This window comes from Danio rerio, chromosome 13 (assembly GCF_049306965.1).
Source record: "Danio rerio strain Tuebingen ecotype United States chromosome 13, GRCz12tu, whole genome shotgun sequence".
Classification (NCBI taxonomy): domain Eukaryota; kingdom Metazoa; phylum Chordata; class Actinopteri; order Cypriniformes; family Danionidae; genus Danio; species Danio rerio.
Window position 1 is genome coordinate 50,611,853 of NC_133188.1, and position 72,089 is coordinate 50,683,941.

The following is a 72,089-nucleotide window of genomic DNA, read 5'->3' on the forward strand; positions in this document are numbered from 1 at the left end:
AAACCTGGTACTACTAAGGTGTACCTAATAAAGTGGCCAATAAGTGTATATCAGAGACTCCTGAATGGACTGGGAGGTTTAATATTTCCAGTTTTTTCATTCAAGCGAGATATTTGACCTATAATGTAGACTAAATCGCTGGAAAAGCATGACTTTTCAGAGGATTCGCAAACATATTCAAACATGTTTTCCTTTTTCTGTAAGCCTTAGAGCAGGGGTGTCAAACTCAATTCCTGGAGGGCCGAAGCCCTGCACAGTTTAGTTCCAACCCTGCTCCAACACACTTACCTGTAGGTTTCAAACAAGCCTGAAGGACTCAATTAGTTTGATCAGGTGTGTTTAATTAGGGTTGGAAGTAAACTGTGCAGAGCTGCGGCCCTTTTGGAATCGAGTTTGACACCTGTTCCTTAGAGTGTCAAATCTCATTTTAAGCCAATGAACTCCAGTGAGAACTACATTACAGGCTCGAGAGGGGTCTGGATGCAGACATGGTGTAGTTGCAATCTGAGCTAATGCTTTTTAATGCACTCACCTAACCCCACCCCTAACCCTACCCCTCACAGTGAGGTCACTAGCTCCATTGAGTACATTGTGTCTGACATTGAGATATGCAGTCTCAGCTTGCATCATCAAGGCTTCATCCAGACACTATTGACAGGCTCTGCTTTATAAATAATCGTCTGTTTTACACATTTGAACTTTCTACACTCTAAAACTGCTGGTTTTAACAAACTTTTGGGCCGAATATGGACAGTAAAAATGTTAAAAGGTTAAATCTCAATGGCTGGGATTGTTCATATTTGACCCAATAATGGTAAAAAATCAACAACTCTGGAGTCTACACGGTAGTTTTGTCTACACTGTTGTTGTATTTCTCCCTAAAGGTTCAGTTTTGAGGTTTTGTTGTAGTTGTTGTTCACTTAAAAAATATACATCCAAACTATTCATGTAAAATGAGCCGAAACAGCACTATTCTTGAGGCTTTTTTTGGGACAACTTAATCGTTTCATGTTTTGTTTCTGTTCTGAACATTAAAATGAGATCTGTCTATTTTATTAAATTTTGTTTTTGTTTTATTATTTTTAATTATATTTAACGCACAACAAATTTAAATTAGTAATTAAATTAAATTAGTATTTTTTTAATTAAATAAGTAAATTTTTTTTTACTAATTTAAGTTCATTTAAGTTCATTCATGCATTCATTTTCCTTCTGCTTAGTCTTTATTTCAGAGGTTGCCACAGTGGAATGAACTGCCAACTAGCAGTATTATTCATTCATTCATTTTCTTGTCGGCTTAGTCCCTTTATTAATCCAGGGTCGCCACAGCGGAATGAACCGCCAACTTATCCAGCAAGTTTTTATGCAGCAGATGCCCTTCCAGCCGCAACCCATCTCTGGGAAACATCCACACACACATTCACACACACACTCCAGACAATTTAGCCTACCCAATTCACCTGTACCGCATGTCTTTGGACTGTGGGGGAAACCGGAGCACCCGGAGGAAACCCACACGAAGGGAGGGAGAACATGCAAACTCCACACAGAAACGCCAACTGAGCCGAGGTTCGAACCAGCGACCTTCTTGCTGTGAGGCGACAGCACTACCTACTGCGCCACTGCCTCGCCAGCAGTATTATAATATTATAATTATAATTCCAGCATATGTTTAATGCAGCGGATGCCTTTCCAGCCACAACCCAGTACTGGGAAACATCCATACACACTCATTCACACACAAACTCATCCACTACTGCCAATTTAGTTTATTCAGACTACCTATAGCTTATGTGTTTTGACTGTGGGGGAACTAGGAGCACCCAGAGGAAACCCACGACAACACGGGGAGAACATCCAAACTCCACACAGAAATGCCAACTGACTCAAACCAGCGACCTTCTTGCTGTGAGGTGACCGTGACTGACGCAAAATAAAATAAAATATAATACACAGATTCTGATTTTAAGTTGTTTTAGCGCTGCTCCAGATGGGAAACTGCACTGAGAGGGTTATTAAGCAACATCAACAATGTCCAGAACAGAAACAAAACATAAAACAACACAATTGTGCAACAAATCACCCATGAGGAAACTATTAAACAACTCTGACGAAGTAAACCATTGAATGTGTGTGTGTGTGTGGAGTATTGGGTTGCAGCTGGAAGGGCATCCGCAGTGTAAAACATATGCTGGACTAGTTGGTGGTTCATTCCACTGTGGTGACCCCTGAAACAAGACTAAGACTAATCCTGAGACTCGTGATATCACCGTGTCCACATTTCCCATGGTTTGGCATTATACAAATATGAAGTGTATGAAGAATGATCCTGCCAATACTGCCGTCTGTTGGTCCATGATGAAACTGCTCCTGTTTTCATACATTTTGGCTGGATTAAACGTACTTCACTCTCAAAAATTAAAAATCTGTCATCATTTCCTGGTCTTGTTCTAAACCAGCAAGGGTTTTATTGTTGGAAACCGGTCACCATTGAATTCCGATGTATTTGCTTTTCCTACAATGGAAATACAAGTTTCCAACATTCTTCAAAATATCTTTTTTTATTGTTCAACAGAAAACAAAAACTCGATATGGTATAGAACAAGGAAAGCATGAGTAAATGATGACAGATTTAAATGTTTATGTGAACATTTACTCTACCTTTGACATGTAACACCTGTAAAATATTATTATATGCTTTACTATAATCAGAGGCGACACGGTGGCTCAGTGGTTAGCACTGTTGCCTCACAGCAAAAAGGTCGCTGGGTCGAGTCCCGGTTGGGTCATTTGGCATTTCTGTGTGGAGTTTGCATGTTCTCCCCGTGTAGGCGTGGGTTTCCTCCGGGTGCTCCAGTGGCTCCAAACACATCAAGACTATAAAGTATTAATTATCAAGCCAAAAAATGTAAACCGAATTATCTATACAGTATTTTTATAAAAGAATATGTGCAAATAAAAATACACACTTTTGTCTTTGCAGACTTTTCGTCTTTGCATTAACTTGTGTTGTATTCCAGTTTTTCTAAGTCGCTTTGGTACACTTTCAGATTTGAAATTTACAAAACTGTAAGTGCATTTCTCAAAACAGCACATACAAATAGCAAAACAGCATGGATTACCTGCAAAAGCCAGACTCATGCCTAAAATCCTTAGTTCATCTCTTGATGAACATGTCAGTGCGGTCAGAATGACAAGTCCCGCATTGTGCACGGATAAGACAGTCCGTCATGTTTAGAGTCTGACCGAATCTGCGGACATTTTTTGCTTTTTCTGCACAGAATTGTGTTAAAAATCTGTGGATTTATGCTGAATTATTTTGTGAGTATCATAACTAAAACCTTATATTAAATAAAAAGCAATAATGTTTTAATGTTAACAATGCAAATCCAATTAGATCCTCTTTATTTTGTAAACAAAGCAAGTCTTTCACATTATATATCTACTAAAAGACAGAAAATATTACTGTACAAACTGTATTGTACATAAATAATATGAACGATTTCATATTAGTCAATAATATTATTGTAAATAATTTAAAAACTGAATAAATATAGATTTACACACATTTACCCAAGTAAATAAACAGAATCAATGATGGGCTGAGACTCTGTGGAATTCTGCATGTGTAGATTATGTGTAGGCCTAGTCATGTTGTCAGTATAACAGTGTACTCTGGAGGGATGTTCTGATGTAAAATGTGGCTAATTTATTTATTTATTTATTTGCTGTTTGTACTGTACTATGTTGACAGATCATGTCATTGTGATACAGAAAAAACGAAGACAGCACTGCATAGGACAAAGAAAAAACAAAACAAAAGTAGAAATGTGAACATGGGACAATCTTCCTTCAGACACACCTCAACTTTATTAGACAACGTCAAGATTGACCTGGGAGCAATCTACCAATTATAGATTTAGAAAAAAAGTCTAATGGAAATGACAAAATATTATGACAACTTGTGCAACTTCTTGTATATATATATATATATATATATATATATATATATATATATATATATATATATATATATATATATATATATATATCTTGAAATTAACTTTTTTTTCCTCACCACCCACTGGTCATTTTCACAAGACAAAATTGTGTTGTTGGAAAATGTATTTTATATACTTAAATGTGACTTTTCATTGCTAAAAGTACTTGAGTAAGAGACATTTTCCTTGATTTGGGTCATTAAAATAACTGACTACCAATATTATGATGTAGATACCTGCTGTAGTCAACCTAAAACTTACAGTAGTTTGCCATAAAACCAAAACAAAGGACATTTTTATTAAGCAAATGTTTGAATAACAGTAAGTTCAAGACATGTAAAATATATAGTATATTCTGGTGGTTTTAAACATACAGAATAATAATACAGTTAACGTTATGTAACAACCATAACATTGCCATTATGTGTTAGGACATCTTTGATTAACTTTTTAATTGCCTACACCAAATGTTGACTAATGAAGGTACAATTATAACAACTATTTAGTTGTTAGACTACTTAACTGTCAAACCATGTTGCAAACAAATGCATTCAACAGACTTATGATAGTGTATTGCTGTAGAGGACAAATAAAACACGAGACAGGTGTTTAGAAAGAGTATGGTTTATTGGTTTGACCTGCAAACTTATCTAAACAAGAGAAACGTTCAGAAAACAGCCCGGAAACATTATGATGCACACGCTTATCAATATAACCCGCGGTTGTCTTCAACAGGTGTCTTCAATTAGCTCAACAGCTCTGCTGAAAAACAAAGCATAATATTACAACAGCCAGTTAAAACATTACAGTTGCCATGGTTTCTATTTTAAACTATAGTAAACTAAAGTTTGAAACTATAGTTTAAAATGAGTGGGAGGCCGGTAGTGGGGCCCCGCTGCGAGGGTTATGGTCGGTGAGAGCAGCGGGGCCCCACTACCGGCCTCCCGTGTTTCCCTGAGGGGCTTCCCCGAGTGAAGCTTCACGAAGCGGACTTCGTGAGATTGGCGTGGTTCCACTCGTACCGTCAGGTATTGAACTCACCTTGGTCAATTTCAAACAGCAACAACGAGCGAACTGACAACACTGAGAGAGAACCAACGAGCTTTATAGAAACGCAGATGCAAATTTTTACAAGGCACGTCACTTGTTGTCTAGTTGTCATGGTGAGCGCTGAAGAGAGCACACCTCATTGGCTCGGGACCTTCCGTCACGGCGAGTTGAGGTCGGCTGCGGACAAAAACGTATTAAATATATTGAGTATATATTTTTACATTTTTGGTGCTGTGTATTATTCTGGGATGCAGAAGAATATGGAGACAGATGAATATAATTAAAGACAGATGACCTTAGAACAGAAAGTGCTCTGCTCTGACCAAAATGACTGACCAACTCCTAGTGGTGGTGGTTAAGCTTCTTATTATCCAAGACCTCCATCTAGCGGTCACATAACCTAATAGCATGTTACTTACTACTAACCACCCCCACGGCCAAAGGGTCCAGCATGTGTCCTTTTAATTATTTTATGTAATTTAATATTATATAATATATTTATTATATAATTAATAAAATATATTTAGATTTAATATATATTCCCGTCACGTCTGTGTTTATGAGGCTGTTTGGTCACTTCATTTGTTTTATTCTGATCAGATATCAGATCGCTCAAACCCCTTCAGAAGGTGATCTGGGATGCATTCCAGATGAAACTGAACAGGTGTGATCATTTTTTTAAGCAAAATTAATATAAATAAATTAAATTATGAGCTGGAGCAAATCTGCCCTGCACCTGAAACACCTGTAGGCGCACTTTTACAGCCACAAATCTATTGAAACATGTTTATTATAAACATAAAACATGTGCTAACTCTTCAGGCCTTTAGCCAGGGGGTTCAGAAGACCCACCCTCACTGACAAAGGTCCAGAATTTGTCCCATACATGAGCTCATTTGTCTTATTTTGACTGCTGTGCTATCATAAGTAATGAAAATAATCCATCGAAAAAGGCTTTAAGACCAAACGGAGTCCTCTGTCGGCTGTTGCTTTGGTGGGACTATAATCTGATGTAAGAGAAGTCTTCTTTCACTACTGTATATTGTTCTTATACAGAGAAAACATTTTACAGGGAACTTTTATTCTAAATCTTGGACCTTATTCCTGAAATAAAAATGAGCAATATTAAAGCTGACCATATTAAATAATTTGAATATATTTTGGCTGTTGTTGATATCCAGGAATTTTTAAATGTACTTTTTTTTTTTACCAAAGAGTCTAGAAAAATTCAGAAGAATTCAGTTTTATTATTATTATTATTATGTTTTAATAATTATTTTTTAAAATGGCCAAATTGTGTCTGAGGACAGTTGCATGTGCTGGCCAGTTTGTTTTTTTGTCTAATGAATTATGGTAGGCTACAGTTTTCTACTTTAAAACTTTAACAAATTGCTATTTTTACTTATGATTTATTAGTTAAAAATTATTTTGTTTTCATTTATTTTATTGCAATTTTTGAAAATATTTTTCGTCATTAATAAGTGTGGTTATGAGGACATCTGGATAGTTAATCTGGCAAAAAAAAAAAAAAAAAAAAAATCACTAAAATGCAGTATTTAAATCTCATAGTTAACTACAAACCGAGGCGTATAACTGCAAAAACACCTACTTTTTGAGAAAAAAATAGAACCACCCCTTTCACCAGGCTGACTACGGGTCCATATATATATATACTGTCGCAATTTGGCCATTCATATAAATAAAAGGAAAAATGTGATTACGTTGTTAGCTAATTATAATATATAGCTTTGAAACATTAAATAAATATGCTATATCCAAAAACATTACTATAGTTACAACAACAACAACAACAACCAGAAATGATATTGAAGCAAAGACATAACAGGAGAAAAAGATAAAATAAAAAATTAAATACAAAATAAAAAAATAATAAAAAATTTTAAATGATTACAAAATACTTCTATACATATAAACAAAAATAATAACTTAGGATACAATCATCGACTACAGCGAGGGATCATTACTAGAGAAAAATTCCTTCAAGAAATCTAACATTAAATCATTCTTTTTGTTTTTAATTTGCATTGGAGACTTTTTCAAATTTTCCATTTCTAATAAAAAAATATACATTTCGAAAATGTAGCTTATATATATATATATATATATATATATATATATATATATATATATATATATATATATATATATATATATATATATAGGTAATTGTAAAAGGTGTTAGTGACCTCTTGTGGCGAGTGAGCTGAAATGCACTTTTATGTATTCGTATTTTAATAAACGCCCTACAAGAAGAGATTTGGGCACTGTATTCAGAGACATTAGATCAAACAAATGTATAAATGAATAGAAAAAAATGTGCCAACTACATATTTCATAACATCAGATGTCTGCAATGCTTTATCTTTTTTAATGTTTGTGAACAACAAAGTCTAGTCTTAGCTAAAGATTTAAACATTATTTGCTTTTATAATAAATGTCAGAGAAACACTTTACATCCTGGTTGGGAAATAACACAGAAAAGCAAGAATAAAATAAATCTTAAAATGTTATGTTATATGTCATATTTTCTTGAACGATTGTTGACTTTTATTTTGAAACAATATATAATAATTTCAACCGGAAAAGGAAGCTCCGGACAGTTTTCTGCTACACGTTTGAATGTTGTGGTTCGTATATGTCAACTGTAGTCAAATGACATTATGAATGAATAATAAATGCTTTTATTTCCCTTCAAGTACTCACTCTGAATAGCGTACTTGAGTCGCGATGGCCGTCGTTAGCTTTAGTAAGCATCTGCTGAATGTGACACTGTCGAGGACAATCACAACACACGCTACAGTTTTCAGAGGGCAGCTATGCAGATGTAAAGCACTTTACAGGACAATTAACAACACAAAACGAACATTTCACACATCGCTGACCGCTAATATCTCCAAAATCCTTTCTGTGGACGATATCTTCAGCAAACAGAGCTTCCAGGACTACCTGAAGAAGAAGCAGACGGAGTATAACACAAGTCTGAACTCCATTAACAGTCAAAACCAGACCCTGGAGGACGCTGATATGAAAACACAAAGGACTAACATGACGATACTCGCTCATTTAGTCCATAATATTAAAAAACTAGAAGTTAAACAGAAGGAGATGGAGGATATGCAGGACTTGCTGAAAGGTAGTAAGCCGAAGCACCTTGCTCTTAAAGGGACAGTTCACCCAATAATGAAACTTCAGTCATCATTTACTCACACACTTTTGTTTGGGTTTCTTCTGTTAAACACAAAAGAAGATATTCTGAAAAAGGATGAAAACCTGTAACCATTGACTTCCATAGTATCTGTTTTTCCTACTATGGAAGTCAATGGTTACAGGTTATTAACTTTCTTCAAAATATCTTCTTTTGTGTTCAACAGAAGTGTTGCTCTAAAGCACAGGTCTCAAACTCAATCCCTGGAAAGCCACAGCTCTGCACGTTTTTGTTCTAACTTTAATCAACCACAGCAGATCCAACTAATCAAGATGTTCAAGACTACTATAAACTTAATCAGGTGGGAGTTGGAGCTAAACTATGCAGAGCTGCGGCCCTCCAGGAGTTGAGTTTGAGACCAATGCTTTAAATGAACCCATTTGGGATGTACTTGAGCACAAATGTTTCAAGTGTGACCCTAATTATTTTTTATAATGTTACTGGGTTTGATTAATTAAAATCTATATTTTTATTCAGATTTTGAAATGTTCTTTTATGTATACCATTTTTAAAAAATATATATTCATTTGATTTTTATAAAATGTTAACAAACGAAAGTAAAAAAAGCCAGTAACAATACAAATAGAATATATATATATATATATATATATATATATATATATATATATATATATATATATATATATATATATACAATACAGAATTTATTTAAAAAAACACTCTATAACCCTCATATTGTGCAACACACAGTATGTGATATGCATAAACAATATGCATATATTATAGTATTTACAAGTTACTACACTTTGTTAATACCTGCACAAACATACCGTAGTATAGTTAATTGTTACAACAATAAACTGGTATTGTAGTATAATATAACCTACAGTTGTAGACAGCTACAGTTTTGGGTAATTTATTTACATGATTATAATAGCAACTGTAGAATTACTACAACAGCTTTATTTAGGTATTTTTCTATACAATAGTATACAGTTCATTAGAGCTGTTAAAGGTGTAGTGGGAATGAAAGGAGCTTTCTGGAGGTTGATTTGCATCTCTATCTGTTTTCAGACAATGACCCAGAACTGCTTGAGCTGGCAGAGACTGAGAAGGAAGCCGTTCTGGCAGACATTCAAGATCTCAGACAAAAGGTGAGGCGTGAAACGCTCTCGTTTGCATTTCAGTCGCCTTTATTAAATAAATGAGTTTTGCTGATTGTCGTTCAGAGCTGGAAAAGGCAGAAAGTCAAAAGGCTTTTCTAGGTGAGCAAGGAAGAGTAAAGAGACACTGCAAAAATGCTTTTCTTACTTAGTTTTTAGTCTTGTTTCTAGTCCAAATATCTCAAGATTCATAAATGTAGAAATGTGTTCTACATGAGCAAAATATAGTGTCTTGTTTTAAGACATAATAATAATATAATTAATAATACAAAATAATATTTATATCAATGAAATAATAATATTGATAAATAATATTAATAAAATTACACTGGTTGCCTGTGCACCAAAGAATAGATTTTAAGATACTTTTATTGGTTTATAAAGCACTTCACAACATGACACCTTCCTACATTTCCGACTGTCTATCAAAATATAATCCACACCGTTTTCTACACTCTTCTGGCGCTGGGCTTTTAGAATTTTACTCTGTAAACCTGATGCGATCTGGCGGTGCTTCTTTTAGACATTATGCTCCAAAAATTTGGAACTGTCTCCCTCTTGAAGGGAAAGAATCCCCTAGTATTCATGTTTTTAAAAAGCGTGTTAAGACATATCTTTTTAAAATTGCGTATGAATACACAGCTAAAATAGCTTTTAAGGTGTATGCAATTTATCTATATTGTTGTAGGTTTATGTGTGTATGTATGGTGTGTGCTTGCATATATATAAGGACTATTGTGTGCGTGATCATGTGGATATATGCTTATATTTTGTGTACATGAATGCTTTTATCTGAGTATATGTGACTAGTTTATGTGGTCTGTTTTAATGCTTTTTTGTTGTTTGTAAGGCATTTTTAGTTGCACGTATGTTGGAAAAGTGCTATACAAATAAAATTTATTATTATTTTTATTATATTATTATAACCAATATAGCAAAAGTGTAATGATGTAATCCTATTGAAAATACAATGTTCTGTGTTTCAGATTTTATCTCTTCTTATCCCCGAAGAGGAATCGGACATGAGTGAGCTGGTCCTGGAGGTCTCTGCTGGGGTCGGAGGTCAAGAAGCCATGCTGTTTACCGCAGAGATCTTCGAGATGTACCAGAACTATGCTGCTTTCAATGGCTGGAGCTTTGACGTCCTGGAGGCCAATGCTAGTGAACTAGGTGGACAAATCTATTAGAAATGACACGCATTATCTGCATGGGTGGGTTTGTGTGTGTGGTTGAATATCAAGTGTTGTATCTGATGTGTTTAGGGGGCGTCAGACATGCATCCGCCAGTGTCAGCGGGCCACTCAGCTATAAGAAGTTAAAGTTTGAAGCCGGTGTTCATCGTGTGCAGAGGGTCCCGAAAACAGAGAGTAAAGGCCGCACACACACCAGCACAATGACCGTGGCTATTCTTCCTCAGCCCACAGAGGTACAAACAAATGTATATAAACAGTGAAAGCCAAACTCATTAGCTCCCTTTGTATATTTTATTCTTCAATTTCTGTTTAACGTTGAGATTTTTTTCAAGACATTTCTAAACATAATAGTTTTAAATAACTCATCTCTAATAACTCATTTATTTTATCTTTGCCATGATGACAGTAAATCATATTTTATTTATTTATTTATTTATTTTAACATTTATTTGTGATTATTTTCTCAAGCTTCAACAAAACATTTTGCACTTTCAAGGATGCAATTTTCCCCCCATTTTGAACATTGCCGCCGAAATGAACTAGCAAACAAATAAAATCAAAATACAATTACAACAGGAATAGACAAAAGCACAGCAAAATTGAAAATATTAATAATTGTAAATAAATAAATAAATAAATAAAAAGAATAAAATAATAATAATAGTAAATAAAAAATAAAAAAAACTTTAAAAATAATTCAAATAAATAATTACCTACAGTACATGATAATACAAATCAATATTCTGTTACATTTATCGTGGTCTTTTACATAAATATCAAACTAAACTATATCGTTGATCACAGTTAAACCGGTTATTTATATAAATCAGTTAAAAGAGAGAGTTCTTCAAAATATGTGATCATAGGTTGTCTCATAAAATTTTTGGACAGATCCCTTCATTAAATACTTAATTTTCTCTAATTTCAAATATAAAATCAGATCACACATCCACATTGAAGCTTTAGGTGAAGCTGCAGATTTCCACTCAAGTAGTATTCTTCACCTTGCTAACAAAGTAGCGAAGGCGCATACATTTTTTGTCTTGTTTGTCAACAATATATTGTGTTCTGGTACCCCAAAGATGACAGTAAATAATATTTGACTAGATATTTTTCTGAACAGCTTAAAGTGACATTTAAAGGCTTAACTAGGTGAATTAAGCTAACTAGGCAGGTTAGGATAATTAAGCAAGTTATTGTATAAGGATGTTTTATTCTGTAGACTATTGAAACAATAATATAAGCTTAAAGGGGCTAATAATTTTGACCTTAAAATGTTTTTAAAAAAATTAAAACCTGCTTTTATTCTAGCCAAAATAAAACAAATAAGACTTTCTCCAGAAGAAAAAATATTATCAAACATACTGTGAATTTCACTGCCCTGTTAAACATCACTTGGGAAATATTTAAAAAAAGAGAATATATATATATATATAAATATATATTCAGTTAATATTATGTATTTCATCCATGATGCGACGGCAAGCACAGGCCAGCAGTGCCAGTGCGTTTACCACAGACCAGCTAGAGTCAATTCGGTGGATGGGGATGAAGAAGAATAGAGGGCAGTGGGGTGTTCTTCAAAACTGTAATTCAAGCTGCAAATCTATATGGTATATGCCTGGTATGAACTGGAATTTTTCAAAATATAAATATCCTCTCATTCATTCAATCATTCATTCATTCATTCATTCATTCATTCATTTTCTTTTCGGCTTAGTCCCTTTATTAAACAATGGTCGCCACAGCAGAATGAACCGCCAACGTATCCACTCTATAAATATCCTCTCTTTCTATAAATTTCGTAAAATACATATAAATATGCTAATATACACATTATATCATATACAATATATATTATAATAAATGAAATCCAGGTCAAACCAAGTCCTTAAAATCACTGTCTATAATTTAAAACCACCCTCTAACATCTACAGTTGCTGGAGTTTATAGTTGTCATTTTCTTTTTTTGTTCAGTTTTTGTAGTTATCCATCTTTTAACATGACTATAAGCATGAACATGCTTTAAAAACTTGTACAATAAGGTTACAATATATTGTCATTTACAAAAAAGCAGATGGATGAATGGATGTTTACATTAGATGTTGTTTTTAAATACAGAAAGACGTCCGGTTGGATGACATGGTTGTATTGTTGCCTTTCACTTTACATTCATAGATCTCATTCACCATCAACCCCAAAGACCTGAAGATTGAGACCAAGAGAGCGAGTGGCGCAGGAGGACAGCATGTGAACACCACCGACAGTGCGGTCAGGATCACACACCTGCCCACAGGTGAGGGAAATATACTGTATGACCCTAGAGCACAAAAACCTGCCACTTTTGTTTTAGTTTCATTTGCTGATATACAGTTGAAAACAGGATTATTAGCCCTCCTGAATTATTAGCCCCCTTGCATATCACCCCCCCCCCCTCCCACCAAATTTATGTTGAACAGAGAGCAGATTTTTTCAACACATTTCTAAACATAATAGTTTTAATAACTCAGTTTTAATAACTAATTTCTTTTATCACTGCCATGATGACAGTGAATAATATTTGACTAGATATATTTCAAAGTACAGGTAGTTAGTTTCCTCATTTTGTTTATCGTTTGACTGTTAAGTTGCATTCATATTAGTGATGGGTCGTTCATGAACAATTCTTTCATTTTGAACGAATCTTCTATATAACTCGGGAACCACGAGTCCTCTCAGGGAGTGATTCGTTCATCCGCGCGTGCGCACATTTGTGCAGGTAGTATCGTTAATTTCAAGTCTTCATCACATTGGCAGAAGCCAATCATATGCTTTTAGAGCCGGAAAAAGAATTGATCGGCTCACTTCTCGAGTCCTCTATCGGGTCTGAGTCACTCGTTCATCACGAGCCAATCATAAGCGTTTAGAGCCGAAAAAAGAATTGATCTGCTCACCTCTCGAGTCCTCTATCGGGTCTGAGTCACTCCTTCATCACGAGCCAATCATAAGCGTTTAGAGCCGGAAAAAGAATTGAACCGTTCATCTCGAGTCCTCGGGTTTGAGTCATTCTGTCACTTGATAAACGAACTATCATGGCTCCTATCGGCTTAGACTGTGCATTGATTAAGATTATATGTGACCGTCAGTGTAACGTGAATGAACCCTTGACATTTGAAGACATGAAGAGGTGAGCTGAGCAAAGAGACAAAAATGCCTTCATAGACAAAAGAGCAGGTAAAAACTGAATTATTATTTTCTCCTTCTTATATTCTATTTATGACTTATTTGTCGTGTGATCAACCTTTTGGGCTAGTTGTAGATGTGTTTGGAAGCAATTTGTAACATTTTAAATATAATTTGGCAAATTGAACTAAATGAACGAAATGACTCGAAAAAAGATTCGTTCATCTTGATGAACGAGACTCAAAGATCCGAGTCAGTAAAATGATCCGAACTTCCCATCACTTATTCATAGGGATGTAACAATATTGTAAATACCGTAATACCGAAAAAATGTTTTTTTTCAATAATACCGTGGGCGCATGACTCAATAAAACTATATTTCTGAGAAAAGTTTGCTTAGGCGAATGAAGCGAACGGGAGGTAGCAGGAACTACAATTCCCATCAGCCCAGGCGTGGCCATCATCCTTTACGGTCTGTTGTCACTACAGATCCAGTAATGCGGAAATGGAGTGTTTTGCTAGTAGTGGGGAAGAAAAAGAGCTGAAAATGATCGAACCTAAAGCGGGTTTTAAATCGGATGTGTGGAAGCATTTCGGTTTCTCTCTAAAAAGATACGAAAAAGGAGAAAAGGTGACAGACAAAGAAAAAAACGGTATGCAGGCACTGCCAGACTGTGGTGAAATATAAGTCGGGGAATACGACTAAAACCAGTCATGGGGACTGCAGAACACAGCACACTTGTTAGATTGATGCAGACATTGACTTGTACCGCAAAGAGATCTCTATCTCACTCATGGCTTGTCCTCTCAAGTGGTGGAAAGACGATGCACATCGTTACCCACTGCTGTCTACCTTGGCTAAATCATATCTCTCTGTCCCAGAAACCTCAGTCCTAAATGAGAGGGTTTTTTTTTCTGTTGCAGGAGACATGCCCAGAGATCCCAGCTTTCACCAGATTATAGTTAAATAATTTTCCTTAAAAAAACCCATCTCTATCTAAGTGAGTGAGTGATTAAATGTTTAATGTGATGGGTTTTCAACAATAATAAATTGAAACTTTGTTTATTTCTTTTTTACATGGTTTAATAGTTTTTTGTTATCAAAATTGAAAAAGTTCCTGTTTCAAAGCTTACAGATAGATGGCTTATTTGTATGTCATTGATATGTTCAGTGCTAAGGTAAATAAACACTTTTGGCACTTTTTTCGGGTCTTTTCATTAGTTTTGTTGTTTCTGTAAATGATTCAATAAATACCGTACCGTGCCATTCATACCGAGGTATTACCGTACCGTGAAATTCTGATACCGTTACATCCCTACTTATTCATATTGCTTGTCTGGTGTGTAGTGTACGTAATTGAATGCTATTATAAAGCATGCCTGCAGTGAAATAAAGAGTTTTAGGTAAAAAATAAATACAAATATATTTATCTATAATCAGTTCTCATGTTCATTTATGTCATTGTGAATTAAAAGGATCAGAAATTTGTCATGATTTCAGGCACGGTTGCTGAATGTCAGCAGGAACGCTCTCAGATCAAGAACAAAGATACAGCCATGAAATTACTGCGAGCCAAACTCTACAGCGCGCGGCTGGAGGAGGAGACCAGCAGGAGATATCAGGCCCGAAAACTACAGGTGCAAGCCCTCAGTTCACTATTCACTTTTTTCTCATTATTGCGGCTGTTCAGTCGAGGAGTCACTATTTTAGCCTGCCCAGTTTGCCTTTTCTGGGATGAAAACTAAAAGACACCCAGTCTCATTCAATAAACATATATACGCAGAATTATTTAGCATAAAATCATTAATTCGTTCATTCATTCTTTTTCCTTCGGCTTGGTCCCTTTATTCATCAGGGTTCACCACAGCGGAATGAACTGCCAACTTATCCAGCATATGTTTTAAGCAGCGGATGCCCTTCCAGCTGCAACCCAGTACTGGAAAACATCCATAGACACTCATTTACACTCACACACTAAGGACAATTTAGTTTATTCAATTCCCCTATAGTGCATGTGTTTGGACTGTGGGGGAAACCGGAGCCCAACCCACGCCAGCACGGGGAGAACATGCAAACTCCACACAGAAATTTATCGGGGGTCATCACAGCGGAATGAACCGCCAACTATTCCAGCATATGTTTTATGCAGCGCATGTCCTTTCAACGATGTACAGGAGGCTTTAATTTACATTTGACTGAAAACTTTTAGTCAGAATTGGCCAGGGGTAGGCTATGAATCATTTCAGGCTTGACCAGGGATGGGCAAACTGGATCCTCGAGGGCCGGTGTCCCTGCAGAGTTTTGTTCCAACACTAGTTAAACACACCTGCTTATAGATATCTAGTGATCTTAAAGACACTGATTCGCATGTTCAGGTGTGTTTGATCAGTGTTGCAGCTAAACTGTGCAGGACACCGGCCCTCCAGGACCGAGATTGCCCACCCCTGGGCTTGACTACATACAGTGGGGGAAGTATATAGTGTTTTTTTTCTGGGAATAATATTTCGAAAGGAGCTGCTGACATGGTATTGAAGCAGATTTTGGTAAAAACCCAAACAATACAAGCATGAAAATAAAACAAAACAAAACAATCAGAGACATGAGTTGTGTGTAATAACAATAAAATTACAGAAGAAGAAAATACTGAACTACTGAAATGTATTTAACACTTTAAAGAAAAGTCTTTTTTGGTTCTGGCAGCTTAAAGACGCTTCTCATAATGAAGTGACGGGCATTGCTCAGGTGTGAGTTTTTCATAGATTTCATCAGTGTGTCAAAACCTTGATGGTTCTGTGGGTCTCGTCTATCAAATCTGAGCTTTATTTTGTATTCTCTATTGAATTCAGATCAGGTGATTGGCTGGGCCATTCTACAGCTTGATTTTCTTTCTCTGAAAGCATTTGAGAGTGTTCTTGGCTGTGTTTTGGATCATTGTCTTGCTGAAATGTCCACTCTGGTTTCATCTTCATCCTCCTGCTGATGTAGATGTTGGACTGAAGCAGCTGATATTCATTTACACTGAGGAAGGGCAGATGGTTGCTGAAGATTTCAGCTGCTGTCTGGGCTTTCACTGCCTTTCTACACCTCCCTTTCTTCATGTGTTCAAAACCCTTTTCCCTGCGTCTTTTTGTTTTATTATGCATAACTTCATTTGTAAACTAATTAGTTTTGTTTTCTTAGCATATATATGGATTTCTTTGGTTGTTACCAACCTCCGGTGAAGATTTCAAGTCAACAAAAACCTTTAGAAATATCATATTGACTAAAAGAGCTGTAGAGTTGACTGTTGATTTAGAATTTACTGTCTAATAATTGTGTTAAGTTTAAGTAATCTGTACTTCTCTTGTGACAGATCGGCACCAGAGGCAGATCAGAGAAAATCAGGACCTATAACTTTCAGCAGGACCGAATCACAGATCACAGAATCGGAAAAACCGTTCATGACGTTCATGGATTTTTACAAGGCGAGGAACTGCTGGAGGAGATGATCGTGTTTTTACAGCAGTTTTCTGAGCAGGAGTCGCTCATGGACGTCCTTGACAGTGAACTGAATCTGTAGTTAATTCTGAAAATAAAAGAAATGTGTGAATGTTTATCTTTGTGGGTGTCAGATTTAATAAAGAGCACAACCGTCTAGACTGATGCCCCGTTCACACTAATGCATTTTAGTTTGAAAACGCATAAGTTTTGCGACAGTTACGCCATCCGTCCACACTACGCCGGAGTTTTTGAGCGCTGAAAGCGGAGCGTTTTGGAAACCCTGGAGAGGCCGTTTTCATTCTGAAACGCTGCTGCTCAGTCTCAGTGTGGATGGGGGAAAACGGAGACATCTGAAAACAGAGGCGGGACTGCTGAGATTCGCTACCTGATTGGGGCTTTTGTGTCATTGCGTATCCTTCCCTTATTCGTCAAGCCCCTATCACATAACTATAACACATGGCTTTAACGTTACCGGAAGACAGCAGAGCAGCCTTCACTGTAAACAACAACATGGGCACAGAAATGGGAGCGTTGTTTGCACTATTGTCTGTTTTAGGCGCCATTGTGCAGTTATTCATTTGTTATGTTTAGTAACAACTTGACCTCGTCGTCTGTCCACAAAAATACCGACGTGTAACCAAGAAATTTTGGTTTCTTTGCCATCGCGTTTAATGTTCAACCGGCGTTTGTTGACTAACAACAACCAAATGCCGAGCGAGACGCATGCTTTCTGTTTATAATAGAACGCGCATGCCCAGAGTGCGCGAATGGTCATGTGATATATGTTTTTGGTGGCGTAGTGTGGACGGAGATATGTTCAGAAACGCTAGGTGAAACGCTAGTGTGGACATGAATCGTTTTTGATCTAACACGCCGTTTTATAACTAAAACGCACTAGTGTAAACGGGGCCTGAGAAAAACAGAGCGGTATTTCACATAGTACCTCTGAGGAGCTTCGCAAACACTCTTTGCTTTCTCTTGAGCGTTGCACATTGGTGTGAAATGCTCTGTGTGTTTATTTTACAGTCAGTTTTTGCATTTCCAGTTGCTTGAATCGACAGAATACAGAACAAATCACATTTCAGAAATTAAACTAATTATCAAACTTACAGATCAAAAATGTGTAGTAACACTTCAAAAAGGATTCATTTGTTAATATTCGATAATACATTAGCTAACAACACACATGAACAAATACTAAAGTAATGTGTAGTAAAGTCGATAGTGATTTAAAACCATTCTGCAGTAAAGTACTTGAATTAACCTGGTAATTCTGTAGTAATATACAAAAACTATAGTAATATAAAAAGATAATATTAGGTTTGCTATGTGTCATACTACAACACAAAACAGTTTAGTGTTGTAAAAACTAAAGTAGACTATAGTGTTAAGTTGATTGGTTCACTGTAGTTAATCCTACAGTATGCTGGAGTATTCATTAACAAAGTATTGTAAATATTATAATATTTACCAGGGCTGCACAATATATTGTATGAGCATCGATATCGCAATGTGTGCCATAGTGCACAATAGTAACAGATGCAATGTTGAGTTGAGATTAGTTTAACCAGAATCCACAGGTCAAAACACATGAGATTTGTGGAGACACTGCAGAATTTAACCATTATAGTTGGTACGCGGGCTTCCATCTAGTGGTATGCAGAGGAATCAAATATGTTATATTTACATCCTATATATTTAAAAAGTATATCAAAAATGATTTAGCCTATATATGAATATGGTGACATATAGCCTGTATTTATGAGGACCAGGCAATATTAGCAGTTGTTGGTAAATAGGCTGCTATATGGTAATACTTTACATTAAATTTTTTTTTTTTTTTTTTTAAACAGTAACCTACCATTTTTAACTTTTAAAAGCACATTTTAGTTTAAATGTTGACGTTTTTTGTTGTGTTTTTTCTTCTTCTTTTTTTTACATATAACCACAGTGCAGTGTTAATGTTCAAACTATTTATAATGTTTAAAGTGGCTGACAGTAATAAATATTCTTAATAATAAGAATTAATCTGCTTCGTTTTTGAACGGCACAGAGCTTTAGCTGCTTTATAGGCCTACTACACTACTGTATTTCAATACTGGTCAGTCTGGTGGTACTTGCAGAGACCATTTTTTTTCTGAGGTCGCACTTGATAAAAAAAGTTTGAGACCCACAGTACTACAGTATTCAGTTGATCAGTTCTGTAGTTAATGCTACAGTATGATGGAGTATTTAACAAAGTGTTCTATAGTGGGGTTCAGAAATAGGTAGTTTTATTTTAGGAATGCAATGTTTTTACAGCATTTATATTAGTTATCCTTAGTAGAAAAATAGTTTTCATGATACTTTACTGTGTACTGTCTAATCTTAAATGCATCTTTTGCTTTTAATACTGGCGGTTCATTCCACTGCGGTGATCCCAGGTTAATAAAGGGACTTAGCCGAAGAGAAAATGAACGAATGAATGATTTTGATACTGTCAGTAAATGTTTAAACTAACTTAGCTGATGCTAATAACTTAATTAAAATTTATATATGCTGTAGAAGTGTTTTTATTTTAGTTTATGTCAACTGATGTTAACAAAGCTTAATATGAGGGGTTATTAAAATATTGTAGAGATGAAAATAACTAACTACTATTACATAACTACCTTTTTATCACTTCAAAACCTGAAAACCACACACACACACACACACACACACACACACCCATGAACATACAGAGCTTTAGCTGCTTTATAGGCCTACTATGCTACTGTATTTCAATACTGGTCAGTATCGTGGTACTTGGAGAGTACTTTTTTTTCTGAGGTTGCACTTTATAAATAAAGTTTGAGAACCACAGTACTACATTCAGTTGATCAGTTCTGTAGTTAATGCTACAGTATGCTGGAGTATGGTGTTGGAAGTGTTTTACAGTGGGGTTTAGAAATAGGTAGTTTTATTTTAGGAATGCAAAGTTTTTACAGCTTTTATCTTAGTTAACATGAGTAATAACTAGTTTTCATGGTACTTTACTGTGTAGTATCCAATCATAAATACATCTTTTGCTTTTAATACTGGCGGTTCATTCCACTGTGGTGACCCCTGGTTAATAAAGGGACATAGCCGAAAAGAAAATGAACGAATGAATGATTTTAATACTGTCAGTAAATGTTTAAACTAATTTAGTTGATGCTAATAACTTAATTAAAATTAATAAATGCTGTAGAAGTGTTTTTAATTTAGTTCATGTGAACTGATGTCAACAAAGCTTAATATGAGGGGTTATTAAAATATTGTAGAGATGAAAATAACTAACTACTATTACATAACTACCTTTTTATCACTTCAAAACCTGAAAACCACACACACACACACACACACACACACACACCCATGAACATACAGAGCTTTAGCTGCTTTATAGGCCTACTATGCTACTGTATTTCAATACTGGTCAGTATCGTGGTACTTGGAGAGTACTTTTTTTTCTGAGGTTGCACTTTATAAATAAAGTTTGAGAACCACAGTACTACATTCAGTTGATCAGTTCTGTAGTTAATGCTACAGTATGCTGGAGTATGGTGTTGGAAGTGTTTTACAGTGGGGTTTAGAAATAGGTAGTTTTATTTTAGGAATGCAAAGTTTTTACAGCTTTTATCTTAGTTAACATGAGTAATAACTAGTTTTCATGGTACTTTACTGTGTAGTATCCAATCATAAATACATCTTTTGCTTTTAATACTGGCGGTTCATTCCACTGTGGTGACCCCTGGTTAATAAAGGGACATAGCCGAAAAGAAAATGAACGAATGAATGATTTTAATACTGTCAGTAAATGTTTAAACTAATTTAGTTGATGCTAATAACTTAATTAAAATTAATAAATGCTGTAGAAGTGTTTTTAATTTAGTTCATGTGAACTGATGTCAACAAAGCTTAATATGAGGGGTTATTAAAATATTGTAGAGATGAAAATAACTAACTACTATTACATAACTACCTTTTTATCACTTCAAAACCTGAAAACCACACACACACACACACACACACACACACACCCATGAACATACAGAGCTTTAGCTGCTTTATAGGCCTACTATGCTACTGTATTTCAATACTGGTCAGTATCGTGGTACTTGGAGAGTACATTTTTTTTCTGAGGTCGCACTTTATAAATAAAGTTTGAGAACCACAGTACTACATTCAGTTGATCAGTTCTGTAGTTAATACTACAGTATGCTGGAGTATGGTGTTGGAAGTGTTTTACAGTGGGGTTTAGAAATAGGTAGTTTTATTTTAGGAATGCAAAGTTTTTACAGCTTTTATCTTAGTTAACATGAGTAATAACTAGTTTTCATGGTACTTTACTGTGTAGTATCCAATCATAAATACATCTTTTGCTTTTAATACTGGCGGTTCATTCCACTGTGGTGACCCTTGGTTAATAAAGGGACATAGCTGAAAAGAAAATGAACGAATGAATGATTTTAATACTGTCAGTAAATGTTTAAACTAACTTAGCTGATGCTAATAACTTAATTAAAATGTATATTTGCTGTAGAAGTGTTTTTATTTTAGTTCATGTGAACTGATGTTAACAAAGCTTAATATGAGGGGTTGTTAAAATATTGTAGAGATGAAAATAACTAACTACTATTACACAACTACCTTTTTATCACTTCAAAACCTGAAAACCACACACACACACACACACACACACACACACACACACACACACACACACACATGAACATACAGAGCTTTAGCTGCTTTATAGGCCTACTATGCTACTGTATTTCAATACTGGTCAGTATCGTGGTACTTGGAGAGTACTTTTTATTCTGAGGTTGCACTTTATAAATAAAGTGAAAACCACATTACTGCAGTATTCAGTTGATCAGTTCTGTAGTTAATACTACAGTATGCTGGAGAATGGTGTTGGAAGTGTTTTACAGTGGGGTTTAGAAATAGGTAGTTTTATTTTAGGAATGCAATGTTTTTACAGCTTTTATCTTAGTTAACATGAGTAATAACTAGTTTTCATGGTACTTTACTGTGTAGTATCCAATCTTAAATACATCTTTTGCTTTTAATACTGGCGGTTCATTCCACTGTGGTGACCCTTGGTTAATAAAGGGACTTAGCCGAAAAGAAAATGAATGATTTTAATACTGTCAGTAAATGTTTAAACTAATTTAGTTGATGCTAATAACTTAATTAAAATTTATATTTGCTGTAGAAGTGTTTTTAATTTAGTTCATGTGAACTGATGTTAACAAAGCTTAATATGAGGGGTTATTAAAATATTGTAAAGATGAAAATAACTAACAATTATTACATAACTACGTTTTTATCTCTTCAAAACCTGAAAAGCACACACACACCCATGATTCCCTAATATTACCAGTATGTTTTGGCTGTGACATGCACATTATACACACACACACACGCTTGATTAAACTAAAAACAATGCACATTTAAAGTCCACATTATCGATTTATTTCAAAAAGGGCGCTTTTTTCCCTGAAGCGCTTCTTTCATTGGGTGGCGCTCTTTATGGGCGATGACGTTACGCTTGTATCTGCGTCATGACGTCACATCTGTATTCCGCCAAACGCGTTCATTGGCCGTGAGACCTTTAAAGGTATCTTGCAGCGCTCTGATTGGTCGGCGCGATTTGTCGCCAAATTCAAATCCATTAGCAGTGGCGCTTTTTCCTCAAACTCACAAACCATTGTGTTGCCGCTTAAATGCTTGAGCTACCACTGCAATAGCGACAAGGGCGCGTTTATACGGACATATGAGGACGACGTAAATATTGATTTTAACTTTTTAGAGGTAAGATAATAACGTTTTCCTGTCATATCCACGTATTTCCGTTAAAATTAAGACTTTTAAGAGGCTTTTAAATCAGTAGATACTAGATGTTCTGTCATGTTTGCGTTTCCCTTTTAAGTTATAAGCTCAGTTTTAGGTGTAGAATTGCGTTTTTGTTCAATATTAGTCAACTATTTTTTATCTAGAACGTATTTTATGTGTATAAACATATTTTGTAGAGTATGCTAAAGCTAATATGTGCCCTTAGTAGTGTACATCATGAGTTGTAGCCACGTCAGGAATGCAAGCATTAGGCGCGCAAAATGCAAAACGCACATAAATCGCGTTCAAATAAAAACTGCACTTCTTTAACTTTTAAGCACACTTAATATTAAGCATATGTATATATTTTAACATGCATATATAATCACAATGTCTTAAAATGTGAGGTCAAACTAATGTGCTCCGATTGGAGCATAAAAATGTGGAGTAAGTTAACATTTATTACGTAATACAGTTCTTAATATGTATTATTTTACTATGTTTATGTGTTAGACTCATAACACATCATTATAATCAGTAATGTGTATGTATTTTAACATGCATGTATAACTGGTGTAGCTATAAATGAGAAGTCAGGCTAATGTGCTTGGTTTTAAGCATAAAAAAGTGGATTGAGTAACATTTATTACGTAATATAGTTCTTAATATGCATTTAATGTGTATTATGTATTAGACCCATAACACATTACAATAAGCCCTTTATTGTTATATGTTTAATGTTATAGTACTTTATTAATATATTAATTTATTTCAGTAATGTATTAATGTATCAGAAATAAACATTTGTTCATCGGTTTCTCTTGTCTTGTGTTTTGCTGTAATGGCATTATATTGTTTATTTTCAGTAGTTGTATGCTGTAAAAATGTGTAACCAGTTTTTTTTGATCCAACACTCTTTAAAATGTAGTTTGCTGTAAAATAAAATTTGTATATGCATATTTATCAATTTCTTATTTTCTGTACTTTGCTGTAAAATTGACATAACTATATCTTACTATATATATTTGATCTATATAGACCAATAGATGCAGATTCAACCATTTACCTGGCACACTTAAACATCATATTTCTCATATTCTGTAGTTTGCTGTAAAATTATGACATAACCAGATTTAACCACATATATTTGATCTATATAGACCTATAGATGCAGATTTAACCATTGGTTAAACACACTATATCATATGTATAACCAAATCTAACCATATATATTTGATTTTTATAGACCTGTAGATGCAGATTCAACAATTTATCCAACACTTAAGTACCATATATTCATCATCTGTAGTTTGTTGTAAAATTATGACGTATAAATCTAACCATATGTATTTGATCTGTAGATGCAGACTAATAAAAGGCTATATTCCCAACAGATGGCAAACAGAATGGGATCAGTGCCCGGATAATAAACTTTTTGAAATTTAGCCAGAAATAGGAAGAAAATATAATATATAATTTATTTTTTAAGTAACGACATGATGAGATTGCTTATACAAGATGCTGCATTGGACACAAGACTCACACATGAACATTTACTCAAAGGAGGAGAGCCCCCAAATTTTCTATATTTCAACAGAAACCAAACCAAATATTCTTGTGGAATGCCCCATTTTTAATGTTATCAGACAACAATTTTTATCTGGAGAGACTTTAAATGAAATATTTTTTAAATGTGAATCCATTTAAAATTTTTATTACAAGGAAACCTTAAACTGTTTTAGATTTTTTTTTATCTTATTATGATTATTATTATTAATTTATTTTACCTTTTTTATTTATTGCTGTTGATGATTTTTAATTGTTAGAATATTTTTATAACTATAGAAAATCGGTATTTATAACATATGGTAAACTTAATCTGTTTTTTTTTTTTTTTTTTTTTGCCATGACATAGCAATAGAAGCTGAAATGACAATAAAATTAAAACTCTTTAACGTCAAATTATTTTTTTCCTCGCTAGGTTCAACGCTAAGAATTGTTTCTACTTGTCCGATCGGGCCAATGGTTCAGATTTTTACTTGCCCTGCCAAATTTTCCACTGGCACCACCAAAAAATTTGTAATTTAATAGCTATTTTATAGCCACATGTTTTAAATAGTGTGTCAAATAATGTCTATAATTATTTAAATGTTGAAAATGAGCAAAATGATGTGTTAACAAAACAAAAAGAGCAGTAGGATGATCTTTATATATGATCTATATATATATATATATATATATATATATATATATATATATATATATATGTGTATATGTGTGTCTATATATATATATATATATATATATATATATATATATATATATATATATATATATAGACCTATATATGCATGTGTAACCATTTTTCTAACACGCTTAAAGGTCATATTTCTTATTTTCAGTACTTTGCTGTAAAATAATGTATGCACAATTAACCATTTATCCAACTAGCATCAACATGTCTTATTTCATTACTCTCTTCTAGTTTGCTGGTGTCCAAATTCTCCTCAATATGAAGTGTCCAAACTACACTGAGGATTCCACGGTTTTATGCCACATGGAGAAGACTGAAACAGACCTGGGTGAGGTGAAGGGCCATAAGGTTTCGCCACGAAAAACAGGAGCCCTCCCCCTGCGCTCCCCCGCAGCCACCAATGTCTCCACACCTCTGGAGAGCCGAAGCAAAGGCCCCCATAATAAAGAAAACTACCAGAACAAGAGACATTCACTGGATATGGCATCAGATGATGAGGTGAAACGACAATCATTTTTAGCCGTGTGTACATGTGGGACGCGTGTTAAATCTTTATATTCTGCACTATTTGTGTGTGTGTTTGTTTTGGTGGTGTAAAAAGACAGAATTTATATGATGACATGGGTATGACCTAGGCTGCGTTGCACTCCACTTTTAGAAATGCACTTGTGAACTTCTCCATTTTTTTCCCTAGAGGGAGTCCTGTCACCATTTTGAAGTGTTCCATTTTATCAAGTGAACAAGGGAAGCATGCATAGGCATACCCTCAATTTTGACTGAGGGAGTGAGTCGGCTTCATATGTCCATTCTATCACCTGTATCTCCCATAATGCAATGCGATAGTGATGTCACGACCGAGTAGTTCCCAAGTGCTCAAGGGTTTAGAGCACTTGATTTAAACCCATTCACATGTTCCAAATTCTAATTTTATTCATCAAATATCCATTAAAATGCTTGCACAACCACTCATGACCTTAAAAATTATAACAATCAGAATTTTAATTGTGGATAAATAGAAGTTATGCAATAGCAAATATAAGGGTTAAGGACTTCAGATATCGAGTGTATGGCTGTATGAAACGGTATAAAAATATAAAAGAGCTATCTTTTATATCTAAAATATAAAAGGGCTGTTCAGTAGTGCTGTATTTCTCAACCATGTGCCTGAAGGCCCACCAGCTCTGCACATTTTCCATGTCTCCACAACCAAACATGCCTGATTCTGATCATTAGCAGAGACTGAAAAACCTGTTAATGGGTGACACAAATGAGACCTCCAAAACAGGGTGTCGGTGGTCCTCCAGGATCGTGGTTGAGAAACACTGCAGTATTAAACACTTGCGTAACTATCAATGATGTACATCGGAGAAGAAAAAATGGGTGGGTGGGGGAATAGTTAACAAGTGAAGTGCGTTTAAAAAAATTTGACTGGAATTTTGGTCTTTGTTGTCCTCCAAGTTGGTTTACAAGGACATGTCTTCATAATTCAAAATGCTTAAATCAGGGGTGTCCAAACTTGATTCTGGAGGGCCGGTGTCCTTCTGATTTTAGCTCCAACTTGTTTCAACGCACCTGCAAGGAAGTTTCTAGTATAACTAGTAAGAGATTGATTAGCTGGTTCAGGTGTGTTTGAGGGTTGGAGCAAAACTTTTCAGGACACTAGGACCGAGTTTGGTTACCCATGGCTTAAATCACAGGTGTCAAACTCAGTTCCAAAAGGGCCGCAGCTCTGCACAGTTTAGTTCCAACCCTAATTAAACACACCTGATCAAACTATTTGAGTCCTTCAGGCTTATTTGAAACCTACAGGTAAGTGTGTTGGAGCAGGGTTGGAACTAAACTGTGCAGGGCTTCGGCCCTTCAGGAATTGAGTTTGACACCCCTGCCTTAAATCATACTTAAAGTCTTTTCACATACAAAAATATGCCACCCGTTTCCTGTGAGGGTTGGGTTTTGGTAGAGTAAGGCCATATAATAGATTTTTTTTTATGTATAAAATACATTAAGCCTATAGACTAGATGGTCCTCATAAACTACCAATATCAGTGTCTTTCGTATTCATCTATTTATGTATAGACTAAATTTGAATGCACGTCATATTTTGCCTGCACCCTAAACATAGCTAGAGCTGTGCAATTTGACTATATATATCGTATGGACAAATTAAGTATATATTTTCTTATTGTACTTTTGTTTATTCTGTAACAAAATATATTGTTTATAGTATCAAGTTGCATAATTTTATGAGCGCAATATTACATACCATTACATGGATGAAGACATAAATGACAGCATCATGAAAGTACATTTTGAAAGTACAAGTTAGAAATGTTTAAATATGAATGCGTTTCTGACTATATAATTTTAAATTGTAAAAAAAGAGTTTTATTTATTTTCGCATGTGGTCAGTGTGTGTGTGTATTCATTGTTGCTCTTATAGTTGTGTAAATTGCTTCCTTGTCCTCATTTGTAAGTCGCTTTGGATAAAAGCGTCTGCTAAATGTAAATATATAAACTTTATTGAATTTAATTTACAGATATGGTTATACAGCATCGTGAGTTTCAACTTTGAAAGTATAACTGGTGGATATGCAATCATTATCAATGATCATTATTTTCCACATTGAACAATAACGATATGTATTTCGATATAAATATATAATTATAAATATATATATATATTTATAATTAGGTTTTGGAGTGTAATATATATTTATTTACTAATTAATTTATTATAAATAAATCAAATATTTGCCCTTAAGTTATAAATGGTTAGAAGTGAGTAAATTGTGTTTATGTATATATAAACTAATTTGATAAATTTGCAGAAATTTACTATGTGGTTAAAGTCAGAATTATTAGCCCTCCTGAATTATTACCCCCTGTTTGTTTTTGTTTTTTCTCAAGTTCTGTTTAACGGAGAGATTTTTTTTTTCCAACGCATTTCTAAACATAATTGTTTTAATAACTTATTTCTAATAATAACTGATTTATTTTATCTTCATCATGATGACAGTAAATAATATTTGACTGGATATTTTTCAAGACACTTCTATACAGCTTAAAGTGACATTTAAAGGCTTAACTCGGTTAATTAGGTTAACAAGGCAAGTTGTTGTATAATGATGTTTTGTTCTGTAGAATATCTAAAAAATAGCTTAAAGGGGCTAATAATTTTGTCCTTTTAAAATGCTGTTAAAAAATTAAAAACTGATTTTATTCTCGCTGAAATAAAACAAAACACTTTCTTTAGAAGAAAAAATATTATCAGACATGCTGTGAAAATTTTCTTGCTCTGTTAAACATCATTTGGGAAATATTTAAAAAATAAAATAAAATTCAAAGGGGGGGGCTAATAATTCTGACTTCATCTGTTGATAGTGTTATGTTAATGTAAGATTTATCATCACGCAGTGCTAATCCTGCACACATGTGGATTTTTGATGTGGCAATAAAAGTGAATGTATTTATTTTGTTTTCATTAGGTGATCTTCAGTGGCAGCGGCCTGACCGAAGACAGCGGTTACCTTTCCCTCCATAACAGCCAGGTGGACGTGGACGGACTGGACTCATTAGAGAGGAGTGAAGAGAATTGTGTGTCCTCTCAATCCTTGGACGTTGAGTGTCATTCTGGACCCTGTTTACCTGTGCTGAACTTCCAGGAGGAGGCCTGCCGAGAGCTGCAGAGGAGCTACAAGAAGAACCGAAGCTACGATTGGACCGTCGTCGATAAAGTGGCGGAGAATTTTGGGTTGCATAATGTGATTGGTGGAAAAATGGGACGGCAGTTCGTGGATATCCTCTGCAAGCTGATGAGGAAGGACATGAGGCACATTCTTGCCAGGATTTTGGGCCTGCTGGGAGATTGTGACTTGATAAGGTACGCTCCATTTTTATATTATTGTATTTTTCTTGTATAAATGTTTTTACTGCTATTGCTGACATTGCATTACATTAAAATACAGTTCAAGTCATAATTAGCCCTCCTGTATATTTTTCCTCTATATTTTTATATATTTTTTCAACACATTTCTAAAGATAATAGTTTTAATAACTCATTTCTAATAACTGATTTATTTTATCTTTGATATGATGACGGTACATAATATTTGACCATAGATATATACACTAGATATCGCATAGGGACCCTGAGCATGCGTCAATAGGCCGCCATATTGGTACAGTGCTCCCAGGACAAGTGTCATTCAACCGCACTAGACAAGACAGTGTTATTACGTGAAAATGCGGGACTTTAGCGCTGTCTACGGGTGTAGTAACAAGCAAACAAGGAAAACAAAGCACAAAGGCAGAACATTTCATAGGTAAGGTTTAGTTTTTTACGTTTTTGTATGTTCTGAACTTTTGTGCTAATCAGGTAACGTTATTGATGATAATACAGTCACTTACTGCATTCATCATAAGGCAAAGCAGCTCCAACTCGCACTAAACACTCATCTTATGCTAGTTTTGTTGAATAAAATCAGCAAGCAATGCCAAAGAAATATGACAACGAAATGCTGCGCTGCCAGAAACTTGAATTATTGTCGGCTAGTGAACGAGTCGTTCAAAACGGAGGTTAATTCACAAACGAATCGCTCCCTCCTTCAGTATGAGAAGTGAAAGCAGGAGAGGAGCTGTGTTTCAGGACATGTTTAGATCAAATTTAACAGGGAGGGTGGATGGTAAATTTCTGTACACACAAACACAAGCTTTTTGTCAGGAATGCCCGTGCGATCACTGATCCATCAATGTAGAAAAGTGATGTAAAATGAAAATTTTCGTAATTAAAAAGAAAAAATTGCATACTAACATCCAGGAAAACTCCCGGTCATAGATGTATGTGTATATGTGTATATCTCTGGCTTTGGATGGCCACAGTCCTCCACTGTACCTTGGTCTCGCATTCATTTCAAAGGAGCGCTACCCTGTTTCAAAATGGCGGCATTTAATGTATATATCTATGATATTTGACTAGATATTTTTTAAGATGCTAGTAGTCCGCTTAAAGTGATATTTAAAGGCTTAACTACGGTAATTGGGCAAGTTAAGGTAATTAAGCAAGTGTTTCATCTAGGATTTTTTTCCAGCTGTGGTAGCAGGCCTTTTACACAGATCTTCAAATTAAATCACTTTTATTGTCACATAGCGTGTGCTATGATAAGTGAAAAGCTTAGGTGCTGGCTCTAGATCACAGGTGTCAAACTCAGTTCCAAAAGGGCCGCAGCTCTGCACAGTTTAGTTTTAAACCCTAATTAAACACACCTGATCAAACTAATTAAGTCCTTCAGGCTTGTTTGAAACCTACAGGTAAGTGTGTTGGAGCAGGGTTGGAACTAAACTGTGCAGGGCTTCGGCCCTCCAGGAATTGAGTTTGACACCCCTGCTCTAGACAGTACAATAGTGCAAATACAATTACAGTGCAAATAAAATGACAGTATAAATACAACGACAGTGCAAAATACAACAGCATACTTCCAAAAGAAAAATAAACTGATATGTGCAATGAATGGGTGTCCACATAGTTGTTGTACTAGACAGTATTGTTTCAAGTATGGATTGGTTGTGCAGTGCATGCTACATATTGATGGTGTGCAGTGAGGGTATGGAAGAGTCTGTGTGGGGTCTGTTAAGTGAAGTTTCTTCCAACTACCTCTGTTGTATTGTGATGACAAATGTCGTGAGCGTAGTATTACAAGTCGAGATTGCATTCATGTAATACAAGCGGGGCTTGACATTAACTTTTTTTGATCACCTGCCACTGTGGCTATATTGACCTTTTAAAATGGTTTTTAAAAAAATTTAAAATGTCTTTTATTCTAGCTAAAATAAAACAAATCAGACTTTCTCCAGAAGGAAAAATATTATAGGAAATACTGTGAAAAATTCTTTGCTCTGTTAAACATCATTAATGAAATTTTAGAAAAAGAGAAATTTACAGCAAGGCAAATAATTTTGACTACAACTCCTGTATGATATGTATTTTCCTGTGAATGAAGCAAATCACACCTGTTTATTTATTTATTTGTTTATGATCTATTACAGCTGTACGAAAGTAAGCCGGACGTGGAGGAAAATAATTTGTCAGGATCAGTTGGCTCTTCAGCGCTGGAAAAAAGCAGAAAAAACACGCAGGGTAAGAATGGATGAACGTAACCCACACATTGATTCACTTCTGTGACACTTGCTGAAGGGATAGTTCACCCAAAAAAAAAGAAAATTCTGTCATCTTACTCATCCTCCACTCATTCTAAAGCCTGGTTTATACTTCTGCGTCAAGTGACCGGCGCAACTCACGGCGCAGGCAACGCGCGTGGCTGTGCATTTATACTTCTGCGCGCTGTCTCCGTTGGTCTGCATTAACACTTCCGAAACGCTAGTGGGCAGTGAGGTGTAAATGTTCCTCTGTGTCGAGTTTCTTCGCTTCTGTTTTGCTATTCTGAACACTTCCTGGATGTACAAGTGACTCAAACTCGCTCATTTTGAGGCAGGAACCGGCGGACGTACAACAACTTTAACCATGAGGTAAACACAGAACAAAACTTTCCATCCGGAGCTCCTTCACGGGACTCCACACTTGTAAACAATCGCTCGCGCCATTCGCGCGGCTCTCGGTCCCGCCCAGACTCGTCGGCGCTAGCAAGCCGACCAATCACAGAGCTTGCGCTACGCGTTGTTGCGACGTGTAGTTACAATTTTTGAGAGGTGCACGTCAGTGATGGCCACGGCGATGGGCTATGCGTCAGCGCCGTAGCATACGCCGGTGTTTGACGCAGAAGTATAAATCAGCCTTAAACCTGTTAGAGTAGCTTCTGTTGCATATACTAATATATTTTTGGGGGGGTGAAACAGTCATTAAATGTATACATTTTAACGTGTGTGTGTTTGTATAACCAGTTGGTCTTAAAATGAGAGGTCAGGCTAATGTTTCGATTTGAGCACAAGCGTCTGCTGGGTGAGACGCTAGTGTGGACGCGGATCGTTTTCATTCTAAAACATTTAAAACAAACTCACTAGTGTAAACAGGGCCTGAAAAGGCCTGTAATGAGTGTGACAGACAAAGGAGACATCCAAAACATGCAGTGCTGATGGTCTTCCAGGAATGTGCTTGAGAAACACTGGTATAGGGTATTATCATGATATTAACCACGCTAAAAAAAAAGGTTACTATAGCAAGTGTAATAATCCCAAATATGTGGTATTGTGTGTAAATACTTTGAGAGAAAATTAATGCTTTTAACAAATTAAATGAAGGCTTAATAAAATATAATAGCAGCTTTTAAAATCTCATTAGCAAATGTTTTTATAACAATAAAATCTAATTATTATTATTATTATTATTATTATTACTACTTTTTAAGGCTAATAAACCTTTCTGTAGTTGTCAGACTAACATGAAATGTAATATTTGTAAATTAATCACCTATAAAACACCTATAAAGTCGTCAAGAATTAAACACTATGTGGGCTGGTCTGATAAATTATCTCAAATCCTGATCAAATTTGTCAAATAACAATAAGCTCTGGACTTTTTTTTTTTTTTTACTTTATAAGGATCTAAGAACCAATCACACAGTAGAAATGTGCAACAATGGGAATCTAGAAGTGTGTTAATTATTAGAGATTGGTCAGATATTCCTGGATATTTGTAGCTCAAAACATCCATTTAGCTCCTTTTCGTTGTTTCCGGATCGTCCTTCATCATTGTGGTTTAGCTGTTTGAGTTCTGATGGTGTTTGTCTCTTGGTTTCAGGACTCGGGCCGGTCTATGGGATCTTTATCTCGAGACTTCACCTTGGACAGGGTGGTGTTCTCCTGCATGCAGACCGTTTCCTCTCCACCCGCTCACAAGGCTGTTAAGAAGCCGCCATGCCAGATGGGTGGAGCGCAAAATGCGACTAAATCAAGCCGGTTTCAACAGTATGTAGAGGTAAGGGGAACACAAACTAAACCAAACACCTTATGGTGCCTTTACACAGTTTGTATTTTCAGTTACTACCAAAGTACTGGTTATCTTATTTATTACATTTATACACTGCAAAACACTTTACTTAAGGTTTTTTTGGGGGGTTTCTAGTCCAAATAGCTAAATCAGGTCAAGAAGCATTTTTAAGACCAGTACAATAAATGTTTTGTACTAATATTAAGTCAAATCTAAGTGAGCTTTACCTTAAAACAAGGTAAATAATCTGCCAGTGGGTTAAGAAAAATTATCTGGCAACATTATTTTACTTGTTTGTGTTTCAAGTTGCTAACAACTAGTGTTTTTGTACATTTATACACTGAAAGTTATTGTTTTGTTTGGTTTCTAGTCTAAATATCTCAATTTTAAGTCATGAAGCAATTATTTTAGACAAGTAAATTAAATATTGCTTTTGTTTTCAGAAATAGTGAATCAAGTTTTAGTGAGTTTTACCATAAATCAAGCTAAATAATCTCCCTGAAGGAAAGTCTTGCAAGATTGATATGTTCTTATTTCCATTGCATGGATATTTTCCTTTATAAATGGCATGCAAGTTGGTATTAAATAGGTTTTAACTTGGTAAACTTTGTAGATGCCCTGTATCAAGCAGGGTGTCTGCAGAGTCCTAAAAAGAATTTAAAGATGATAAATTAATATAGAGATATTTAAGGCCCTTTAAAGCTATTATGCAAGGTATTCATTTATATGATTTTTGATTATGCAATTTATGATTCTATGCTAAAGCTTGCATGAATTAAACCTGCAACTATCAGGATGCTGTGAGGTTTTAAAATCAGTAAAATCCTGCTAGATTGGACATCATGCTGCTTTGTTTACTGCAGTAATCAAGGCAACACCATTATTTCTGCAGTTCCACAGGCATCAACCTCCTGAGTTGGCTAGATTTAATAGATTTTTATTCAATATATGAATAATAGTTTTGGATTAATTTCTTACAGTATATTTACTAAATATTAATGCATTTTAAAATCTCGCCAGTGTTTCTGGTTCAAAAGTGGTTATAAGGTCTTAAAATGTATTGAATTTTTACTCTGAGGCCCGTATATACTCTGTCAAGGTTATTTTGGTAAACTAAAGCCTGTTTCACACCGCAAGCGTGAGCAGCACGTGTTTTTTGGCGTCCATGTTAACAGATTAAAGCTTTCATACAGCACACAGAAGCAATGAAGCAGCAGTGCTGCGATGGTTTCGGTGCTGGGTGTATTTTTGCTGCTCACACTCAAAGTGACTGTGTTAATAATGACCTAAAACACATTGAAAGACAGTTAAAAAGCAGCGATTTTACTCAAATGCATAGATAATATCCAAAGATTTTTATATATTTAATCAAATGAACTTAAATGGTTCAAATTGGCAACATATTTATTTGGGCCCGAACTACAAAACCAAATTTAAAAGACTGTTGATTTAAGTTTTGTTTAGTTAGTTGCACTCTAGTTTGATCATGTAAAAAAATCATTATAACTATATTGTAAATCTATGTAGGCCTACATCATCCCGACAATCAAAAACAAAATGACATGATATCACACGCGATTTGTCTTTTGACCGAGTGTACCTGAAAAGACATGAATGACTTTAGGAAAGTTCTTCGGGATCTTTGTAATTGTAAAATAAAGACTTTCAAGTTAAGGAAACAGCACAGGATGACGTTGCCGCAGGCCTTGGTTCAGATGAAAAGTGTAAAGAATGTATTTATAGATAGATGGATGGGTAACTAGATAGAATAGACAGAGATAGATTGATCTGTGCAACAGATCGTTGTGAAAGGCAGAAGCAATGTGCAGGCGTTTGCCCTCCATATGCGCTGCGCACGCTGCTGCAACAAACGAAACTGTTAAACATGTACACTTGTAGTTTTAAGATGATTGACAGACATTGATTTTTACCTGGAGAGACTTTAAATCCTTCCAGGATTGTAGGATCATCAAAAGTAAACCTTAAACTGTTAGATTTCTGTCATTGTTGTTGTTATTTTATATATTCTTATAGATTATTTATTGCTTCTGATTGTACTTTTTTGTTAAAATATTTTCAATAGTTATAGAAATATAGAGAGATTATAAAAAAAAATGAATTATTGTTTTTAAATATAGAAGTTTAATTTATAGAAAAGTTTTCATTATTATTTAATTTATTTATTTTTTGTCATGATATAGCGAGAAATGCTGACATGGCAACAAACTTAACTCTCTCCCTCTCCCTCTCTCTCATAGGCAGCACAGTCTCTGAAACAGCATGAATCCCTGCGGCGCTGCTCCCGCTGCAGTTCTCCGGCACGCTTTGATGCAGTAATGCAGAGGGCCGTTTGCACACGCATCAGCTGCGCCTTTGAGTTTTGCACATTGTGTCAATCTGCTTTCCATGACTCCACTCCGTGCCGAAACACCATCCGGAGTTTTTCCTCCACACAAAAAACACTGGTTGCCGGCTCCGCTCGAAGCAAGAGGAGCATCCGTCGCCTCTGAGCGCCACATAAGAGGAAAAAAAAGCAATGTTACAAGAACTTTAAAAAAAAAACTACCTGTTGGGTTCTTAATCGATTTAAAAGACTTTTAAACATGTGAATATTTTATCTTCCAGAATGTGAAGTGAATTTTGGCCACGTGTGTGGTCACCGCACAGAGTGAGAGAAGGAGAAAAAAAAAAGAAAAGAAAATACAATCCTGTATGCCAAAAGAAAAGACTTGAAGGAGGTCAAACAGCCTCTCAAGGTTTTGTAAATGCTGTTTTATAAGATTTTATAAATGTTTTATCAATGAAATGAAGCATTGCTGTTTGTCTTAATGTAAATATTTAAATGGTTGAATAAAGCCTATGTATATTTTTAATCTTTGGTTCTTTTCTCTATATAATTGAGCTATTTTTAAAGGGACAGTTCACCCAAAAATGAATATTGTGCCAAAAAAAGCATGTTTGAGTTTCTATCTTCTGTCAAACACAACATATTTTGCAGAATGCTGGTTGATGGCACCCATTGACTTCCATTGTAGTTGTTCCTGCTATGGAAGTCAATGAGTGCCAGCAACCAGCAGAAAGAAACTCCTAGATGTTTAAACCACATAACTGAGAGTAAAAGGAAGTCAATACAATTTTTTTTATTTTTTTTATTTTATTTAATAAAGCCTTGATTATTTTTAATCTTTGGTTCTTTTCTCAATATATTTGAGTTTTTTTTTTTTTTTTTTTTTTTTTTTTTTTTTTTTTTAAAGGGATAGTTCACCCCAAAATGATTATTGTGCCAAAAAAAAAACGTCTTGAGTTTCTATCTTCTGTCAAACACAAAAGAAGATAGTTTAAAGGATGCTTGTTGCTGGCACCCATTAACTTCCATTGTAGTTGTTCCTGCTATGAAAGTCAATGGGTGCCAGAAACTAGCAGAAAGAAACTCCTAAATGTTTAAACCACACGACTGACAGTAAATGAAGTAATTTTTAATTTTTAGTTGAATAAAGCCTTGTCTATTTTTAATCTTCATGGCACCCATTGACATCCATAGCAGGAAAAACTACAATGGAAGTCAATGGGTGCCAGCAACTATAGCAGAAAGAAACTCCTAAATGTTTAAACCACATGACGGAGAGTAAATGAAGTGAATTCTATTTTTGGTTTATTAAAGCCTTGTATATTTATAATCTTTGGTTCTTGTCTCGATAATTGAGCTCCTTTAAAAGGGATTGTTCGCCCCAAAATTTTATTGTGCTGGAAAACCATGTTTGAAATTCTCTCTTCTGTTAAACACAAAAGAATACATCTTGATGAATGCTGGTTGCCGGCACCCATTGACTTCCATAGTATCCTTTTTGTTTTTGTTTTTTTTTACCAAGTCAGTGGGGTGCCAACAACAAGCAGAAAGAAACTCCTATATGTTTAAACCACACGACGGAGTGTAAATAAAGTAATTTTTTATTTTTGGTTAAATAAAGCTTTGTATATTTTTAATATTGATGGCACCCATTGACATCCATAGCAGGAAAAACTACAATGGAAGTCAATGGGTGCCAGCAACTATAGCAGAAAAATACTCCTAAATGTTTAAACCACATGACGGAGATTAAGGCCCGGTTTACACTAATGCGTTTTCATTTTAAAATGCGTAAGTTTTGCTACGGTTATGCTATTCATCCACACTACGCCGGAGTTCTCGGGTGCGAGAGGCCGTTTTCATTCTGAGACGCTGCTGCTCCGTCTCAGTGTGGATGAGCAAAAACGGAGACATCTGAAAACGGAGGCGGGACTGCTGAGATTCGCTACCTGATTGGGGCTTTTGTGTCATTGCGTATCCTTCCCTTATTGGTCAAGCCTCTATCACATGACTATAACACATGGCTTTAATGCTACCGGAAGACGGTACTGTAAACAACAACATGGACACAGAAATGGGAGCGTTGTTTGGACTATTATCTGTTTTAGGCGCCATTGTGCAGTTATTCATTTGTTACGTTTAGTAACAACTCAACCTCGTCGTCTGTCCACAAAAACACCTCTCTTGCTTTCTTTGCCATCGCGTTTAATGTTTGAACAGTGTTTGTTGACTAACAATAACCAAATGCCGAGCGAGACGCATGCGTTCTGTTTATACTAGAACGCGCATGCCCAGAGTGCGAGAATGGTCACGTGATATACGTTTTTGGTGGCGTAGTGTGGACGAAGATATGGGCGCTAGGTAAAACGCAAGTGTGGACGCGGATCGTTTTTGATTTAAAACGCTGTTTAAACTCACTAGTGTAAACGGGGCCTAAATGAAGTGATTTCTATGTTTGGTTGAATAAAGCCTTGTTTCAAGAGTTCACACTTAGCTGATGATTTATAAAAGCTTGTTTGGCATGCTGTCCCGGGAGAGAGCCCCGAGCTCAAGGGGTCCTCGAGCTTCCTCCCGTTGGCAGACCGAGAGGGGAGCCTGAGCTCGGTGGATCTCAGAACTCCCCTGCTGCGGTAGCTAAGGGAACACAAGGGATTAGACAAAGCTTGATTGTTATGTATGTTGAATGTCTTTGGATGGTGGGAGGAAACTGGAAAACCCACGCGGACACGGGGAGAACATACAAACTCCTCACAGAAACACCCACCGGTCCTGTGGAACCAGGGCTGGCAGTGTTCTTGCTGTGGGGCTCACAGTGCTAATCACTGGGCCGCCGTGCCGCCCAATCAGAGGTAAAGGAGGAGAATAGGGGAGGAGGGGGGGTTTCTTCCAAACGAAGATAAAGTGAACTGAAAACTGTGGCTCTTTATAGTAGCTTAGGGCTCATATGATTGGAAGATAGCGATTAGCAAATGCGAGACCGGACGTGATAAATCATAAGCACGTGATCCTCTCGAAATTAGTCTATGAATAAACTTTACATATTTTAATCCTTGGTTCTTTTGTCGTCTCGCTATAACTGCCTTTTTAAAAAGGAATAGTTCACCCGAAAATTTAAATTGTCCCAAATAATTGGTTGAGTTTGAACACTAAAGAAGATATTTTTAAGAAGAACTGGTGGCACCTGTTGACTTCCATAGTATCCTTTTCTTACAGTGGAAGTCAATGAGGACCAGCAACCAGCAGAAAGAAACTCATAAATTTTTAAACCACATGACTGAGAGTAAATGAAGTCATTTCTATTTTTGGTTGATCAAAGCCTTAAATATTTTTAATAATAATAATAAAAAAACATGGTTAAGTTTTTTATCTTCTGTCAAACACTAAATATATTTAGACGAATGCTGGTTGCTGGCATCCCTTGATTTCCATATCCTGTTTTTACTATGGAAGTCAATGGGTGCCAGTAACCAGCAGAAAAAAAACTCATAAAGGTTTAAATCCCACATGATGGAGATTATTCATTCATTCATTTTCTTGTCGGCTTAGTCCCTTTATTAATCCGGGGGCGCCACAGCGTAATGAACCGCCAACTTATCCAGCAAGTTTTTATGCAGCGGATGCCCTTCCAGCCGCAACCCATCTCTGGGAAACATTCACACACACACTTATTCACTACGGACTATTTAGCCTACCCAATACACCTGTACCGCATGTCTTTGGACTGTGGAGAAACCGGAGCACCCTGAGGAAACCCAGGCGAACGCAGGGAGAACATGCAAACTCCACACAGAAACGCCAACTGAGCCGAGGCTCGAACCAGCGACCTTCTTGCTGTGAGGCGACGGAGATTAAACAAAGTGATTTCTGTTTTTGGTTAAATAAAGCCTTGAATATTTTTAATCTGGTTCTTTTGTCGTCTCGTTATAACTGACCTTTTGAAAAGTTTTTTAAAGAGATAGTTCACCAAAAAATAATAAAAATATTTGACATGTTTGAGTTTCTATCTTCTGTCGAACACAAAAGAAGATATTTTGAAGAATGCTGATTGAAGGTACCCATTGACTTCCATTGTAGTTGTTCCTGATATTGAAGTCAATGGGTGCCAGCAACCAGCAGAAAGAAACTCCTAAAGCTTTAAATCCCACATGATGGAGATTAAATGAAAGGATTTCTATTGTTGGTTAAATAAAGCCATGAATATTTTAAATCTTTGGTTCTTTTGTCGTCTCGTTATAACTGACCTTTTGAAAAGGAATAGTTCACCTGAAAATGAAAACTGTCCCAAAGACATGTTTGAGTTTCTTTCTTCTGTTGAACACTAAAGACGGTATTTCGAATATTTATTATTTAAGATATTTGAAATATCGATATTTATGTTTCCTTGTCTTACTATGGAAGTCAATGGGTGCCAACAACCAACAGAAAGAAACTCATCAATGTGTAAAGCACATGATGGGGAGTAAATGGAGTAATGTTTTTGGTTGAATAAAGCCTTGTATATTTTTAATCTTTGTTTTTTTTGTCATCTCCTTATAATTGAGCTCCTTTTGGTACATCCAAAAATTTTAATTGTGCCAAAAACATGTTTGAGTTTCTATCTTTTGTTGAACACAAAAGAAGATGGCTGGCACCCAATGACTTCCATTGTTCTTCCATCTATTTGAGGGTGAACTATCCCTTTCAGTCAAACCTGAAAGAGTATTTATTGTAGATAGCTTATTGCATGTTTTATCATCTAAAGTCACATGACTTAAATGTCTGAAGTTCCCTGAGCTCACAAAAGCAGTATTTTTTAAATCCAAAAATAACAAATAAAACTTTTGTGTTTTGATTTAATATTCATAATCTCAGGTTCACGTATTCCCATATTTAAATGATCTTTTAAAAATAATTAGCTAAATATTGTTGAATGTGTGTGCTGCACTAATAAAAACTAAACTTTATTTAGGATTCTTTGATGAACCGAAACAAAAAAGAAAAAACATTCATATTTGAAATAAGAGTCTTTTACGAAACATTTTTATCAGCAGTGAATGCATCCTTGTAGAATAAAAGTAATTATTTCTCACTCACTTAAAGTTTGAAAGGTAGCATGAGTATAGAAAATTGTATAAATACTATGATGTTGAGTGTTTTAGCCATTGTAAATTTGTGTTTCAGTAACTTCAACAGATGCATCTGAATCTCTTCAACATGATGTCATGTTCAGTGTAAAAGAAAGGTGATAGACTACAAATTTTAGTTCACTTTTGTTTTCATATTTCATCAAGTCAAATTTTTATTTTTATTTTATTCTTTATATTATCATGAGCTAATTTTTTTTTATTTCTTAAGCTTATATACACTTGTCTTGGTAAAAGACAAATGTTTTTTATTTGAAAAATAAGATTACTCTGCTGAAAGTATTTTGAAATAGTTTGCCCAAAAATTAACATTTACTTACTGTTTACTCACTCAGGTGGTCCTAAACCTTCATATAGTTTCTTTCTTAAACACTAATTAAAGAAAGCTGGAAACAACTATTGACGTCAAAAGTATTTGTTTATCCTACAATGTTCAACGTAATAAAAGGAACCACCTAAAGGTAAATAGGTAAAATAAGGTAAATCATTTTAGGTGAATATCCCTAAAAGAAAGGTATGATATAATGTAATTAAATTACCTAAAAATGAAAAATAATCCCATAATTTATTTTTTTCAGTGGAAAAGTAGTATAATTAAAGTCGCTGGTCATGTTTCAGGTTAACTGTTAGTTGAGTGACGAAAAAACAAAATGGAGACCAAACGCTGTCCCGTTAAGTTTTCGGCTAGATGGCACCAGAGAGCTTTTCTGTTGACATCCCATCAACCCATATCTATTTTATCAGCATTTTCAGCAGCTAAAACGTAAGTATAAAAGATCAAATGTTAGTCCACTTTGTTTTCTAATACTTTTAGTGCAGTATCCCGTACATTGGTGCTAGCTTCCTAAACCTGGTCATCCCGGAGAGGAGTTTCCCACTGTTTACCAGCCGCTCATTCATCCATTCATTTGTTTGTCTAATGTGATTCACAGACAGAAAACAGAGCTAAACACTGAACACAATTACCTCACTATTGCTGGAATCTGAATTAGCGTCTCTCCCCAGAGAAAACAGCTCATTTATGGCTGAACACGTAAATAATGCGCCCACTTTTCTCATTTTGCTTGCAATTCAACCACGTCTGGACTTATAATGATGAGTACTTTCAGAAAACAAAACACATTTACGGTTAAAAAAAGGCTATGCATTTATAGGCTTATTTATTTATTTATTTATTTATTTATTATTTTCAATTTAAATATTGTGTTGTTTTTTTATGTCAAGCTTGGACAGGTGTTGAAAAATACACCAATGTCCAATGTAATTGTGATGTCCAAATAAGTAAAATCAAAATTGTTTTTCTTACACTGTAAAAAAACAACAACTGGCGAAACAGTGGTTTAGTGATTAGCACTGTCGCCTCACATGCAATAAGGTCTATGGTTCGAGTCTCAGCTGGGCCAGGTAGCATTTCTGTGTGGAGTTCGCTTGTTCTCCCCGTGTTGGCGTGGGATTTCTCCGGGTGCACTAAAGGTGAACTAAAGAACCTAATTGGCTGTATGTGTGTGTGTGTGTGAATGAGTGTGTATATGTGTTTTCCTGTACTGGGTTGCAGCTGGAAGGGCGCATGCTGTGTAAAACTATTCTACGCTGAAATAGCGGTTCATTACGCTGTGGCGACCTCTGAAATAGAGACTAAGCTGAAGGATAATTAATGAAAAAATGAATGTAAAAAACGTTCTGCTTTAAATTTAGTTGAATCAAATGAAACAAGTTATCTCAACTTACATTAATCAAACTGGCTAAAATATTAAGGTAAACTTATTAACATATTAGCTTAAAAACGTGTTGTCATTAGTGTAGTTTCTTAGACTCTTTGAATAGCTGAATTTTTAGTCATCTCATGCTAACAAACGAATATGATTTAAAACGCAGCATGATAAATAAGCTGTATGTCAGCTTACGATATTATTCATTTAATATAATTAAACCTTTCAAAACATCCATATAAAACATCCCTGATTGCTGTGAAATTTTACTATTAGAGCAAATAAACCAAATTGTAGGCAAATAAAAAAAGATGTCAAGGTTTAATTGAAAGATAATAAATATAGATTACACTGCATGCTTGAAACAAAAACACCAATTAACCAAGGATTATATTTATAATTGATTTTGGAGGATTTTTCCCCACATCTCTTACATGAAAATGGGATGTAGATGTATTTTTTTATGAAATCTCAAGGAAATTGAAACCTTTTCTAGTTAAATCTGATACATTTGTACTATTTTGTGATTAAAAACAAATAAGCATCAACTTAAATAAAATATAAAAGTGATTAAACATGGGAAATATTACATTTAAGGCACATTTGTCTTTAGATTAATTTCTAAAATCAGTAACTTAAACCTAAAATATAGCTTGTATAGCTAAATTTAATAATACAATTTTTATTTCAATGTCAATGTCATTTTTAAAGCTTCAGTTTACAAAATTGTATGGCAAGTCAATAAAATATATATTATTAATCTAATTATTTTAAATAAACACTCACCAGCCACTTTATATTAGGTACACCTGTCCTACTGCTTGTTAATGCAAATTTCTTATCAGCCAATCACATGGCAGCAGCACAATGCATTTAGTCATGTAGATATGGTCAAGACCTGTCTGTCTTAAGACCTGGCTGATTTAAGTGACTAAATGATTAAGTGGCATGGTTATTGGTGCCAGAAGGGCTGGTCTGAGTTTTTCAGAATCTGCTGATCTACTAGGATTTACAGAGAATGGTCAGAAAGAAAGAAAATATCCAGTGAGCGGCAGTTCAAATGCCTTGTTAATGCCAGAGGTCAGAGGAGAAAGGCCTGCTTCCAGCTGATAGAAAGGCAACAGTAACTCAAATAACCACTCGTTACAACTGAGGTCTGCAGAAGAGCATCTCTGAACACACAACACATCCAACCTTGAGGCGGATGGGCTACAGCAGCAGAAGACCACACCGGGTTCCGCTCCTGTCAGCTGAGAAAAGGAAACTGAGGCTACAATTCACACAGGCTCACCAAAACTGGACAATAGAAGATTGGAGAAACGTTGCTTGATCTGATGAGTCTCCAATTCTGCTGCAACATTCGGATGGTAGGGTCAGTATTTGGTGTCAACAACATGAAAGCATGGTGCCATCCTGCCTTGTATGATCAGTTCAGACTGCTGGTGGTGGTGGTGTAATGGTGTGGGGGATATTTTCTTGGCCCACTTTGTGCCCATTAGTACCAATTGAGCATTGTGTCAGAGCCACAGTCTACCTGAGTATTATTGTTGACCATGTCCATCCCTTTATGACCACAGTGTACCCATCATCTGATGGCTACTATCAGCAGGATAACGCACCATGTCATAGAGCATGAATCATTTTAGGTTTCTTGAACATGACAATGAGTTCACTGTACTCAAATGGCCTCCATAGTCACCAGAGCTCAATCCAATAGAGCATCTTTGGCAAATGGTGGAATGGGAGATTCGCATCATGGATGTGCAGCCGACAAATCTGCAGCAAATGCGTGATGCTATCAAGTCAATATAGACAATAGGAATTTTCCAGCACCTTGTTGAATCTATCACTAAGGATTAAGGCAGTTCTGAAGGCAAAAACGGGTCCAACCCGGTGCTACTAAGGTGCACCTAATAAAGTGAAAAAAAATATATATATATATCAGTTAAAAAGACGCACAACCAACAGGAACCAGCCAACAGTATCTGAGGTGTTCGCTAAAATGACAAAGTACAAGTGAGTGAAAGATTGAAGCAGTCCTCTGACTGCCTGGACCTGCTGTCTCGAGCGCATGGCTGCGAGTGCGTCTGTGTCTGTGTGGTCACGTGATGTGCATTTTCAGAGGTAGAGAGGAAGGAGGGCTGCTCAGAAATGCTACACGCCACTGTGGATGTCAAATCGTTGTCGTTCTAAAATGCCATTTAAAAACAAAGACAGTGTAAACAGGGTCTGAATGTGTACTTTTCGCAAGCGGATTTGCAACGGGGGCGGGCGGAGGATCGCGATGCCGGTGTTGTCTATCGGACGAACCAGGCCCGGATTGGCTAATCGGGAGGACCGGGAGAATTCCCGGTGGGCCGGTCTGTTTTTTGGCCGCGAGGGCCGGTGTCCCTAGCTGCTTGCACTCTCAGCAGTTACACTTTTTTTTCTATTTATTTATTTGACCATATCTTTACTCTTTTTATTCATTATTTTGCCGCAGTGCCGCTCTTTTTATTTATTTTCTCGCAGCCCCGTGAGAAAGATGCAGCCTGCAGGTTAACTAACGTTAATGATGATGATGTAATGTAACTATCGACCCAAACAGCGGCACCTTAGTGAATATAAGAATTCGAATAAAATGAATAATACACCTGCTCAATGAAAATCAAATGATTCACTACATTAATAAATCTGACATAACTTGATCAGAAATCTAAAAATGGGAGAAAAAGATTGAGCCATCAAGAGAAAGTAGTGCTGTGTCTTAAGGTACGCAAGTCATTAGTTATTTTTTACCCTCATGAGAATAGAGCCATTGTGGTCCAGTGGTAAGGACGAAGCCGTTCATTGCCGCGGACCCGTGTACGAATCTCACCTGCAAAGTTTATTTTTTTTTTTCATTTTTATTGTTAAGGCATATAATACTGTTAGGGCTGTTGAACATTTGAATTTCTAAAGCAGCTGTCTTCTTGAAAAAAACGTGATAGTGCCATTAGAAACTGAATTGGAATCAGTCGTGAACTGAGGTGGGCCGGTCTGGCTTGAAACTCCAGGGCTGAAAATGAGTCCCACTCCGGCCCTGGGACGAACCGTACGTAATAGGTACATAGCAGAGCTTGCAAAACTGTGTTTTTTTTGTCGACAACACGAACGTTGTCAACATAACTCACTGGAAATCCAAAATGCTTACACACCGGCGACTTCATTGAAAGAGGAGAGGGTTTAAGTTCAGTCGACGGGTCTCCTGCTTCTGCAGTTTAACAAGCACTTCAACAAGCCTGTTTTTTTTCCCGCTTGGCAAGCCAAGCTGACGTGACATGGGGGCGTGGCAGCATCGACGATTCTATTTTTTGATTCGATAATCGAAATTGAGCATAAATTTCGATCGATTTCAATTAAAAATAGAAATCGTGACACCCCTAATATATATAATTTTTTGGTACAGTTTGTCTACAATTCTGTTAACTGAAGCTTAAAAAAAATCTATTTTTATTATTAAATTGTAAATTAATCCCACTAATAACAACTTATTTAGTATCATATGGTAATTCTATGGTACTTTGATACCATAATACCATGTCAAATAATGATAATATTAAATCTTAAATCTTAAATATTAGTGCTGTCGCCTCACAGCAAGAAGGTCGCTGGTTCAAGCCTCGGCTGGGTCAGTAGGTGTTTCTGTGTGGAGTTTGCATGTTCTCCCCGCGTTCATGTGGGTTTCCTCCGGGTGCTCCGCTTTCCACCACAGTCCAAAGACATGCGGTACAGGTGAATTGGATAAACTAAATTGTCTGTTGTGTGTGTGTAAATGAGTGTGTATAGGTGTTTCCCAGTGATGGGTAGCAGGTGGAAGGGCATCCGCTGCGTTAAACAAATGCTGGATAATTTAGCGGTTCATTCCGCTGTGGCGACCCCAGATTAATAAAGGGACTAAGCCGACAAGAAAATGAATGAGTTAAAAGTTCATACAGAGGATGAAAAAACACCCCAAAGCTAACAATCTGCATAAGGACAGCATTAAAGTTTTTAAACATTTAAAACATGGTTTGTTTTATTGATCCTTTCTACGCATTTATCTATCACTACAAATAAAGGCACTTTCTCCATTAAAATATTTTCCCTCCATTTAGCAATTTCACTTTGATGCTTTTCTGATTCACTCTTGGAATCCACTGTGGCGCCATTGCTAATTATTTTCCTTCCTCTATATGCTAAATGACTTGATTTTGCTCGATTATACGTCTCTGTGGATGAAAGCATCTGCTAAATGAATAAATGTAAATCTTGACAATGGACCACCAGACAGGACAGGACCTCTTTATGTCTTCATTCTCAGGCTGAAATATTTAATGATGCTGTCAGTGTCCAGAGACTCTTCAGAATCCTCCAAGTGGGTGCAAAGGATGAAAGGAATAGTTTACTCAAAAGACAACATTCGCAGATAATGTTAGCTACTCACTCAGATGTAGATGACTTTATTTTTAAATAAGAGCAGATTTGGAGACATTTAGAATTATTGGTGGATCAGCATGAGAGTCCAAACAGCGGATAAAAAACAATAATCAATAAACTATATTTAATTGGACTCTTCCATCATTTAGCATCTTGTAAATAACATATTAATTCATACTACTTCACGTCTAAAAACAAATAATGAAAATAAATTTTAATTTTCTAGCATTGTTATTCTTTAAGTCAGGGGTGTCCAGACTCGGTCCTGGAGGTTTGGTGTCCTGCACAGTTTAGTTCCAACCCCAATCAGACACACCTGGGCTACCTAATCAAGCTCTTACTAGGCATTCTAGAAACATCCGTGCAGGTGTGTTGAAGCAAGTTGGAGCTAAAATCTGTAGGACAACCGGCCCTCCTGAGTTTGGACACCTCTGCTTTCGGTGAACCATTAATCGAAAGTTAATCCGCTGAAAAAGAAACGTTTGTAATAAGATAATCTCTGAAGATGTGTTGTTGTGAATGTATATATACAAGGATCGAGTAGCGAGTTTCATATATAATGTTTTGAACACTCAACAGGGTGTGCAGTTGGTAGCGCTGACACCTCACAGTAAGAAAGACGCTGGTTCAAGCCTCATTTGTGTGTGGAGTTTGCATGTTCTCCCTGTGTTGGCATGGGTTTCCTCCGAGTGCTCCGGTTTCCCTCACAGTCCAAAGACATGCGCTATAGGTGAGTTGGATAAACTAAATTGTCTGTTGTGTGTGTGTGTGTGAATGAGTGTGTATGGGTGTTTCCCAAATGATGTTTAGCAGAGCAAGGAAATTTTCACAGTATGTCTGATAATATTTTTACTTCTGGACAAAGTCTTATTTGATTTATTTTGGCTAGAATAAAAGCAGTTTTACATTTTTTTTATGAACCCTTTAAGGTCAAAATTATTAGCCCCTTTAAGCTAACTTTTCAATTGTCTACAGAACAAACCATCGTTATACAATAACTTGCCTAATTACCTGAGTGTGTATGGGTGTTTCCCAGTGATGGGTTCCCAGCTGCGTAAAACATGTGCTGGATAAGTTGGTGGTTCATTCCACTGGGGCGACCCCTGATGAATAAAGGGACTAAGCCGAAAAGAAAATGAATGAATGAATGAACACTCAGCAGTATGGGTGTATATGTGATTTCATACATCCTCACATTTAAATAGGATGCAGAAACATCCATCACATCCCTTACCACAACATCATCAGAAATAAAGTCTATTAAAAAAGCATTTCTATTCATAAGTGAGTAAGAAAAAAATATTATTTTTAATGTTGTCTTCATATTCCCAATGAGTTTCTATGAGTTTTTAGTATTCATTAATTCAACCATGGTGAACGGATGGAGAATAAAGGCTCTTAGGCTTTAGATAAACTTGCTCATGCTTTTATCAGCAGCAGGGTGGATTACTGTAATGGACTCCTCACTGGCCTTCCCAAAAAAGACAGCTGCAGCTCATCCAGAATGCCAGGATTGCCACACAGCGGAATGAACTGCTAACTATTCCAGCATATGTTTTATGCAGCGGATGCCCTTTCAGCCACAACCCAGTATTGGGAAACACCCATACACACATTCACACAAACACTCATACACTACGGCCAATTTAGTTAATCTAATTGTGTTTGTGGGGGAAACCCAGGTGGGAGGAAACCCACGCCAACACAGGGAGAACATGCAAACTCCACACAGATACTCCAACTGACCCAGGCGAGGCTTGAACCAGCGACCTTCTTGCTGTGAGGCAAACAAGCTACCCACTTTGCCACCGTGCAGCCTGCATCCAATCACAACTGGCCCAGCCGGGACTCAAACCAGTGCTAACCGTTGAGCCACCGTGCCACACTTGTCACATTTAATATTTCAAACATAAGTTGCATTACACATAAAGACAAATACAGCATGTGATTGTAAAACAAAGACAGATATGTAGTGAATTAGGAGCGGGATCATAAAAGCAGGGCTGTGTCATTGAGAAATATTCCATCATTAAGGTCTTCCTCCTCGTGGTATAATTAATCTCAGCGCTGACCTTTCTGGATGAGAAAACCTCTGCGCTTGTATTTTATTGTATGTCCATTTGATTTATTAAACCACGCTCTGTACAAATCATCCGAGGGTACGGACAGCAAAACAGGTGTTTACACGGAAACACACACACACACACACACACACACACACACACACACACACAAAATATCGCTTATTATGAGTCATTCTGCTCGGGAATACAAATCTAATTTTTTGTTGGAAGCTTTCCGCTGTGATTAACCTTTCAGACGTGATGCAAAACACTCCTAGTGTGTGTGTGTGGGTGATATTTTAACCATATTTTAGTCACATCTGGGTTTAAATTAAGGGTTAATATGCTGACTTTAGGTTTTTGGCATTAAAGTAAGGTATTATTATGAAATATGTCTTATAAAACAGATTCGCTTCTGACTCACGGTAGGCTAATGAATGTGATCGCATGACCTGTATTAATGCAACTATAAATATCTTTGTGCTAATTTAACACTCTACATATTTAGGTCTGAATTTAATATTTATGTAACCGAGTTGCATGTACATTTTTTTAGCATAAACTAAATGATGTAGTGGGATATTTCGAAATAGATAAGAAGTAGGTATATATTCTGCAAAAATGCCATACTTTTTTATTTACTGTTTGCTGTCAGCTTAAAGGTTTTCTTTAAATAATACAATTTTAGGAATGTAAACATTTAATTTATTGCAAATAATTAAGATTATTAAAATATTGCTAGCTGTGAAACAATTTGGTTGAAATGACTTGGTTTTATTGAGGATTTTTTAAGGGTAAATATATAAAATGGCTAGTTATTAAACATCATTTCCCAAATGATGTTTAACAGAGCAAGGAAATTTTCACAGTATGTCTGATATAATTTTTTCTTCTGGAGAAAGTCTTATTTGATTTATTTTTTCTAGAATAAAAGCAGTTTTACATTTTTTATGAACCATTTTAAGGTCACAATTATTAGCCCCTGGTTGTTTTTGCTCTTTACCTACAATTGTACGGCCAATTTTTACTACTCAACACAGTTTTTGCTTTTCCTTAATTGGCAACAGTCCATACCATGCAATCATGTTAAAACTTTCAACCAAGTTCTTGTATACCATCTCAAGGACATCTTGACTCAAACCAAATTGTTGTAACCTCCTAATGAGATATAATCTCTGCATTGCTTTTTTAAAAATGCACTCTGCATTTGCAGCAAATGTTAATCCACTATCAATAAGTGTTCCTAAATATTTAAAACAGCCAACTGTCTCTATTTCATGTCCCTCAAGGACCGGAGGTTTCAACCCTTGACTAAGCACTAGTTTATTTCTGCTAGTTATCATCTCCTTGGTTTTATTAAAATTGATCTCCAGTGAACTCTTTTTACACCAATTTTGGAGCAAATTTTTATAATTATAGTAAAACACTAAGTATTAAAAAACACTTTTTTCACATTGTCATTACGGGGTATTGTGTGTAGAATGTTGAGGAAATCAATTAATTTAATCCATTTTAGAATAAGGCTGCACATAAACACACGTGGAAAAAGTGAAGCGATATGAATACTCTCCGGATGCACTGTATAATGTAAGATGATTCTTTTTTTTTTTTTCAGAATATACAAAAAGGTACATAAATTGGGATGGCAAGGCAAGGCAAACTTTATTTATAGAGCACAATTTAACACAACCGTAGTTGATCCAAAGTGCTTTACAATAAATTAAATTAGACAATAAAACTAAAAATAACTGGTATTAAAAATACCATGAAATAGATCATACAAATACAAAAAAAAAAAAAAAAATCAACAAAAAACAAAACAAAAACAATATAGTCAGGTACTGTTAGGTGTGTGTTTCCATGTAAAGGTAACTTGGTGGAAAGGTCAGATTACATACATTAGGAACAATATCAGCCAATAAATGAAGCAAGTATCGCAGATATAAGTAAAACAGATAGAAAGAAACCAGTCAGAGTTAGGGAGTAACAACTATGCTTAGTCATGTATGATAGTAATAATGACAGTAAAAAGAAAGAAAGGACAACAGTAATAATAAATGACAATGATAATAAATCACAAGTACTACACCAACTACTACTACAGAAAGTTACTTATATTACAACTACTATTGCTTCTACTACAGCCACAACCACAACTATTACTACAACAATGACTACCACTACTGATACTACAGCGTCTGCTACAACTAATACAACGTCTACTACTACTACTACAGCAATCAATGCTACTACAACATCTACATCAACGACATCTACTACTGGTACTACTACACCAACAACGGTTACTACTGCTACAACGACACTTTTACTACTTCTGCTACCACTATACCAACGACATCAACTACTACAGGAACTTATTTCAATTGACTTAGGAATCTTATTTCAATTTCAAAAAAGGCTGATGCTTGCTGCCAAAGGCTATATTTAAGGGCATTGCCATGAGTGAGACTGAAAATGAAAGCACATCATTGTATTTTAATTTAAATATATATTTTTATTGGTCAAGAATAACGAATATCCTCTGAAAACGTCTCAACGTTTTTTGGAAGGGTGAGAGAACTCAGAAATTCTGTGTGAGAATGAAGATGTCTGCTTATTTGTGTGACTTTCCTCTTGATATTTTACAACTACTATTGCTTCTACTACAGTCACAACCACAACTATTCCTACTATAATGTCTACTACTGCTGATACTACCACTACAATGACTACCACTACTAATACTACTACAGCGTCTGCTACAACTAATACAACGTCTACTACTACTACTACAGCAATCACTGCTACTTCAACATCTACATCAACGACATCTACTACTGGTACTACTACACCAACAACGGTTACTACTGCTACAACGACACTTTTACTACTTCTGCTACCACTATACCAACGACATCAACTACTACAGGAACTTATTTCAATTGACTTAGGAATCTTATTTCAATTTCAAAAAAGGCTGATGCTTGCTGCCAAAGGCTATATTTAAGGGCATTGCCATGAGTGAGACTGAAAATGAAAGCACATCATTGTATTTTAATTTAAATATATATTTTTATTGGTCAATAATAACGAATATCCTCTGAAAACGTCTTAAAGTTTTTTGGAAGGGTGAGAGAACTCAGAAATTCTGTGTGAGAATGAAGATGTCTGCTTATTTGTGTGACTTTCCTCTTGATATTTTACAACTACTATTGCTGCTACTACAGTCACAACCACAACAATTCCTACTATTATGTCTACTACTGCTGATACTACCACAACAATGACTACCACTACTGATACTACTACAGCGTCTGCTACAACTAATACAACATCTACTACTACTACTACAGCAATCACTGCTACTACAACATCTAGATCAACGACATCTACTACTGGTACTACTACACCAACAACAATTACTACTGCTACAACAACACTTTTACTACTTCTGCTACCACTATACCAACGACATCAACTACTACAGGAACTTATTTCAATTGACTTAGGAATCTTATTTCAATTTCAAAAAAGGCTGATGCTTGCTGCCAAAGGCTATATTTAAGGGCATTGCCATGAGTGAGACTGAAAATGAAAGCACATCATTGTATTTTAATTAAAAAATATATTTTTATTGGTCAAGAATAACGAATATCCTCTGAAAACGTCTCAACGTTTTTTGGAAGGGTGAGAGAACTCAGAAATTCTGTGTGAGAATGAAGATGTCTGCTTATTTGTGTGACTTTCCTCTTGATATTTTACAACTACTATTGCTTCTACTACAGTCACAACCACAACTATTCCTACTATAATGTCTACTACTGCTGATACTACCACTACAATGACTACCACTACTGATACTACTACAGCGTCTGCTACAACTAATACAACATCTACTACTACTACTACAGCAATCACTGCTACTACAACATCTACATCAACGACATCTACTACTGGTACTACACCAACAACAATTACTACTGCTACAATGACACTTTTACTACTTCTGCTACCACTATACCAACTACTACAGGAACTTATTTCAATTGACTTAGGAATCTTATTTCAATTTCAAAAAAGGCTGATGCTTGCTGCCAAAGGCTATATTTAAGGGCATTGCCATGAGTGAGACTGAAAATGAAAGCACATCATTGTATTTTAATTTAAATATATATTTTTATTGGTCAAGAATAACGAATATCCTCTGAAAACGTCTTAAAGTTTTTTGGAAGGGTGAGAGAACTCAGAAATTCTGTGTGAGAATGAAGATGTCTGCTTATTTGTGTGACTTTCCTCTTGATATTTTACAACTACTATTGCTGCTACTACAGTCACTACAGTCACAACCACAACTATTATGTCTACTACTGCTACCACTACTGATACTACTACAGCGTCTGCTACAACTAATACAACGTCTACTACTACTACTATGTAAGATGATTCTAATGCAGCGTATAAGGTTCAGGACAGTAAATTTGACATTATTCTCTCTTCTTGCTGCGGTTATCAGACTCATTTTTTCCCTTTTTCTGAAAGTCTTAATAACACCATTGTGGAGTTTTTCTTTAATTATTTCAGCAAATAGGATTGTTATGAAATGATATGTTGTACTCTCTCCCATTCACTGCACACTAAGTTTTCCAACTATTGCGACTTCTGCTGCTGAGAAACCTGGAACTGCGAAAAGGATCTATTATTTGGCTGATCTATATCCCTTTAAGGTAATAGTTGCAGGTCATCTCTACTCTTGGGTTTGCCTAAACAGACACACGTGCCCCATTCAAGCTATTCCCAGTGTAATGAGGGACACGTGTGATGTTTATTATGAATGACTGGCATCTGTGGTCCTGAGGTGGACTCCTGTCACTGTGCTGCTCTTCAAAATTCACCGCCACCGGCCCCAAGGACACCAATCCTGCTATACTCCATCCGCTCTGCTGCTCAAGTCACTTTCACAACACATTTCATTCTGCATGAGACGTTTTAGACGCGAGCGGGACAGATGTTGAAGCGGGTTATTATGAGTCATTTCCATATCAAACACTGATTGTCCTTCATTTTTGTTGTCATTGATGCTCCCCCATAGCATGTGTGTGCATTAGCATAAACATATCCATCAAATATGTGAGGATTAATATTTTTGCATGGGTGGATAATTCTGTTAAGATTTGTTTTTGTGCATGGTGAGTAACATGATCATACCACTGCTTGTTTTTTTAAGGATGCTGCTGTCTGATTGCATGAAATTGGAGGGAAAACAGAAGTTCTGCTCTCCAATCCTTCTAACAGAGGTTAGTATATTTATATCAGTAAGATTAAAATTTTTAATTTAATAAAAAAAGTCTGCATGGTGTGGAAGTTGCAGAGACTTTTATTTGATTATGTTAATGTACTTCCATCTACAACAGAATATTGAGTTGGGCGGGGCTTTCTTTTGCACAGTATTCTTTCATAGCATGATTCCCTGCTCTAAGAGACTGATAGCCCCACCCTAAATGACTGATAGCCCTGCCCTAAAGACAGATACCCCCGCCCTAAGGGACTGATACCCCTACCCTAAAGGACTGATAGCCCTGCCCTAAAATACTGATAGCCCCACCCTAAGAGACTGATAGTTGCACCCTAAAGCACTGATAGCCCCACCCTAAATGACTGATAGCCCTGCCCTAAAAGACTGATAGTTCTGCCCCAAGGGACTGATAGCCCCACCCTAAATGACTGATTGTCCCACCGTAAAAGACTGATAGCCCCACTCTAAATGACTGATTGTCCCACCGTAAAGGACTGATAGCCCTGCTCTCTAAGGGACTGATAGTCCCATGCTAAAGGACCAATAGCCCTGTCCTAAAAGACTGATAGTCCCGCCTTAAAGAACTGATAGCTTTGCCCTAAAGGTCTGATGGTCCCTCCCTAAAGGACAGATAGCCCTGCCCAAAAAGATTTATAGCTTTACCTTAAAGATCTGATAGCCTCGTCCTAACTGATAGCATTGTCCTAAAGGACTGATAGCCCTGCTCTAAAAGACTGATAGATCCTCCCTAAAGGACTAATAGCCCCGCCTTAAAGGTTTATGAAGCCCTCGAGTACTTTTTTGAGATTTTAACAGATTTGTGTGTGTTGAGCATAGGTTAAGACAATGTTAGCACCTGTCAACTTTAATTGTGGGGAAAACTGGATAATTTTAAGCTTTTGTCAGCTAATTTCATCTTCCGGGTTTAAAATGATTTTTGGGGTGGGATCAAAATCGGCGACGTAGCGCAAAACTGCAAGTGCAAAGATGACGCGTCGATTTCTCATTATTATTCATAGCGGAGTTTTCTTATCCTATGAGAACAGCCGGCTTCTTAATTATTCATGACTGTGCGTGCTTTCCGAAGCCAAAACAGACCTGCCAGTGCCAAGCTGTGAGATCCTACCTTGATGACTGGGTGAAACCGCGTTCACGGACCCACGACACACAGTATTTAGCCGTTCATGAAGGGTGGTATGTGTTTGTTTTCATGATCCATGGAATTTGTTGCATGTTTTTCCCCGCGATGCTGTCAGGGCCGATACAGCAAAGTTGTGTGTGCTGCAAGCATTTTTGTCGGGAGAGCAGTACGAGAATTGGAGAATGGCAGACTTATCAGGAGTTCGTTCACATTTAGACACATCTAATGGTTAAAATAGACAAGGCAAGAGACCTGCTGCACTGAGTCTGCATTCAGATGCGGGAATTGAGGGAGAAGTCTGTATTTATAATGTTTATATAAAGACAATTATCTTTATAATAATATAAATTGTGGTTGTGTGGATATGAAATTACGAATAACAAATGTAGCATTATTATATAGCAACATTTCTTTGCACTTTAACTTTGTAAACTATAAAATCATTTGTCTCCTCATGGTTTGAGTCTCATTTTATGAGCCGACTGACAACAGTTGTTCACTTCCCTCCTTCTCCCCTGTTCTGCTGGCCACGCCCACTCATGTCCCTGATCGCAGAGCTCCACGCCCATTATGATGCATCTGTAAAAAAAATTAGGAGGTAGACTTAAACTGAATGTGGGAGGTGTCATCGCCCTTTAAAGGACTGATAGCCCCACCCTAAATGGTCTTATAGCCCCGGTCTAAAAGACTGATAGGCTTTTCCTAGAGTCGTTTCGAGGGGGAAGTTTATTTTATTAGATTTTGTAAAATTGCTCACCTAAAGAATAACGAACACAAGTAAAATAAAGTAAATTTTGATTTCACATCAGCTTTCTGGACAAACATGTTTACTTTATTCAGCTTTATACTTTTATTCGCTAAAAGATTTTACGAGGTCACAAAATTGTAGTTTCCTCAAAAATATGAAGCATTAATTGCTTTCAACGTGTATAATATGCAATTGTGACTAAAATCTAAACTAAAGAGTAAATATTGTGTCCACAGTAATGAATTGATCCTGAACAAGAACAAGAGGATCGGTGGGTGGTAGACATTGATACGAGCTTACAATTTTGAGACGTAAAATTTAGATTTAATTTTTGTCCTCAAGCAGTGAACTGTGAAGTTGGTTAGTCATTTTCACTGAAACATACCTCTACTTTTACTTACGTTTTTGGGAACTGAAAGATACACCTCTGCTGTAGAAATACCATGCTTTTACCATGATAACATCATGGTATTACTTAAATTCTTTAGAGTACCAAACTGATAATCTGTAAAATTGTTTGGTTTGCAACTTGAGTAATTTTCATTGTAAGATATCTTTACTTTTATGTAAATTTTTGGGGACTGAAAAATACACCTCTGCTATAAAAATACCATAGTTTTACTGTCATATTACTATGGTGTTACCTGAAATCTTAAGAGTACCAAAACTGACCACAAATGTGTAGAGGACTGATGAAAAGAGTACAATGCAGAAACACACGCGCTCGCTAATGCTCAAAACAAATGGTTCCCGGCCGGCCATTTCTACGTTGAATCCCTATAAGTGGTAATGCAGCCATTATCAGAGGCGAGCTGCTCAGTGTAGAGTCTATCCATCTATTTTTACCTGCCGTGGTCAGCAGGTCCATTTTGCCATCCAGTAATGAGAGCTAATGAGCTGGACCTCTCCACACAGCCCTGGACAAATCACACAGCATCTGATTTACAACACCACAATCCAATAGGCCAAGATTAAACCTGCTCACCAGAGGCTGGGAATCTTCATAGCTGGTCATCTGTGGATTCAGAGGGGAAAAATAGCCAAAGCATTTATTATTTTTAATGTAGAAACTGATCACAATCAAAAAGAGCTTTATTATGTTTGCACACACTGTAAACATTATAAATTAGTCATGACAGCATTTGTTTTTACTTTATTGAAACTTCTTTAAGTTAATTATCTTCTAACTTACTTTTATAAGTTACGCAAGCTGTTTTACCTCAGTTTAACATATTATAAGTTCAATGGACTCATGAGATTAATTTGATTCAGCTTAAGACAACCAGGATTTTTTACAGTGCATTTGAGGGATTTGTTTATACACACTCACATTTAAAATGAGCTGAAACAACAACATTCTTGAGTTTTTTTGGGAGACAACCTAATTGTTTTATGTTCAATCCACTTACATTTGCAAAAACTAAGAAGTTAATTCACTTCTTTCATGTTGTTCCATCACAAATCGATTGTGTGGAGCCCAGCATTTTTTACAGTGTATGTAGACGTGGCTGTTTGTAAAAAAAATGCTGGGTTTGGCACAATCTCTTTATGATTAATATGATCAAATTAAGGGATGAGGCAGCGGCGCAGTAGGTAGTGCTGTCGCCTCACAGCAAGAAGGTCGCTGGTTCGAACCTTGGCTCAGTTGGCGTTTCTGTGTGGAGTTTGCATGTTCTCCCTGCATTCGCGTGGGTTTCCTCCGGGTGCTCCGGTTTCCCCCACAGTCCAAAGACATGCGGTACAGGTGAATTGGGGAGGCTGTGTAAATGTTTCCCAGAGAAGGGTTGCGGATAGAAGGGCATCCGCTGCATAAAAACTTGCTGGATAAGTTGGCGGTTCATTCCACTGTGGCGACCCCGGATTAATAAAGGGACTAAGCCGACAAGAAAATAATGATGAAGATCAAATTAATATGAACATGCCACGTTCTTTGTTATTTAATTAAGTAGAAATGTTCATGAAATGGTCAGTATTGTTACAGAATAAAATAAAAACTACATGTTACTCTAACACACAACTATAAGCCATAAACGCTTTAGAATTGTCAAATCTCATATTTACCCCCACATCTCCCACGATATAATGCAAACCAGGGGCGTTGCTAGACATAAAGCTCTACTGGGGCACGGCCCCCCTAAAAACAGAAATCTATAATAATATATTATACTGTATTTATGTATTAAATATTTATATTTGTTTTTATATACAGATTTATTTAATTATAAATAAATAAAATAATTCTTGTTATTGTACAATTATTATTCGGCTTAAATAACAAAAAATAATCCTAAATGTAACTAGGAAAACAACGTAAAGACAGTACTAGTGTGATGCAAAGATAATTTAAGAAATCTTTTGCATGAATAATAATTTAATTTTAATGAAATTATATAGACAATTCTGTAGAATACAAAAAAAGAGATGTTTTATAGAATTATCTGTTGTCTTAAGGCTCCAACACACCGGGACGCTTTTCAATTGCGTTTATCGTCAGCGTTTTACGAGACGTTTTTCCGGATTCAAACCCAAGCTCTTTTCACTGGCGTCAAGATGAAGAGTATGCAAAATCACTCTTTGACGTTAGATGGCGCTGCACAACTTTAAGCTTCTGACACCCGCTTGTAACACAGAAGAAGAGGAGGAGAGGAAGTTCACACGCTTGTTGTTAAAGTTACTGGTGACTCGAACAAGCATGGCTGGTTTAAGCCATGTATGTTAATGCACACTCCAGCTGTAGCGATGAAGAAATGATTAGTGTTCACAAGAGCAAAAAGCAGCTAAACGTTTATATGGCTTCTGGGCATCTTCTTAAATGTGCGCTCGCAGTTTTGCGCTTGAGCGCCTCCAAGGGTTGTTGCTAGAGCGGATGCGTTTGCGGCCGGAAGTTAACGTGAATTATTTCTATTATTTATAAAATTTCTCATTTGTTGTATTTTATTAACACCTACCCCCACCCCAACCCTAAACCCAACCGTCACAGTAATGTAAAAACTGTAGTTGTACCAAGTATTAGTTATGTTATCTATTAAATTACCCAATAAAATGTATTTTTTAATGCCTACCCCCACCCCCACCCTAAACCCAACCGTCACAGTACTGTAAAAATATTAATTATTGTTATACAGTGTCATAAAAAAATGCTGCTATATTAACGTGCATATCGCACTTCCGGCCGGCCGCATATCCGATCTAGACTTTACCGCCTCCAAGTGAAGTTTATGTATAAACAAATTTCGAGAGGATCACGTGCTTATGATTGCTAGCAGCTGACCCGCATTATCCAATTCACTACGATCCAATCAGATGACTCCTAAACTACTATAAATACCCTGGGGTTTATTCCATTGCTATCTTCGTTTTGAAGAGTCCCCCCTTCCTACCCTACGCCTCCTTCTTAGACGGGTGACACGGTGGCCCAGTGCCTAGCACTGTCGCCTCACAGCAAGAATGTCTCTGGTTCCTGGCTTTACCAAAACTAGCAGACATTTCTGTGCGGAGTTTTGCACTTCTCCCCGTGCTCACGTGGGTTTCCCCCAGGTTCCCCTGTTTCCTCCCACCGCCTAAAAACATGCAATTAAGTCAATTGAACAATCCAAATTGTCAACATAGACACGCTCCTAGTTAGTAATTAGTTTCAAGAGCATTTTGTTTGCTACAGCAGGGGAGTTCTCGAGATCTACCTGAGCTCAAACTCCCCTCCCGCTTTGCAATGGGAGGGAGCCCTGGGCTCGAGGATCTCATGAGCTCAGGGCTCTCTCCCAGGACAGCATGCCAAACAAGCTTTATAATTAATCATCAGCTAAGTGTGAACTCTTGAAGTGCTGTTTACTGTAACTTCAGCAGCTCCGTGCACGTGAACAAAAGTGCCGATCTGATTGGTGGAGAAGGTTTCAAAGCAAAAAAAACGAGCATGAGGCGTTTTTTTTCAAAACGACGCTTTTGCGCCTGCCGTTTTGCGCGTTGGTGTGCACGATCACATTGACCCCCTTTGTTTAGTCATGAGGCGTTAAACGTCAACGGAAAACGCGACCTAAAAACGTCTTGCTGTGAATGGGCCTTTAGTCTTGGCACATGGCAGAGAATTGGGATCATAAGTCTTACCTCCCGGACTTCATCCCTCCTTTTTACTTCATACAAAAAATCGATCAGGAGGCTGATAGATTATTTAAACTTTAGTTTTGTCGACTTGCAAAACTCACTGCGTGCCGTCATCTCTGCATAAAACGCTGTTGCGTCGGTTTCACATAACATGAGCGGCGCTTTTTTATTTGCCGTCATGTTAACAACCGGGATTTGCATCGGGAGAAGACCAGCTGGAGCGGTGCCTGGGGCACATGCGCACATGCAGATCTGCGTCAGTTAGCTTTTTGATTGAACTACATTCCTTTTATCAGCGTTGGTTCAGTTGCACATAGAGAATAACGTTTTATTCTAAGATTACCACTCTTAATAAATACACTTGCATATGAAGTAAATCATATCTCAAAGCATTTACTAGGGCACTGGCGATTTTTACTGGGGCACGTGCCCCTGTAAATTGAGTCTAGCCACGCTCCTGATGCAAACGCAAGCTTTAGTGCATGAGCGATTTTCTTGTTTTTGCATCTCCTCCTAATTAGTGCAGTAATGATATAAATCCAAAGTGACAAATGAAGAGCAAAGAGCAAATATTAAGTGCATGTTTTCTCCATTAGTCTTTGTTCAGTTCGGCTTGATTTCTGGCATTTCCTGGAAGATGTTCAGCTGTCACAAGGATTACAAATGACCAGCTAAAATGACACGCGCATTAAGTGAAGCGCAGCCACAGAAGGACATATAACTGCCTCTTCAGTTACTTAAGCAAAGTAGAGCTCTTCAGCACTAACAACCAATCAGAAGAGCAGGCCATAACCTCTGTTCTTAACTATGGAGCCTCTTCACAAGACTGTTATGGAAAACCCTTATTTTTACACACTCTAAATCATGCCTTCAACAGATGGAATCTTCAAAGAGTGATCATCCCTTGATTGAAAATATTTTAACTAAAGTTCACCACCTACAAAACAAATTTTACCATATCATTTTTTGCTGGATACCAGGACATGTTGGACTTTCAGGGAATGAACGAGCGGATGCAGCTGCTAAAGCTGCTCTAAAACAAGCTGTGAACAAATGTCTTTCAAATGTGATTTTTAAAAAAAAATCTTTCCACAAAATATATAATTATACATTTGTGAATGAAATAAATTAGTTGTTTGCTGAATTGTACACCTGTCATTCTCTAAAACAGGGGTTCCCAAACTTTTGAGCCTGCGACCCCAAAAATGACAATGCCAGTGACTCGTGACCCCCAATATCCTCTGAGGTGGTTATAAATACAGAAACCTTGCATGAAATGGCGCACACACACCAATAGACCCAATTCTATTCTTCGTTTAATTTTTTTTAATGTATGTCAGTGCTGTAAATGGGCAAGATAGTTTAACCTGGTGCCATAAAATCAATCTGCTGCATCTGACGCTATTGCTGTGTCTTTAATATTATGTAATTACTCCAGGGGTCGCAATCCAATAGAACTAGTAACTATAAGCTACTATAGTATCAATATAGCATGCAACTATAAACAACTATTTTTTTCTCTTCAGTAAAAAATTGTAATTCTAGTGGTTAATTGAAAATAAATAGATTTTTGGAAATCACCAGGCGACCCCTCTTCATTATAGCGTGACACCCCACTTTTGGAACCACTGCTCTAAAACACGGGTCACCTATCTCGGTTCTGGAGGGCTGGTGTCCCTGCAGGGTTTAGCTCCATCTTGCCTCAACACACCTGCCTGGATGTTTCAAGTATACCTAGTAACACCTTGATTAGCTTGTTCAGGTGTGTTTGATTAGGGTTGGAGCTAAATCTGCAGGACACCGGCCCTCCAGGAACAAGCTTGGTGACCCCTGCTCTAAAACTTAATATTAATTTGGTTAAGAGCTTATTGGAAAATAAATAAACTGAATTTTAATAAAGCATAAAGCATGAACTCATACATTGTGGATGCACTTTTAATGTGTGATGAGAACTTTTACAATATTTTTAAAAAAATGTGTGTGCTGATGGAAATAAATGACAGTGGTGGAAATGACTTTTCAACAGTTTATTGTGAAAAAATAAAAGATATCCTTACCGATTAGCTTTGAATTGATACTAGCCTTTCATACATACAAAACACTCTTATTTACCTTCATTTTGTTTGGTTTTTAAAAACATCTTAGAAGGTACAACATGTTTGGAAATGACGTAGAATAAATGTATTTCCTTGATTTTTCTTCAAGTGTTGCTGATAAACATTTAAATTCCCTCCATCTTGAACATGTTCTCAGATGGCACTATTCATTTTCATAGAAACCACCTAAATAATCTCACACAAACTTATTAAAGCGACATTACAGTGTTGTGGTGGAAATGACAGTGATACTGTGTGACAGCTATATTTTGTATAAAAAATAATATTGATAATAGTCTCATATTAATAACTACAAAATATTTAAATTATTTCACTAGTGCTTAATTAAGACACATTAATAATTTCCAGATAAATAATATTTTAAAATGTTATTTTCATTGTTGAAGTTTAAGACTCTGGGTGTGCGTCAAGGTGAAAACAGTGATTTTGATACCTAAAATGAGGTTAAATAATATAAAAAAAAATAATAGAAAGCTAGAAAAATTGGTTAAAGCAGGTTTTATTGTTAGTTTGACAAAGAAAGCGGAATTTTAATAAAATTATATATATTTTTGGATATATGATCAAAGGACTTAAAAGTGCCCGTAGTTGAAGAATAACCCTTAAATATATATAATTATTTTATTAAAAACTTTTTTACACTTTCATTACTCTTTGCACAAAAATGACAAAAAAAAAACATATATATATAAAAATATATATATAAAAAATATAAATATTTAGAAATTAGTTTTTGGATTTTTCATTACAAAAAATATGATTTAACATATTTACGAAAACAAAACTAATAACAAAAAAGTTGTTTACAAATATAGATTTTATAGTTATTTATTTGTGTATATTTACTAAAAGTAAATGTATAACTAAAAGTTATGTTTTAACTTTTCATTAAATAAATCTATTACTTTTTTGCACTTTCACTATTTTTACTACAAAAAGTTACAAAAAATAAATGTTTATAAATATTTTTTTATATTTTCATAACAATAAATATGATTAACCAATGTGCTAAAACAACTTAGATCAATAATAAAAATATTTATTCGTTCATTTTTTTTGCTTTGTCCCTTTATTTATGAGGCCACAGCGGAATAAATCGACAACTTATCCAGCATATGTTTTAAGCAGTGGATGGCTTTTCAGCTGCAACCCATCACTGGAAAACACCCATACACTCTCATTTACACACACACACTACGGCATGTCTTTGGACTGTGGGGGAAACCGGAGCACCCGGAGGAAACTCACGCCAACACAAGGAGAACATGCAAACTCCAAACTTTTGTAGGCTGTAATTTATGTTTTTTCAATATTTTGCTTGGATTTAATTGTACTATTTTTTTTAAATTTTTAAATATGTTTGGTGACATATAAGCAGGGGCCGGTATTGGGGCCGTGGCTGCGCGTTACTGTGGAAATTATTACCATCGTTAATTGCAAATATTCAACTATTTATCAAAAACAAGGCATCTTTTGAAAGTTATGAAACTCTAGTCTCATGTTCTGAACTTGTTTTTCAAATCTGTGCACCAGAGAGGAAAGGGTTAAATCAAATCCTGAAGGATCGGACATTTAACGAACGATAATTCCTAACTTTTCCCACTCCTGTTGTTCTGTTCAGCGATAACAGTAAATATCTGTTTAATAAATCTGTTTTGTTTAAATGTACCAAGCCTATATTCACTGAGAAAGGGATAAAATATATTGATATATGCTGTTATATTGAAACATTGCCATAGAAAGTGTTTGCTTCTACTGAATTCAATATAGAAATATTTACACGCACTGCTATGGAGGAACTTGTTTTCTCTGATAAACCATTACATAAAACAATTCCTAGAATATATTTTGCTTTGATGCTTAGACAACCTTTGACTGACCCAGATAAGTCTAAAACTAGATGGGCACAGGATTTGGGGATAACACTAGAAAATGACTTGTGGGGTCCGCTATGTAGAGATGGGGTAACCTCAACTTTGAATTCCAGATTTAGACTAATCCAGTTTAATTTCTTACACCAGCTTTGTTATACTCCATCCAGATTACACAAATTTAAAAACAGTATTTCTCCTCTCTGCTTCAGATGTGGTATAGAAGAAGGTACATTTTTGCATTCTACATGGCTGTGCCCTAAAGTGAAAGTGTTGTGGGTACAAGTATGTAATATCATATCACAGATTCATGGAATTGATTTTCCATTGGTAATTACACAAATTCTAACCTCCAGCATAATTATGCTATTAAACTTACAGAAATGTTGCTGACAATAGCTAAAAAATGCATTGCTTTAAATAAAAAACAGACATTGATGTACCAATTGGACTGTGGATCTCAGAAGTTTGCCACTGTATACCATTGGAGAAGATCACATATTCCTTGAGAGAAAAGGATGAAGTATTTAAAAAGATTTGGAATCCATTTTTGAACTACATTAAAACAGTACCACTTGATTTGATTTGACAAAATGTTTTTGCTTCTACTAGCTTATACTGTAGCTCCTCCCTTTTTATTTATGCATTTAATTTAATTTTACTTATTTATTTAATATACTTTGTTTTAATTTAGTTTGTTTGCTGTTTTGTTTTGATGTTCTGTTAATTCTTAAAAAAGCGAAATAAAAATATATATATAATAAAAAAAAGAAATATTTACACACACAGAACATTAGTTTATGCATGAAAATGAGAAGTAAATCAATACTTAGTGTATATTTTTATATAATTTTTTAAACAAAATATTAGCTTTTTCTTTTTTAATAATTGCTCATTTTGATTTGGCCTGTAAACATCCCTCAGTGCATTTAAAAAATAAATGAAAAATGTTTACAGACACTGGAATATTCTCATTCTTGCGACCACTCAGACATTTATATCACTTCTGTTTTAATTGCTACAAACCAAACCATTTTTCCAGGCCAAAACACAACTCAGAAGCAATGCAATTTGACAGACAAGCCTAATTTTGGCAACTGGAGTCCCATCTTACACTGCATGTTTTCTTATATAACAGCGTCTCTGGCATTCTATATCCTCTGACATTTATGATTCAAATTTCCAGAGCGCGTTGTAGACATGCTTAGTCACAGGCCGACTAACACTAATGACCGTTTCCCTAACATGTTCCCTCACAAATAGGGGGCTACGCTCACAAAATTAAGACCTTTAAGTGGAATTACAGCTGCGATTGACGTGTTTTCAATTGCACAACTAGTCAACTAACAAACACACACACGCATCTGTTTTCTGATTGCATCGTATTCGCATAATCCCAGTGACATTCATACATCATTGCTCCAACCGTCTGCACCGTATATGTTTTTCCCAAGAAATATGAGCGCTATGCAATATTTAATGTGCCATTTTTTCTTTGTCTTGCTCTGCACCTGTGCATTTTATGTCCAATTTGTCTGTATTTTCGGGGATGAAAAGATAGTGTGTCATGTAAATATAATTGAGAGAGTTTGAATATTACTCAAAGTAATGGCCCATTATTCTGTGGATTCAGAGAAAACACATGGACAAGATCATGAATTAGTTGCTCTTCATGGTTAAAGGGATAGTACACCTGAAAATTAACACTTACTCAAGTGCTTATGAACACAAAAGAAGATATTTAGAAGAATGTTGGAAACCTGTAACCATTGACTTCCATTGTTTTCTTACTATGAATGTGTCAATGGTTACCATTTTCTGCTGTGTTCAACAGAAAAAAAGAATTAAAGGGATCATTCATCCAAAAATGATAACCGTGTCATCATTTACTCATCCTCAAGTGTTTATAAACACAAAAGAAGATATTTCGAAGAATGTTGGAAACCTGTAACCATTGACTTCCATAATATTTGTTTTTCTACAATGAATGTATGTCAATGGTTACCGGTTTTCTTTTGTGTTTACCAGAAAAATTACTAAAAAGTTAGTTGACCTCCAAAAAAATTATAACTCTGTCATCATTTACTCATCCTCAAGTGGTTATAAACACAAAAGAAGATATTTAGAAGAATGTTGAAAACCTGTAACCATTGACTCCCATAGTATTTGTTTTCCTACTATGGATGCCAATGGTTACCTTTTTTCGTTCTTAAAAAAAAAGAATTATAGGGATAGTTCACCCAAAAATGATAACTGTGTGATCATTTACTCATCCTCAAGTGTTTATAAACTCAAAAGAAGATATTTCGAAAAATGTTGAAAGGAAACCATTGACTTCAATTGTTTTCTTAATATGACTGTGCCAATGGTTACCGGTTTTCTTTTGTATTCAACAGAAAAAAAGAATTAAAGGGTATAGTTCACAAAAATAATAACTCTGTCATCATTTACTCATCCTCAAGTGTTTATAAACACAAAAGAAGATATTTAGAATAAGGTTGTAAACCTGTAACCATTGACTCCCATAGTATTTGTTTTCCTACTATTGATGCCGATGGTTACCTTTTTTTGTTTAATAGAAAAATAAATTAAGGGATAGTTCACCCAAAAATGATAACTGTGTCATCGTTTACTCATCCTCAAGTGGTTATAAACACAAAAGAGGATATTTCGAAAATGTTAAAACGAAACCATTGACTTCAATTGTTTTCTTAATATGACTGTGCCAATGGTTACCGGTTTTCTTTTGTGTTCAACAGAAAAAAGAATTAAAGGGATAGTTCACAAAAAATTATTACTCTGTCATCATTTACTCATCCTCATGTGTTTATAAACACAAAAGAAGATATTTCGAAAAAGGTTGGAAACCTGTAACCATTGACTTCCATAATATTTGTTTTTCTACAATGAATGTATGTCAATGGTTACCGGTTTTATTTTGTGTTTACCAGAAAAATTACTAAAAAGTTAGTTGACCTCCAAAAAAATTATAACTCTGTCATCATTTACTCATCCTTAAGTGGTTATAAACACAAAAAAAGATATTTAGAAGAATGTTGGAAACCTGTAACCATTGACTCCCGTAGTATTTGTTTTCCTACTATGGATGCCAATGGTTACCTTTTTTCGTTCTTAAAAAAAAAAGAATTATAGAGATAGTTCACCCAAAAAGGATAACTGTGTGATCATTTACTCATCCTCAAGTGGTTATAAACACAAAAGAAGATATTTAGAATAAGGTTGTAAACCTGTAACCATTGTCTCCCATAGTATTTGTTTTCCTACTATTGATGCCGATGGTTACCTTTTTTTGTTTAATAGAAAAATGAATTAAGGGATAGTTCACCCAAAAATGATAACTGTGTCATCGTTTACTCATCCTCAAGTGGTTATAAAAACAAAAGAGGATATTTCGAAAAATGTTGAAACGAAACCATTGACTTCAATTGTTTTCTTAATATGACTGTGCCAATGGTTACCGGTTTTCTTTTGTGTTCAACAGAAAAAAGAATTAAAGGGATAGTTCACAAAAAATGATAACTCTGTCATCATTTACTCATCCTCATGTGTTTATAAACACAAAAGAAGATATTTCGAAAAAGGTTGGAAACCTGTAACCATTGACTTCCATAATATTTGTTTTTCTACAATGAATTTATATCAATGGTTACTGGTTTTCTTTCGTGTTTAACAGAAAAAGAATTAAAGGTATAGTTCACCTCCAAAAATGATAATTCTGTCATCATTTTCTCATCCTCAAGTGGTTATAAACACAAAAGAAGACATTTAAAAGAATGTTGGAAACCTGTAACCATTGATTTCCATTGTTTTTCTACTATGAGTGTGTCAATGGTAACCATTTTTCTTTTGTTTTCAACAGAAAAAGGAATTAAAGGGATAGTTCACCCAAAAAAGAAAAGTCTGTCATCATTTACTCATCCTCAAGTTGTCATAAACACAGAAGAAGATATTTAGAAAAATGTTGGACACCTGTAACCATTGACTTACGTAGTATTTGTTTTTCTACTATGTATGTATCAGTGATTACCGGTTTTCTTTTGTACAACAGAAAAAAAAAGAATTAAAGGGTTAGTTCACCCATAAATGAAAATTCTGTCATTTATTTACTCGTCCTCAAGTGGTTATAAACACAAAAGATATTTTGAAAAATGTTGGAAACCTGTAACTATTGACTTGTTTTTCTATAATGAATGTATCAATGGTTACCAGTTTTCTTTTGTGTTCAACAGAGACAAAAGAGTTAAAGGGATAGTGCACGCAAAAATGATAATTCTGTCATCATTTACTCATCCTCAAGTGATTATAAACACTAAAGAGGATAATTCGAAAAATGTTGGAAATCTGTAACTATTGACTTCCATAGTATTTGTTTTTCTACTATAAATATGTCAATGGTTATCGGTTTTCTCAAGTGGTTATAAACCTTTGTGTCCATCAAAAGAAGATATTTCAAAAAATGTTGGAAACCTGTAACCATTTACTTTCTACTGTGGATGTCAATGGTTACCGGTTTCTAGCATTTTTAAAAAATGACTTTTTTTTTGCATTTAGTAGAAAATAGTACTCAAGTAAAGGTAAATGCTGACAGAGTTTTCAGTTTTGGGTGAACTGTGCCTTTAAAGTTAGATTCGTGCTTATTGTCGACACTGAAATTGAGCGCAGTCAAGAAAAATTGTATGGCTCTTCAACCTTTTATTATTCTTTGAATGGCAAAAATAAAGATTTCCAATGCCCGACCCTCCCAAAACCCAAATGGTCCCTCTAGAGTTCACATAGAAGCAACATCAATATATTATTTTGTTTACAAAATAATTCATTTTACAAAAACGCACTGCGATACTTCATCGTCCAATCAGCAGTCTTCATCTCCTTATTGTACCAGTCCGGGTGTGGCTTGTTTCAATGCATTTATTGATCTACAATATACAGGAAACATGTCAAAGCAAACGTGTCGGATCCAAGGCCAAAGCACACTATGTACATCTTCAAGCTATAACATCTCTCATTATAGTTTATTTTCTATGTACAGTGCAAACATTTACGTCATAGGTAACCACATTATATTATTTTTTTCTTCAACACGTTGTTTTAGTAGTATGCTGATGTCCTATGCTAGACTGTGTAAAATGGAAACCCAAGGATGGTCTTGATTTCTTGCGTTCGGACTGACCTCAGAGCGGCTGGAGGAAACAAAAACAAAGCGTTTAAATTAGCTGTATGCACTTTTAATATAACTAATTTGATTTATACAGGAAGGTTTCGAACTAACCAATGGTATATGATTGAGTAGTCGGTCTACAGTCACGTCATCGTAGCTCTCCCGATATGTGGTTTCTCCGCCGGCTGATTCCTCCTGCATACTGGGTGGGTCTTCTTGACTGAAGCGATGAATAAAAACCACCAATTGAATACCATTTTTATTAGTAAACAAACATCATTTATTGTGCTTTAATGTATTTAAAGGGATAGTTCACCCAAAAATTAAAAAAAAACTATCATCACCTGAATCTTTTTGAGTTTTTTTTTCTTCTGTTGAACACAAATGAAGTTATTTTTAACAATACTGGAAAACGGTAACCATTGACATCCATTGTAGGAAAACAAATACTATAGAGGTCAATGGTTACAGGTTTCCAACATTTTTCGAAATATCTTCTTTTGTGTTTAAAACCCCTTTGAGGATGAGTAAATGATCACCTAATTATCTTTTTTTTTTTGGAAGTGAACTATCCCTTTAATTATTTTTTCTGTTGAACACAAAATAAAACCGGTAACCATTGACACGTTCATAGTAGGAAAACAAATACCATGGAAGTCAATGGTTACAGGTTTCCAACATTCTTCTAAATATCTTCTTTTGTGTTTATAAACACTTGAGGATGAGTAAATAATGACAGAATTATCACTTTTTTGTGAACTATCCCTTTAGTATTTCTTTTCTTCTGTTGAACACAAAAGAAAATTGGTAACCATTGACACATTCATAGTAGGAAAACGATGGAAGTCAATGGTCAAAACATTTTTCGAAATATCTTCTTTTGACTTTCATTGATTTTTTTCCTTCTATGGATGTCTACTCGTTGCAAACATTCTTCAAAATATCTTCTTTTGTGTTCAACAGAGGAAAATAACTCTTAAAAGCTAAGAGCCATTGAGTAAATAGTGAGTACATTTAATTTTTGAGTGAACTATGACTTTAAGTTAAAGGTTTTGTGCTTTATACCTTCGCTTTCCTGTGAGAACAGAGTTCAGATATTTCTTCACCGCCATCTGCTTGCGAAAGCGACTGTAGTTGTCTGTGAATATTGCATCTGAATGACGCTTCATCGGCGCCTGGTCTTCCATCAAATCATCACTACAATCATAAAGAATTAAGTCAGACACATTACATTTGACATCACCAAGATTTGAAGTTTACTTCTATTCATTTGTCATGTAAGTAGGATTAAATTACTACATTAGATGGTGTAGAATTTTTTGTTTGAGGATGAAAATTTGCATATGTATATGCAATTTATATCATTGAGAATTGTAATCTAACTTTTGAGTGATCCATTATTATATACCTATAATCTAAAATCTTATAATGATTATAAAATTATATTAAACGACTCCCAAAATGATATGCCACCAAGTTCAGTTTAACTTCTTAATTCAAGTTAACCATCCCTTAAGTTACCCGTCTCTACTTAAATACCTAGATAGTTTCAAATTGAAGCAAAGTGAACAAGTGAGGTCTGGTTTAATGGTTTTAAAAAGGTGTTGAACAATATTTGTGTGATTAGTGATGACCAGAAATCCCCCTAGACTGGTTTCAGCAAAGCTATAATAGTTGCGCTATGGATTACCCTTTTGTCATGTTGCATTTGGCATAATAAAGGGTTGATGTACCTGACCCGCTTTCCGATCAATGACTCCAGGTACCGTCTGGCAGATAATTGTCCTAGAAGTTTACTGTATCCGCTTGTGAAGAGCCCGTCTGCGTGTCTTGTTTCTCTGCACACATACAACAAATCCTTTCATTTAACATCTGATGTACGCAACTTTTATTTCTTTATTCAATTTCAGTTGTTTCATCACAGCAGATTTGTAATAAAAGATGTTTGTTTAATTTTATAGAAGGTTTTGAAGCTTTATATTATTTCTACAGTCTCCTTTACAAAAAAAAGGAACGTCGACAAACTGAATAAAGCTTCTTACACTGTTTGAAGGTCTTATATTAACCCATTTATTATGATTCTACACATAAAAAAGTAACTGATTTACAACTGTTGCAGTTGCAATGGTAAATTTATCATGTTTGTGCCAAAATTAAGCATTTATAAGTGGTTCAAATACGACTACAGAAAATTAAGCTTAATACATAAGCTATATTTAGAATAGAAAATATGCCTCATATTACAAAAACGACCTTTTGTCTTTGTTTCTTCGTTTTTTTCAATCGTCTTTATGATTTACTTTTCTGAGGCGATTCATTCAGCTTCGCGCGCACTGCTCTAATGGCGCGAACAAAGCGCGCTCATTTTCTATTCCATATAAAACACATATAAACAGCTTCATATCATAGCAAAATAATTATGAATTCAGTTTTATTCGTGTACTTCAATAGAAAATTTACCTCATGGAGGCGAAGGGTAAACTTAAGGTCCGGGCATATAAAACACTGGAAAGAGTTATGAAGAGCAAGAGCTGAGCGCCGTTCCGCACAAGCATTGCTTTACACCTGTGCATACATGAATACATAATGTCAACTTCACAGTGAATGAAAATATAGACATAAATGCACTTTCAAACTTGAAATGCAGTATTAAAGACAGTTGAATACATTTGCAAAGTTAAATGATCTC

At 35.7% G+C, this 72,089-nt stretch overlaps 3 protein-coding genes across 3 annotated transcripts in view; 2 read left to right on the forward strand and 1 right to left on the reverse strand.

Annotated features, from left to right (window-relative positions):
* The first annotated feature begins 7,667 nt into the window (after positions 1–7,667).
* Positions 7,668–17,350, forward strand: mtrf1l (mitochondrial translational release factor 1-like). The gene is made up of 7 exons (XM_002664226.7): positions 7,668–8,205; positions 9,313–9,392; positions 10,388–10,571; positions 10,664–10,827; positions 12,773–12,890; positions 15,258–15,394; positions 17,110–17,350. Exons 1-7 carry the CDS (start codon positions 7,800–7,802, stop codon positions 17,314–17,316), a joined length of 1,296 nt encoding a protein of 431 aa, XP_002664272.1. The 5' UTR covers positions 7,668–7,799; the 3' UTR covers positions 17,317–17,350.
* Positions 17,351–22,889: 5,539 nt separating this feature from the next.
* Positions 22,890–36,115, forward strand: fbxo5 (F-box protein 5). Its single transcript, NM_001003869.1, is given in 6 exon segments — positions 22,890–23,060; positions 25,567–25,833; positions 28,821–29,215; positions 31,378–31,468; positions 33,086–33,262; positions 35,533–36,115. Coding segments are annotated over 5 exon segments (1,155 nt in total). The 5' UTR covers positions 22,890–23,060; positions 25,567–25,593; the 3' UTR covers positions 35,785–36,115.
* Positions 36,116–68,913: 32,798 nt separating this feature from the next.
* The window catches only part of vip (vasoactive intestinal peptide), a 3,625-nt gene continuing 449 nt past the window's right edge, over positions 68,914–72,089 (reverse strand). Inside the window, exons 2-6 of the mRNA NM_001114553.3 lie at positions 71,861–71,965; positions 71,134–71,238; positions 70,466–70,597; positions 69,512–69,620; positions 68,914–69,422 (exon numbers count right to left, since the gene is read on the reverse strand). Coding sequence (NP_001108025.2) covers positions 69,414–69,422; positions 69,512–69,620; positions 70,466–70,597; positions 71,134–71,238; positions 71,861–71,965 — 460 coding nt within the window. The 3' untranslated portion in view covers positions 68,914–69,413. The remainder of the gene's footprint in view (positions 69,423–69,511; positions 69,621–70,465; positions 70,598–71,133; positions 71,239–71,860; positions 71,966–72,089) is intronic.

What these genes read in the sequence shown, in the direction of transcription:
- mtrf1l (XM_002664226.7), top strand. Translation starts at nt 7,800, where the DNA reads ATGGCCGTCGTTAGCTTTAGTAAGCATCTGCTGAATGTGACACTGTCG. An exon ending in TATGCAGGACTTGCTGAAAG is followed by an intron (nt 8,206 to 9,312) that starts GTAGTAAGCCGA and finishes ATCTGTTTTCAG; the next exon opens with ACAATGACCCAGAACTGCTT. An exon ending in TTCTTCCTCAGCCCACAGAG is followed by an intron (nt 10,828 to 12,772) that starts GTACAAACAAAT and finishes TTACATTCATAG; the next exon opens with ATCTCATTCACCATCAACCC.